General features: G+C 36.8%; 5 protein-coding genes, 1 non-coding gene and 1 pseudogene across 7 annotated transcripts in view; 6 read left to right on the top strand and 1 right to left on the bottom strand.

The window, feature by feature from the left end:
• Window positions 1-293, top strand: part of LOC147372122 (olfactory receptor 6C2-like) — a 936-nt gene extending 643 nt beyond the window's left edge. Inside the window, exon 1 of the mRNA XM_086403601.1 lies at window positions 1-293. This exon is cut by the window's left edge and continues 643 nt beyond it. Within this exon, the coding sequence (XP_086259727.1) occupies window positions 1-293 (293 nt within the window).
• A 3,123-nt stretch (window positions 294-3,416) lies between these two features.
• LOC147372121 (olfactory receptor 6C2-like) lies at window positions 3,417-4,347 on the top strand (annotated as a pseudogene).
• A 9,401-nt stretch (window positions 4,348-13,748) lies between these two features.
• Window positions 13,749-14,696, top strand: LOC147372120 (olfactory receptor 6C2-like). Its single transcript, XM_086403600.1, has one exon. The coding sequence runs from the start codon at window positions 13,749-13,751 to the stop codon at window positions 14,694-14,696; it is 948 nt and encodes a 315-aa protein (XP_086259726.1).
• A 9,565-nt stretch (window positions 14,697-24,261) lies between these two features.
• On the top strand, window positions 24,262-29,119 carry LOC147372119 (olfactory receptor 6C2-like). 2 transcript variants are annotated; one of them, XM_086403598.1, is made up of 2 exons: window positions 24,262-24,277; window positions 28,182-29,119. In XM_086403598.1, the coding sequence occupies exons 1-2, from the start codon at window positions 24,262-24,264 to the stop codon at window positions 29,117-29,119; spliced, it is 954 nt and encodes a 317-aa protein (XP_086259724.1). The 2 variants fall into 2 exon arrangements, with proteins under 2 accessions (XP_086259724.1, XP_086259725.1); XM_086403599.1 differs by lacking the exon at window positions 24,262-24,277 and having other exon boundaries at window positions 28,142-29,119.
• Window positions 29,120-47,996: 18,877 nt separating this feature from the next.
• LOC147372118 (olfactory receptor 6C2-like) lies at window positions 47,997-48,932 on the top strand. Its single transcript, XM_086403597.1, has one exon. It carries the CDS (start codon window positions 47,997-47,999, stop codon window positions 48,930-48,932), a length of 936 nt encoding a protein of 311 aa, XP_086259723.1.
• Window positions 48,933-65,625: 16,693 nt separating this feature from the next.
• LOC147372117 (U6 spliceosomal RNA) lies at window positions 65,626-65,732 on the top strand. The gene has a single exon (XR_015165024.1). It is a non-coding gene; the product is annotated as a U6 spliceosomal RNA (small nuclear RNA).
• Window positions 65,733-72,033: 6,301 nt separating this feature from the next.
• Window positions 72,034-72,089, bottom strand: part of LOC147372116 (olfactory receptor 6C2-like) — a 936-nt gene continuing 880 nt past the window's right edge. The window contains exon 1 of the mRNA XM_086403963.1: window positions 72,034-72,089. This exon is cut by the window's right edge and continues 880 nt beyond it. Within this exon, the coding sequence (XP_086260089.1) occupies window positions 72,034-72,089 (56 nt within the window).

Here is a 72,089-nt window from a genome sequence, read left to right as displayed (position 1 = left end):
ATGCTTGCATTGTGAAGACAATTTTGAGGTTCCCTTCTGCTCAGCAAAAGAAAAAGGCCTTTTCAACCTGTTCTTCTCACATGATTGTGGTTTCTATCACCTATGGCACATGCATTTTCATCTACATCAATCCTACGGCAAAGGAAGAAGTGGCCATTAAAAAAGTGGTTTCACTCCTCATTTTTTCTGTTTCACCTATGTTGAATCCATTTATTTATACCTTGAGAAACAACCAAGTTAAGAAAGCCTTTAAGGACTCAATCAAAAGAATTGCTTTGTTCTCATCTAAGTAAGAAAAAAATATTTAAAAAATATCATCTCAAAAGGATAGGAAGGAAATATTTTTGAAGTTTATAATTTACTAATAGCAAAATACATATATTACTATGAACACACATATATAGCAGATAAAACTTAATAAATATTCTCTTGAATCTATGTTAAATGTTGTCAATAGAATGTATTAGAAATAGTGATTTAACTAAGTAGAGCAATAATCTATAAAAGCATGTGGATAATTAGGAGAGTAAAGGCAGGCATATGGGAACAGAGGTTGCACTATAGATCACAGAGACTTAAGGCTGAAGTCTCAGGATTACTGTAGTAAGAGCACTTGTGACACGATAGATGCACATTTAATGAAAGTTTGAATTAGAAAACCATACTTATTTTCATGGAAAGATTACATTTTTTCCTGAGAAGTATTATCTGTAGCTTCTACAGCTGTTAGTCAAGGAAAAAACATTCCCCAGTATATTTGCTACTTGTGCCAACATCTAACACCAATTCAGCTTTTATATTCCAGATTCTATCATAATTATCTAAATTATTAGATACAGCAACTAGAAAAATCCACACAAATGTAATTTCTTGAAAATTATAGTTTTTACACCACATCAACTAATTACTATCAGGAAAGCAGTGAAATGCAGACAAACATCACAAATTATTTGGAACACTGAAAAAGCTACACTCAATTGGAATTCTGTTATCTTAAATTATTCATTATTTACAAAAAAGTAAACTAGCCCAAAAGAGGGGAATTTGTAGTCATCTGAATAAATTGAAAAAAAATGAAGAATTAACAAAAGTAAACGGAAAATGTAACTTACTATGGGTAGAAAATGAAGTCAACTAAGTAAGCTAAAGAGATTAAAAGCCAATTCTTTAAAAAGTCCAACAGCACTACAAGAGACCCACCTCAAAATAAGGGACACGTACAGCCTAAAAGTGAAGGGCTGGAAAAAAATATTTCATGCTAATGGAGACCAAAAGAAAGCAGGAGTAGCAATACTCATATCAGGTAAAATAGACTTTGAAATAAAGGCTGTGAAAAGAGACAAAGAAGGACACTACATAATGATCAAAGAGTCAATCCAAGAAGAAGATATAACAGTTATAAATATATATGCACCCATATAAGAGCACATCAATATGTAAGGCAAATACTAACAAGTATGAAAGGGAAAATTAACAATAACACAATAATAGTGGGAGACTTTAATGCCCCACTCACCCTATGGATAGATCAACTAAGCAGAAAGTTAGCAAGGAAACACAAACTTTAAATGACACAATGGACCAGTTAGACCTAATTGGTATCTATAAGACATTTCACCACAAAGCAGTGAATTTCACCTTTTTCTCAAGTGCACACAGAACCTTCTCCAGGATAGATCACATCCTGGGCCATAAATCTAACCTTGATAAATTAAAAAAAAAAAAAATTGAAATCATCCCAAGCATCTTTTCTGATCACAATGCAGTCAGAGTAGATGTCAATTACAGGAAAAAAAAAAAAAAAAACTATTAAAAATACAAACATATAGAGGCTAAACAACACGCTTCTGAATAAACAACAAATAACAGAAGATATTTTAAAAAATAATAAAATATGCATAGAAACGAGCCATCAGGAAGTCCTAAAATGAAAACACAACAACCCAAAACCTATGGGATTCAGTAAAAGCAGTGCTAAGGGGAAGGTTTGTAGCAATACAAGTTTACCTCAAAAAACAAGAGAAAACTCTGTTTTCCAAGGGACTCTCAAGAGTCTTCTCCAACACCACAGTTCAAAAGCATCAATTCTTCGATGTTCAGCTTTCTTCACAGTCCAACTCTCGAATCAATACATAATCATCGGAAAAACCATAGCCTTGACTAGGCGGACCTTTGTTGGCAAAGTAATGTCTCTGCTTTTGAATATGCTGTCTAGGTTGGTCATAACTTTCCTTCCAAGGAGTAAGCATCTTTTAATTTCATGGCTGCAGTCACCATCTGCAGTGATTTTGGAGACCCCCAAAATAAAGTCTGACTCTGTTTCCACTGTTTCCCCATCTATTTCCCATGAAGTGATGGGACCGGATGCCATGATCTTCGTTTTCTGAATGTTGAGCTTTAAGCCAACTTTTTCACTCTCCACTTTCACTTTTATTAAGAGGCTTTTTAGTTCCTCTTCACTTTCTGCCATAAGGGTGGTGTCATCTGCATATCTGAGGTGATTGATATTTCTCCCGGCAATCTTGATTCCAGCTTGTGTTTCTTACAGTCCAGCGTTTCTCATGATGTACTCTGCATATAAAGGATACTGTTCTTATTTCCATGACAAACTGAATCATGGTGAAAGTAAACAGTGGTTGGGGAGTGTAACTAGTACTCCAAATCTGATATTCTTCTAATTAATGACATTTGCATCAAGACATTGGAATGTTTACATATTAATTTAATGGGTTAGAAGTTAAAAACAATTGTGATAACTTCATAAAAACTTGTGAATGCCACATCTAAAGTATTTTAACAATTTTCTGACCGAAATATTGCCTGTATTCTACAAGTTTTAAACAAAAGGTCATGAGAGGCACAGGGGAAGAAGTGAATGAGGATAAAGTAATTTAGATAATAAAATACTAGTTTTTAAAAATGGATTAATGCTAATACTCAAATCTCAAGCAGTGGATAAGGAAAGCCTGTATAATAAGCTTTAAACTATTTTGGGTCTTACTTTCACTTTATCAATAACCAAGCTACAAAAAGAAATAGTAAAGCATTGAGAAACTTAAGATTTGGTTTCTGCATTTGGCTTCAGTTAGTAGTAAAATATAACTATATAAGCAATCCCAATCCCAGATGAAGATAAAAGTAAAACATAATGCATGGAAAAGAAGACCCGTAATATGTTGAAGTTTGATATGGATAAAGCCATCTAATATTTTTCAAAATATGCCTTAAGATTATCATGCATACTGCTTCAGATGACCTATTAATAATAATACTTATAAGCATGCCTTTGTAAATTGCATGTTAGATGGTTTTGTATAGTTTGCTAAGTGATTATTGATATTTGATATTAATATCACTCTCCATATCAAATATCTCTGAATCATAAATGGAGATTGAATAGAAGTCAGGATTCAGTGATGAGAAACCACACAGTAACAACTTTTATCTTGCTGGGATTGACTGATGATCCACAACTGAAGATTGTGATTTTCATCTTTTTACGTCTCACCTACATGTTGAGTGTAACTGGGAACCTGACAATCATCTCCCTCACCTTCATAGACTCTCACTTGAAAACTGCCATGTACTTTTTCCTGCAAAATTTCTCCTTCTTAGAAATCTCATTTCCATCTTCTTGTATTCCCAAATATTTGTGTAATATATCAACAGGTGATAAGACAATCACATATGACAATTTTATCAGTCAAATATTTTTTACTGACTTCTTAGCTCCTGCAGAATTTTTTCTCCTGGCTATCATGTCCTATGATAAATACATGGCCATCTGCAAGCCCTTGCATTATGTGACCATCATGAACAACATGGTCTGTAGAAGACTCATCCTTTGTTGCTAGATGGCTGGCATTGATCATAATCCCTCCACTTAGCCTGGGCCCTGCATCTGGAATTTTGTGACTTCAATGTTATTGATCATTTTGTCAGTGATACAGCCCCCCTCTTAAAGATCTCATGCTCAGAAACATGGCTCATAGAGCAAATGATCATAGTCTCTGCTGTTTTGACCTTAATCATGACCCTTGTGTGTGTCATTCTATCCTATATATACATCATCAAGACCATTTTACAATTCCTTTGTCTTCAACAAAGGAAAAAAGCATTTTCTACATGTTCTTCCCACTTGATTGTGACTTCCATCACCTATGAAAGCTGTATTTTCATCTATATTAAACCTTCAGAAAAGGAATCAGTAGCTATTAATAAGAGTGTGGCAGTACTTACTGCTTCCATCGCTCCTATGTTGAACTCCTTCATTTACACCTTGAGAAACAAGTTAAACAAGCCTTTGATAATGCTATCAGAAGATTCACATTGTTCTTAATAAAGTAAGGGAATTTGCTAAAGTGGAAAAATCAAGTTTTCATGAATAGATTAGACATCCTCAACCTATATCTTTAAACTTTAAGGCTTTCCTACATAATGAGGAAGCTTTATTGGGATTACATGTGTCAGTAAAGAATCATTTTACAATTTACCAACTCTTAATAAAACCACAAACAGAAACAATAACTTCATCTTAATATTATAGATTTACTAATTGTGCTTATTGCCTATTCCCACCTCAGCACTTGAGGCCTTTTTTATTTCAGGCCCCATTCTGTTGTTGTTACTCAGTCATGTCGAACTCTTTGCAACCCCATAGACTGCAGCACATCAGGCTTCCCTTGGTCTTCACTATCTCCTGGAGTTCACTCAAATTCATTACAATTGAGCTGGTGATGCTATCTAACCATCTCAATCTCTGCCACCCTCTTCTTTTGCCTTCAATCTTTCCTATCATCAGGGTCTTTTCCAATGAGTTGGCTTTTCACATGGGGTGGCCAAAGTATTGGAGCTTCAGTTATAGCATCAGTCCTCCAAAGAAGCACCATTCCAGATTATTCTCTTCTTGACTTTTAACAATAAACCCAAGAGAAGGCTGGTTTAGGGAAAATGAGTTTAATATTAAAATTAGATTTAAAACTTGAAGTTATAATACTGTTTCTTTATATGTTCATCTTCATATCATGATGACAATGATTAGCAGCTAACAATTAGAAAATCACTAGAGACCTACTACTTTTTAATATATGGAAAACAAATTTAAAAGATGTTTTGTCTTCCCACTTAAGAAAATTAAAGCACAGCAGAGTTACACTGCTAGTAAGAAGTAATTTCCATTTATATCTGACTCAAACACTAGTATTTGCTACATATGTGATGCCCCATGATGTCCATTTTAATGGTAAAATGTCCTCATTGGACACTTTAGGAAAATTACATATGCCAAATGAAGGTATTAATTTATGAAAACTGAACATTATTACATGATTTGGTTTTTCCAGTGCTCACGTATGGATGTGAGAGTTGGACTATAAAGAAAGCTGAGCACAGAAAAATTGATGCTTTTGAACTGTAGCATTGGAGAAGACTCTTGAAAGTCTCTTGGACTGTAAGGAGATCCAACCAGTCCATTCTAAAGGAGATCATCCTTGGGTGTTCATTTGAAGGACTGATGCTGAAGTTTGAAACTCCAAAGCTTTGGCCACCTGGTGTGAAGAGCTGACTCATTTGAAAAGACCCGATGCTGGAAAAGATTGAGAGCAGGAGGAGAAGGGGATGACAGAGGATGAGATGGTTGGATGGCATCACCGACTCAATGGACGTGAGTTGGTGATGGACAGGAAGGCCTGGCGTGCTGCGGTTCATGGGGTCACAAAGAGTCAGACACAACTGAGCAAATGAACTGAACTGAACTGAAGAGAAAATTATTTAAATACAGCATTCCATCTTAATATAAGCATTCATAATTTGTAAAGAATTGAAAACATTAATTATATTAGAAAATAGTGTATATTTATATAACATTTACAAAAAGAAGACATACTTTAACATAAAACAATGAAAAGCAGGAAGTTCTGGACAAAAAGTAAGGTCAATAGCATATGAACACTCTCCCTAAGAAGACAGATAAAAATGGAATTATCTATGAATTGGTATATAGAACTGAATTTATGAGTATAATAACTGTGAATGTTTCCAGGAAAGGTCCAATGAAACCAGGGTGTGGGCTCAAAAATGCCACTAATATATGACCAATGACTGTAAACAAATTCAGGAATCCGTATTAAAAACTGAGCCACCTTGAGCCACAGATGTCCCTTCAATCAGGTCTTACTTATATATTCTGTCTTAATTAGGTTCTTTTGATCAATATATAGGAGATCAGTTATGAGGGCACAGGCTCATTTTAACCTTTTTGCTCTCACCAAATTATATGAGCTTGAATTTATTCAAGACCATTTACTTTGTCTTTCACACAGCAAGGCTTTTATTCTAAGTGAATTTTTCAGCTTCTCACATAGCTCTTTGCAGAAGGTCCTGCATTATAACCTTTGTAATTATTATCCATCCCATGACTGTGGCACCTGTTCTATTTTAGAGAAGGTAATTATTTAGAAATTAAATTATCAAATAACTGAATTTACATTGATCACTCTGGTTTGAGTTGGAAATGAAATAGCCTAAAGCTTCCTGAACGTAGAGTGAATAGAGAAGAAGTAACACCAAAACACCACGAGCAAAGAAGAAAGTTAACACCATATAATAGAAAACTCAGCCACCCTAAGTGGAAAAAAATAAGGGAGTCTTTCTAAGGCTACTTTGGTTTTTGGCTACTAAGGTATTTGGTTTCTGACAACTCCTATTCTCCCTATACTAAGTAGCCCATTAAACTGACCTGATGGATACAAACTACTACATATGAAATAGATAAGCTATGATGATTTACTGTAGAGTACAAGGAATCATACATAATATACTGTAATAACCTATAATGGAAAATAATCTGAATATATATATACACATATATATATATATAAAATCACTGAATCATTTTCTATATACCTGAAACTAAAACAATATTGTAAATCAACTGTACTTCAATATGAAAAATCACCCTAAAGTAACCTGATGAATAAATCTCTACTTGATTTCACAAAATTCTTATTTGTTTGAAACTACTACTGTAATAAGTATATGTAATAAATTAGCTTCATTTAGTAACTGTAAAAAAATACACTGCCTAATTAAGAAGTTCCATTGAGTCTTTCTATTGAAAAATGAAAATTCCATCTGAAAGAAATATATAAAGACAGAATATTAACAATTCCAGACTCTGTAAATTTTTCTTACCTGCTCAACCAGGACCTGGGCTAGAATAAACTCACTAATAACTGTAGATTTTGACCATGTTTTTCTTGGACAATTGTGTTCATGCACAATACACTGAATAATGATCCATCTAAAGATATTCTAACCCCTGAAACCTGTGAAGGTTACCTTACATGGCAAAAGGAACTTGATAAATGTGATAAAGTTATGGATCTTAAGATAAATTTATCTTGGATTATGTGAATGGGCACCATTTAATCATAAGGAAAAAGAATCAAGTTAGTGGATGGAGATGTGACAATGGAAAAAAGAGGATCAAATAATACAAGGAAAAGACCAGGAGTCAAAGAATGCATGCAGCCTCTAGAAGCTGAAAGAAAGTAGTTTTCCCCCTAAAGGCTACAGAAAAAATGCACGTGGATATGTACAGTGCATATTCAGCCACTGAAAAGAAAGAAATCTTGTCTTTTTAAGACAACATAGATTGAACTTGGGGGCATTATGCTAAGTGAGAAAAGTCAGACATAGTTAAATACTGCATGGTATCACTTTTACATGGAATCTAAAAATTAAAATAAAACTCAGAGAGTAGAAAAGTGATCACCAAAAATTGGGGGATGGGGGAAAAAAGGAGAGTTTGGTTATTAAGAAAAATACAAACTTTTAGGTATGAAGATGTCTGAGGATCTAATGTATAACATAATGACTATGTGCCCAAGAACTGATATTTTTTGAACTGTAGTGTTGGAGAAAACTCCTGAGAGTCCCTTGGACAGCAAGGAGATTAAACCAGTCAGTCCTAAAGGAAATCAGTCCTGAATATTCATTGAAAGAACTGATGATGAAATTGAAGCTACAATACTTTGGCCACCTGATGTGAAGAACTGACTCATTGGAAAAGACCCTGATGCTGGGAAAGATTGAAGGCAGGAGGAGAAGTGGACGACAGGATGAGACAGTTGGATGGCATCACCGACTTGATGGATATGAATTTGAGTAAGCCCCAGCAATTGGTGATGAACAGGGAGGCCTGCTGTGCTTCATTCCTTGGGGTCACAAAGAGTCAGACACAACTGAGCCACTGAACTAAACTGAACCAATGTGCAGATGCTTTTTAGTTTGATGAGGCCCCACTTGTCTATTTTTGCTTTTGTTGCCTTTGGTTTTGATGTCAAATCCAAAAAAATCATCACCAAGACTGGAGTCAAGGCATGTACTGCCAGTGTTTTCTTCTGAGAACTTTATAGTTTCAGGTTTTACATTCAAGTCTTTTATCCATTTGAGTTAATTTTCATGCAGTGTGTAAGGTAGTACTAACCCAGTTTTATGCTATTTTATTTACTTATTGCATTTGGCTGTCCAGTTTTCCCAGGCTTCACAGATGGCTCAGTGCTAAAGAATCCACCTGCCAATACAGGAGACGTGGGTTCAATCCCTGGGTGGGCAAGATCTCTTGAGGAGGAAATGGCAACCTACTCCAGTAATCTTGCATGGAAAACCCCATGAACAGAGGAACCTGACAGGCTATAGTTCATAAGGTCACAAAGAGTTGGCCACAACTAAGCACACATGCACAATGTCCAGTTTTCCCAGCTCGATTTATCAAAGACACTGTCCTGTCACATTGCATATTTTTGTCCCCTTTGTCATAAATTAGTTGACCATAGGAGCACGGAAAACTTTAAAGGACATGAATTTATAGTACTTTGATTTTAATATCTGAAGGAACATTAAGATACTAAGATGTTGAACATGAATTAATAAGAATAAATAACTAATATATAACTATATGTATATTAATTTAGACTATGTTTAGAAGGTTAAAAACATTGACTTATGTATCCAATTATACTTAATCTGTTGTTAATGCTTATTTTTAGTCTTATAAATATGTTGATACATTTGAAGAAAAATGTCTATATGGGTTATATGATTTTACGTATTTTTAAATTTCTTATCTAATTAAAAGTTCCTAAATATAGTTAATAATTTATGGTATAGACTAATAAATAAGAAATGTAGTTTTTTAATGGTCTTCCCATACCATGTGTATGGATAATCACAATGGTGTGATCACTCACCTAGAGCCAGACATCCTAGAATGCGAAGTCAAATGGGCCTTAAGAAGCATCACTACAAACAAAGCTAGTGAAGGTAATGGAATTCACATTGAGCTCTTTCAAATCCTAAAAGATGATGCTGAAAGTGCTACACTCAAAATGCCAGCAAATTTGTAAAACTCGGCAGTGGCCACACGACTGGAAAAGGTCAGTTTTCATTCCAAGCCCAAAGAAAGGCAATGCCAAAGAATGCTCAAACTACTGCACAATTGCACTCATCTCACATGCTAGGGAAGTAGTGCTCAAAATTCTCCAAGCCAGGCTTCAATGTATGTGAACCATGAACTTCCAGATGTTCAAGCTGGTTTTATAAAAGGCAGAGGAACCAGAGGTCAAATTGCCAACATCTGTGGGATCATCAAAAAAGCAAGAGAGTTCCAGAAAAACATCTATTTCTATCTCTGCTTTATTGACTATGCCAAAGCCTTTGACTGTGTGGATCACAGCAAACTCTGGAAAATTCTGAAAGAGATGAGAATACCAGACCACCTGACCTGCCTCTTGAGAAATTTGTATGCAGGTCAGGAAGCAACAGTTAGAACTGGACATGGAACAACAGACTGTTTTCAAATAGGGAAAGGAGTACGTCAAGGCTGTATATTGTCACCCTGCTTATTTAACTTATATTCAGAGTACACCATGAGAAACGCTGGGCTAGATGAAGCACAAGCTGGATCAAGATTGCCAAGAGAAATACGAATAACCTCAGATATGCTGATGACACCACCCTTATGGCAGAAAGTGAAGAGGAACTAAAAAGCCTCTTGATGAAAGTGAAAGAGGAGAGTGGAAAAGCTGGCTTAAAACTCAACATTCAGAAAACGAAGATCATGGCATCTGGTCCCATCACTTCATGGCAAATAGATGGGGAAACAGTAGAAACAGTGACAGACTTTATTTTGGGGGGCTCCAAAATCACTGCAGGTGATTGCAGCCATGAAATTAAAAGACGCTTACTCCTTGGAAGAAAAGTTATGACCAACCCACACAGCATATTAAAAATCAGAAAGATTACTTTGTCAACAAAGGTCCATCTATTCAAAGCTATGGTTTTTCCAGTAGTCATGTATGGATGTGAGAGTTGAACTATAAAGAAAGCTTAATGGTGAAGAATTGATGTTTTTGAACTTTGGTGTTGGAGAAGACTCTTAAGAGTCCCTTGGATTGCAAGGAGATCCAACCAGTCCATCCTAAAGGAAACAAGTCCTAAATATTCATTGGAAGGACTCATGTTGAAGCTGAAGCTCCAATACTTTGGCCACCTGATGTGAAGAGCTGACTCATTTGAAAAGACCCTGATGTATGGCAAAACCAATACAATATTGCAAAGTAAAAAAAAAAAAAAAAAGAATGAACTCACACACAAAAAAAAGAATAGACCCTGATGCTGGGAAAGATTGCAGGCAGGAGGAGATGGGGACAAGAGAGGTTAACATGGTTGTATGGCATCACCAACTCAATGGACATGACTTTGAGTAAACTCCAGCAGCTGGTGATGGACAAGGAGGCCTGGCATACTGCAGTCCATAGGGTCGCAAAGAGCCAGACACGACTGAGCAACCAAACCGAACTGAACTGATATCATGTGTATCAGTTTATTCCATGTGACAGTAAGAAGAAGCTAAAATTTCATTTTACAACCAGACTCTTCTGTTGTCCTGCATGCATGCATGCTAAGTCACTTCAGTCGTGTTCAACTCTGCGACCTATGGACTGTAGCCTGCCAGGCTCCTCTGTCCTTGGGATTCTCCAGGCAAGAATGCTGGAGTGAGTTGCCATGCCCTTCTCCAGGGGATCTTCCTGATCCAGGGATCAAACTGGTGTCTCCTGTGGCTCCTGCATTGCAGGCAGATTCTTTACCACTTAGCCACTGGGGAAGCCCCTTCTGTTTTCCTACTGGCTTTTATCTGCAGCGTCCTCCTGTCTCCAAGGAAACTATATCCAAAGAAGATATAGTTACCACATTTTTTACCACAAATTTAATTACTCAAAAGATTCATTAGTGACTTTGTTCTTGGGTCACCAGGGACTCTGTTTATTCACTTGGTTGTATTTTTAACAAATAAAGCAAATGTCAAGCTAGGTGTAGTTAATGTGTTCAGAGCCCTGAGAGGTTAGCATAGCAACTTTCCTCAAACTGGAGAAGATTTCTGACATTCCATCATCCTCATATAATATTATATTTCTTTCTTTCTTGAGAGAAGGTTATAAGAATACAACAAGAAAATCCATGTAATTGTTTGAAGATGGATGCTTCAGAAAGATACCTCTAAGAGGCATCTTGGATTTGTTGTGAACATGATAGTGGATTCATAAGCAAAAGTAACCAAAAGCTCATATAAAAATCTTCGTCCTAACTGTCATTTTCAATTTAGGAGTTTTAAGACTGCATATGTTTCAACAAACAACAGAGACTATGATTGACAGTCATAAGAGTGAGGTTTGTCATTTCAACTTTATTCAGTTTTGTGTGATTTAAGTCTTGCTATGCTTTGGAAAATATATTTTACCTGTCTTTTAAAAATTGAAAATGTGAGTGATAAATTTCTATATTTGGTAAAATATACTTTTTTCATATTTTTAGAACACAGTTCCTTTGGATATAAAAATATCATTTTACTGGAGTTTTATGCACAAAAATATACTGGCATCTAATGGGATTAAAATTTGATGACCATCCAGAAATATATTAAATTCACAGCAAAAAATAAGGGCTATATTCATTTAATTGGGTAAGTATACTCCTCAGTTTACCCAAAGAATGATGTGGCTGAAATTGCATCCTCATCAGAGATTCTTGTCCTCATTTCAAACATGTCTTTTGAAAAAGTAGGATAAACAAAAACCAGTTAGCCACATATCAGTGAGTCTTCTTTTAAATCTTGTTTTACTATACTTTGTGTAACTTTAGAAGGAAAAAACAGACTTTTTAGAACATTGAATGATATCCAATGGTAGTGATAGGGCTAAGTTCATTCAGTGACATGATGGATATGTTGCCTGAGATTTAGGAAAAGAGTTGGAGGAAGATAGGAGATGAGCAGCAGAAATATTTCTCCTACATATCAACTTAATCTAATTTATTTGCTGATATATTTCCAATCCTCTTAGGTTGCTCAGACAAACCATGAGCCTCATTCAACTCTTCTTCTTCACGTCAGGTACTATAACCCTGAGGCCTTAGCTGCATCTTCTATTGAGTCAGTCAGAGCTGACCCTGTCCCATATCAGTAAAATAATACACTAGTTCACACAGTAAAGTGAGTCCACATACACATGAATTGAGGGGTATGGAGGAAACGTAATACACAAATAAGTGTTCTTTCTTAAGTGTTAAAATGGTAGCAAGCATTGATTTCTATGGGAACACAGAGGCTGGGATAAGAGATAGCATAGTGATTGGACTTTCAGGAAACTTTCCAGAGGGCTTCAAGGTGAAACTGAAAATCAATAGTAGTTATTCAAGTTAGTTGAAGACAGAAAACATATGATGTGTGAGAAGTATTTACAAAAAAATCTGTTACATGGAATATGCTCAATAAATGTAATCTTTTATCTTTGTTGAAAGGGACATTTTAAGAGGAGAAGGGGGAGAGATAAAGACCATGAGTTTTATTTGCGACATAGTCCATGTGAATGTTCAAATAGATATGTCAAATTTCATCTGAGAATCAAGTATTACAAGACAAAGATATCGATTTAGAAATGACCATCTGAAAGACATAGCAAAACATAAGAATTAATGAAAATAAAAAGGGGATATTAGTATGGTGAGACATGAAAGAAGTGAAGAGAATACTAACAGACAGATAAAAGCCAGAGAAATACATCATCTGTACTATCTTTGAAGTTTATTTACCAGGGCATTTCATGAAAATATAAATGTATATTGTGCATAAGTACAACTATATTGCACTTTAAGACATTTTATATTTTGCATCACTGTGGATTATAAGTGATTACTTAGGGACAGAGAAACCTTGACAGAAGCAGTGTCAGGTGGGGAGCTGAAGAAGTTTTGTGTGTTTGTGTGTGTGAGTGTGTGTGTGTGTACACATGATAGTTTAGAGGTGTTGAGGGGACTTGTATGCAATGAACAAAAACAGAAAACAAAATTCTTTAACCATAGAGCTCAGAGATTTCAAGTGACTACAGAGTATGTGCACAGTGAACCCAAATGATCTTACACATCTTAATACTTTAATAAAGAATGAAATATCAAGCAACAACAGCAACCAGAGAACTCTTGAATATTACAAGACATCTTTGCTCCTACAAAATGACATACCCACCACAGTCAAAAGTAGTCCTTTACAAAATGAATATTTAAATTGTAAATATTTTAAATAATGATAAATAAGGAAAAACTTGAATATGGTACCTTCCATACTGCTAAAATAATCCTAAATGAAGCATTTCAATGTTAACAGCATATTTAACAGAACTCAGCAGTCAGCAATGAGAAACAGTACGGTAACAACATTCATTCTGCTGGGACTGACAGATGACCCTCAACTGCAGATTTTGCTTCTTATCTTTCTCTTTCTCACCTACATGCTAAGCATAACTGGGAATCTGACCATCATCTTCCTCATCTTCCTGGATTCCCACCTTAAGACAGCCATGTATTATTTCCTACAAAATTTCTCCTTTTTGGAGATCTCATTCACATCAGCTTGTATTCCCAGATACCTGTATAACATTGTGACAGGTGACAAGGTCATTACCTACAATGCCTGTGCCAGCCAAGTATTTTTTACTGACCTCTTTGGTGTAACTGAATTTTTTCTCCTAGCTGCTATGTCCTATGATCGCTATGTGGCCATCTGCAAACCCCTGCATTATGTGACCATCATGAGTAGCATGGTCTGCAGAAGACTTGTCTTTTGTTGTTGGGTAGCTGGTCTGTTTATTATAATCCCCCCACTTAGCCTAGGCCTAGAATTGGAATTTTGTGATTCTAATACCATTGATCATTTTATCTGTGATGCATCTCCCCTCCTGAAAATTTCGTGTTCAAATACTTGGTACATGGAACAGACTGTTATCATCTGTGCTGTGCTGACCCTCCTTATGACACTGACGTGTGTAGTTCTGTCTTACATTTATATCATCAAGACAATTTTAGAATTCCCTTCTGCCCAGCAAAAGAAAAAGGCCTTTTCTACTTGCTCTTCCCACATAATTGTGGTTTCAATCACCTATGGTAGCTGCATCTTCATCTACATCAAACCTTCAGCAAAGGACTCAGTGGCCATTAACAAAGGTGTGACCATGCTCACTACTTCCATCGCTCCAGTGCTGAACCCTTTCATTTACACACTGAGAAACAAGCAAGTCAAACAAGCCTTCAATAATTCAATCAAAAGAATCACAATACTTTCCCCAAAAAATAAGAGAATGTAAAGCCAAATAAACACATACTGAACTACCAAGTTTTGCCATCAGGTTAATTTACTCAAAACACTCTCATTCATCTTGATCTAGTGACAACTTCTTCAGAAACATCATTTAAGAACCTTCCATAACCCAGCATGCTAATAATTTTTTTTTTCCGATTCAAAAATACTTTTATTTTGGTTGCCACTGTTCTTATCTGCATTAACTCTTTTTTTTTCCTAATTTTATTTTATTTTTAAACTTTACATAATTGTATTAGTTTTGCCAAATATCAAAATGAATCCGCCACAGGTATACATGTGTTCCCCATCCTGAACCCTCCTCCCTCCTCCCTCCCCATACCATCCCTCTGGGTGGTCCCAGTGCACTAGCCCCAAGCATCCAGTATCGTGCATCGAACCTGGACTGGCAACTTGTTTCTTACATGATATTTTACATGTTTCAATGCCATTCTCCCAAATCTTCCCACCCTCTCCCTCTCCCACAGAGTCCATAAGACTGTTCTATACATCAGTGTCTCTTTTGCTGTTTCATACACCGGGTTATTGTTATCATCTTTCTAAATTCCATATATATGTGTTAGTATACTGTATTTATGTTTTTCCTTCTGGCTTACTTCACTCTGTATAATAGGCTCCAGTTTCATCCACCTCATTAGAACTGATTCAAATGTATTCTTTTTAATGGCTGAGTAATACTCCATTGTGTATATGTACCACAGCTTTCTTATCCATTCATCTGCTGATGGACATCTAGGTTGCTTCCATGTCCTGGCTATTATAAACAGTGCTGCGATGAACATTGGGGTACATGTGTCTCTTTCCCTTCTGGTTTCCTCAGAATGGGAGAAAATAATAATTTTTTAAAATTTAAATCCTGGCTTCACCTCCAAATTAAAAATATCAAAAAATGAAGCACAACAGGTAAAACAGAAGCATATCTCCAAATTAGACCTACCAAAAGAGAACAGTAAGTTGATAAATTCTTACATTTTCCAGAGAAAGAATAAGTAATGGTTGCCACTAGTTTTTCAAATCCAAAACTTTCAAATTACTTATTCATTGATTCACAAAACAAATATGTATTGGGTAATTCCTTTGGGGTAGGTACTGCTTTAGGCACTAGAAATAGAGACAACCAGCAGAATTTTATTCCCACGTACCTTCAGGAGTGAACAGAAGAAACACTATGTTAAAGAAAGCAAAAGTTAACTTTCAGTAATAAACATTTTTTATGAAGGAGAATTATAAACCTTTACAATTATGGAAATAATAAATAAACAGCATTTTGCTTAATACTAAATACTAAAAACTAAACAAAACAGTTTGGTACAGGAACAAAAATAGACATACTGATCAAGGGAAGAGAGTAGAGAACCCAGAAATAAACTCAGGCACTTATTTTCAATTAATCTATAGCAAAACTACATACTAAATATTAAAACAAAAAGTATACAAATTGCACATTAAATTTTTAATAATAAGACTTTTAAATGTTATGGTAGTAGTAGTAATGCATACATGCCCAGTCATGTCCAACTCTTTGTGACCCCATGGACTGTAGCCCATCTGGCTCCTCTGTCCATGGGATTTTCCAGGCAAGAATACTGGAATGGGTTGCCATTTCCTACTCCAGGGTATCTTCCCAACCCACGGATCGAACTGGTGTCTCTTATGCCTTCTGCATTGACAGGCAGAGTCTTTACCACTGCACCACCTGGGAAGCCTCTTAAATGTTCTAAGATTTTCTCAAAAAAAAAAAAAAAAAAAAGAAAGGGAAAATTGTGAGAATGGATAACAACTATTTTGAAGAATTTAAATATTTTGGTATTACAAAAGCCTGCCAGATGCAGACACATATATTGAAATGCCAACACACAATGTCTCTAAAATAGGCAAGCACACATCAAAAATTAAGTAAAAGAAATAAAGTAAAAACAGCCAGATGTATGGAATCTTAGAAACTTATAAATGTTTTCAAAAGAAATACAAAGAGTGGTACATAAAGGTATTCCATTTTTTAATGATATAAATGGTTATACATTGGAAGAACACACACTATTTACCACATTTCCTAGAAAAAGAAATTTACACAGATCATCATCTGAAACTATTTCCTCCATTCTCTACAATTCATGCTATAGGCTCTTGAACCTGTGTTCAAGAGGTTCACATTTAGTCTTTTCTGACTGCTATTTCCCTGTATTTTATATATATTCTCATCCTTTATTGGAGCACACTTTTTTCCCTTCAGTTTTCTTATTTAAAAGTCACTCAGGTTCCTTAAAAAATTAAATATAACACACTACCCTATGATCTAGCCATCTCATTTCCGGGTATATATCCAAAAGAACTAAAAAGGATCTCAAAGAGATGTGTGCACACTCATGTTCATTGTAGCAATATTCACAATAACTAATATGTAGAAACAACCTAAATGTCTACCTACCAATTAATGGATAAGTTAAATGTGGTATATACACACAGTGGAATACTACTTGGCCTTCAAAAAGAAGAAAATTCAGCAACATGTGACACTGTGGATGGACCTTGAAGACAGTATCCTAAGTGAAATAAACCAGATACAGAAAGACAAAAACTTCATGATTGTATTTACATGAAATTTCTAAAATAGTCAAATTAATAAAATTAAAGTCTGGAATAGTGATTACCAGGGAACAGGGCTGAAAGGGACAGGGCAATGGAGACTTATTAATGAAAAGGCATAAAATTTTAGTTAAGTAACATTAATAAACTCTAAAGACCTGCTTTACAACATTGTACCTATAATCAACAATAATGTATTCTACACTAAAAATCTGTTAAAAGGGTAGTTCTCACAAAGTGTTCTTACCACAATAAAATCTTCTCAGAAAATGTACACACATATACATTTTTCAGATAAGAGACAAGCCATTATAAATATGATTTCAGTGAACACCTAGAGCTAAACCTTGATGCTAGTTAATATTCCTGTACATGATAACCAACCCATCATTCAGCCATACCTACTGTTACTAAAAGGGCTATTCCTTTCAGATTTCACATTTTTACAACATGTCTATGCTTCACCTTTGAAATTTTATGAAAGGATCATCAGAATATCTATTGTATATTTGCCAAAAAAACAAAATGGGCTCAGAAAATAACACAGTAATCATAGCACTGATACTATTATCTTATCATGAACAATAAAGATCTCTGGGCTGTGTGATTTTGTGATTTATAGTAAAAAAAAAAAAAATCTATTTGTCATCATCCAGTTCCTGACAGGATGCTCCTACAACCCTTGGAGATTCTTAAGGGATGAGAGCAATAAAGGTATCTTTTGTTGTGTTAATGAGAAGATGTGGGAAGACCTTAGGTCACCTAAAAATGAAGCCTGGTTGCCAGGGAAATCAATCACCTGATTAGAGGATTGGAATTTACGGTACCCAAATTGGAAAAGACCCTGATGCTGGGAAACATTGAAAGCAGGAGGAGAAGGGGATGACAGAGGATGAGATGGTTGGATGACATCACCAACTCAATGGACATGAGTTTGAGCAAACTCTGGGAGCTGGTGACGGACAGGGAAGCCTGGCATGCTGCAGTCCATGGGGTTGCAAAGAGTCGGACACAACTGAGCAACTGTACTGAACTGAACTGAAATCCCTCACCTCAGTGAGAGAGAGGGCCCTCGCTGGAGAATCAGTTCAATGTACAGAGACCAATGATTTAACCAATAATCACTACATAATAAAGCCTCCATAAAACCCCAAAAAGATGAGTTTCAGAGAGCTTATGGGCTGGTGAACATCTGGTGGGGCTGAAACGGGAAACAGGATTCTGTTCATGGAGCCAAAGAATGAATTTCACAAACCAGCAAACGCTCACGCAGGCAAAGTTTATGTTTAAAAGGATAGAGACACAAAGCCCTCAGCATAGACACTGAGAAGGGGTAAAGAGCCCCAAAAGATGGGAATAACAGCAGTTTTTATATCTTTATTAGAATTAATCTGTTCAGTTTTGGTTGGCTTGGGCCCAGATATGTGTAATTTTTGACCAATCAGTTTAAATTGTGCAATGTCCTGTTTGTCATTTTTATGGCTTTCTTGGATCTCCCAGTTTCTCAGTTTTTCTAGACATATCGATGCCATCCCTCGACCATTTCTCGAAACCTCCAGACCGTTATTTAGGAGCCAGAGGGCAACCCACTCCAGTGTTCTCACCTGGAGGTTCTCACCCCACGGAGAGAGGAGCCTGTGGGGCTACAGTCCTGGGACCACAAAGAGTCGGACATGACTGAGTAAGCACAGTGCAGTACAGATGTATGTTTAAGAGCTAATTGTCTACCTGGAATTTTTCTCCTTGATAAACTGGACAGCAGTCAATGATTGTCTTGTCCTGGGTCTGAATGTTTTATGACACTCCAGATCAGGGAGGAATTCCTCTGAATGCCTAGAAACTGGAAAAAATACAGCTTTAGGCTAATGGAGCCAAAACGCTTGTGTGTGAGAATTAAAATTGAAATTAGAAAAAGAACAAAGACTCTGACTTCTACACTGACTGTCTAACAATTTCTACATCAGTGCTTTCTCATACAAATCCTTTTTCAAATATATATATAGTGACTATTTTCTCCCTGTCTGGGATTTGCTTTTTTATTTTCTTAATGATGTCTTTTGAAGAGCAGTTTTAATTTTTTTGAAATCCAGTGTATCAATTATTCCTTTTATGGTTTGTACTTGATTGTGTGTCCCAAGAAATCTTTGCCTACATGCTGAATTACTCCAGTGCCTTTGTCAAAATCAGTTGGCCATGTATTTCTGAATCTGGATGATCCATTTTATGTTATTTATCTGTGTGTTGATCTTTACATCAGTACCTCACTGTTTTTATCACTGTGGCTTTAAAGTGTCTGGAAACTACATACTGTAAATTCTGTAGCATTTTCCAGATAGGTTTGACTTGATATCAGTTGCTTCCCTTTCCCATATAAATTTTACATATAGCTTTTCAGTTTTTCTTTTAAAAAAGCCTGTTGGGATAGTGATTAAATTGCATTTGAATTTAGAAGTCAATTTGGGAAGAACTGACAAACAACACTGAATCTGCCAACCCATAGACATGACATATTTCCGTATTTATTTCAGCCTTTTAAAATGTATCTCAGTAATTTTTTTAGTGAAGAAGTTTTACACATATTTTTTCAAGTATATTTCTAAATATTTTCTGGTTTTTATGCTATTATAAATGGTATTTTAAATTTCATTTTCAAGTTTGTTTCTAGTGTATAGAAATGCAACTTATTTTTATACATTGATTTTGCATCTGAAATCTTATTAAATTCACATATTAGTTTAGTATTTATTTTAATTTTTTTTTAATTTTTGTAAATGCCTTAAAATTTCCTGTGTACACAATCATGGAAAGACTAGATATCTCTTCAAGAAAATCAGAAATACCAAAGGAATATTTCACGCAAAGATGGGCTCGATAAAGGACAGAAATGGTATGGACCCAACAGAAGCAGAAGAAATCAAGAAGAGATGGCAAGAAATCACAGAAGAACTGTACAAAAAAGATCTTCACAATCCAGATAATCATGATGGTGTGATCACTGACCTAGAGCCAGACATCCTGGAATGTGAAGTCAAGTGGGCCTTAGAAAGCATCACTACAAACAAAGCTAGTGGAGGTGATGGAATTCCAGTTGAGCTATTCCAAATCCTGAAAGATGATGCTGTGAAAGTGCTATACTCAATATGCCAGCAAATTTGGAAAACTCAGCAGTGGCCACACGACTGGAAAAGGTCAGTTTTCATTCCAATCCCAAAGAAAGGCAATGCCAAAGAATGCTCAAACTACTGCATAATTGCGCTCATCTCACACACTAGTAAAGTAATGCTCAAAATTCTCCAAGCCAGGCTTCAGCAATATGCGAACCATGAATTTCCTGATGTTCAAGCTGGTTTTAGAAAAGGAAGAGGAACCAGAGATCAAATTGCCAACATCCTCTGGATCATGGAAAAAGCAAGAGAGTTCCAGAAAAAACATCTACTTCTGCTTTATTGACTATGCCAAAGCCTTTGACTGTGTGGATCATAATAAACTGTGGAAAATTCTGAAAGAGATGGGAATACCAGACCACATGATCTGCCTCTTGAGAAATTTGTATGCAGGTCAGGAAGCAACAGTTAGAACTGGACATGGAACAACAGACTGGTTCCAAATAGGAAAAGGAGTACGTCAAGGCTGTATATTGTCATCCTGCTTATTTAACTTATATGCAGAGTACATCATGAGAAACGCTGGACTGGAAGAAACACAAGCTGGAATCAAGATTGCCGGGAGAAATATCAATCACCTCAGATATGCAGATGACACCACCCTTATGGCAGAAAGTGAAGAGGAACTAAAAAGCCTCTTAATAAAAGTGAAAGTGGAGAGTGAAAAAGTTGGCTTAAAGCTCAACATTCAGAAAACGAAGATCATGGCATCCAGTACCATCACTTCATGGGAAATAGATGGGGAAACAGTGGAAACAGTGTCAGACTTTATTTTGGGGGGCTCCAAAATCACTGCAGATGGTGACTGCAGCCATGAAATTAAAAGACACTTACTCTTTGGAAGGAAAGTTATGACCAACCTAGACAGCATATTCAAAAGCAGAGACATTACTTGGCCAACAAATGTTCGTCTAATCAAGGCTATGGTTTTTCCAGTGGTCATGTATGGATGTGAGAGTGGGACTGTGAAGAAGGTTGAGCGCCAAAGAATTGATGCTTTTGAACTGTGGTGTTGGAGAAGACTCTTTTTTTTTTTTTTTTTTTTTGACTTATTTTCTGTATTGTGTATCTCTCAAAAATTTTTATTGGAATGTAGTTGATTTGCATATTTTGTTAGTGTCTGCTTTTATAACAAAGTGAATAAGTTATACATATACATATATCAACTCTTTTTTAGATTCTTTTCCCATATAGGTAGTTACAGAGTACTGAGAAGAGTTCCCTGTGCTATACAGATTAGTTATTTATTTTATATATAGCAGTGTTTATATGTCAATCCCAATCTCCCAATTCCTTGCCCCCCACTGCTTTTCCCCCCTAGTAACCAGAAGTTTGCTTCCTACATCTGTGACTCTATTTCTGTTTTTAAATAGGTTCACTTGTATTATCATTTTTATATTCCACAAAAAGTGGTATCATATGATATTTGTCTTCCTCTGTCTAATTTACTTCATTCAGTATGACAGTCTCTAGGTCCATCTACATCTCTGCAAATGACACAATTTCAATCCGTTTTAGGGCTGAGTAATATTCCGTTGTATATAGGTACCACATTTTCTTTATCCATTCCTCTGTTGATGGACAGTTAGACTGTTTTCCATGTCCTGGCTATTATAAATAGTACTGCAATGAACACTGAGGTGTATGTATCATTTTGAATTATGGTTTTCTCTGGGTATATGCCCAGGAGTGGGATTTTTGGGTTGTATGATAGTTCTATTTTTAGTTTTTTAAGGCACCTCCATATTGTTGTTCATAGTAGCTGTACCAATTTACATTCACACTGACTGTGTAGGAGGTTTCCCTTTTCTCCACACCCTCTCCAGCACTTATTGTTTGTAAATTTTTTTGATGGTGGTCATTCTGACTAGTTTGAGATAATACCTCATTGTAGCTTTTTTTTTTTTTTTGTAGTTTTGATTTGCATTTCTCTAATAATGCATGCACACACACAATAATTAGTGATGTTGAACATCTTTTTTTATGTGCTTTTTGGCTATCTGTATGTCTTATTTGGAGAAATGTATATTTAGATCTTCTACCCGTTTGTCTTTTTTTTTTTTTTCTTATTTTGAAGCCCAAGGAAATAAAGTCTGTCACTGTTTCCATTGTTTCCCCATCTATTTGCCATGAAATGATGGGACTGGATGCTATGGTCTTAGTTTTCTTTTTTTTTGTTTGTTTGTTTTTTTTTTTTAATTTAAAAAAAATTGTACATCTTGAGAGTCCCTTGGACTGCAAGGAGATCCAACCAGTCCATTCTGAAGGAAATCAGCCCTGGGATTTCTTTGGAAGGAATGATGCTGAAGCTGAAACTCCAGTAATTTGGCCACCTCATGCGAAGAGTTGACTCATTGGAAAAGACTCTGATGCTGGGAGGGATTGGGGGCAGGAGGAGAAGGGGATGACAGAGGATGAGATGGCTGGATGGCATCACTGACTCGATGGACATGTGTCTGATGAACTCTGGGGGCTGGTGATGGACAGGGAGGCCTGGCGTGCTGCGATTCATGGGGTCGCAAAGAGTCGGACACGACTGAGCGACTGATCTGATCTGATCTGATGAAAAAAGGCACTTCTATCTCCTTATTCCAGATCTTTTTATGTATTTATTCTTCTTCTTCGTTTATTGGAATAGTTGGAAACTTAAACTACTGTTGAACTGAAGTTATGTGAGTGAATATCCTGTCTTGTTCTTAACATTAGAGGACAGCATCCAATTTTTTCACTGTTTAAAAATGATGTTAGCTGTAGGTTTTTCTTGCATGCTTTTCATCAGATTGGAAAATTTCCCTTCTAGTTCTAGTTTCTGAGGATATCATGTATGTGTGCTGAATTTTGACAGATGCTTTTTCCACATGTATTGAGATTATTTTTCTCTCCTTTATTTTGTTAATGTGGTTTGTTACATTGACTGACTAATGTTAAAACTAAACTTGCATTTCTGGTCCAAACTCTGCTTTGTAATGATGTATTATTCCTTTTATACAGTTCTGGATTCAATATTTTGTTTCATTTTTACATCTATGCTCGTGAGAAAGAGTGAACTCTGATTTTCCACTCTTGTAAGTTCTGTCTTGTTTTGGTGTCAGGTCTTGTTCAGCTTGGGTGCATTTATAAACATATACATTTCCAACATAAAAATAAACATACTGTACACAGTGAAAACAAAACAAAAAGAGGGAAAAAGAAACATTCCACTATAGAAAGTCATCAAAGGACAAAAGAAGAGGGCAAAAGAAAAAGAAAGGAAAAAAGGAATTACAAAGCAAGTAAAAAAACTATTAAAAAAGTGGCAATATGTCTAAATCATGGATATTTCTCAGTAATGTAAGTGAACTACTTGTATATGCAATAATAAAATTGAATATTAAAAAATTATAAGGGAATAATGCCATGATTATTCCATTCAAATGAAACACAAGAAAAATAAAAATGAAATCTGATTTAAAATGACAGAAAGATCACTAGCTGCCCAGGATAAAAAGTTTACTAGGAAAGGACACAAAGGAAATTTGTGGGAATATGGAAGTGCTTATTGTCTTTACAGTGAAAGCAATGATTAGGGAAGTATATATTTTAAAAATTCACTAAAATATTTTAAAGGTTCCACTTATTGTATGCAAATATTGCTTCAATCTGCAATACAGCCTTGACCTATATTAGTCCACAAATGAATACTTTGGCCACCTGATGTGAAGAGCTGACTCATTTGGAAAGACCCTGATGCTAAGAAAGATTGAGGGCAGGAGGAAAAGGGGACAACAGAGGACGAGATGGTTGGATGGCATCACCGACTCAATGTACATGGGTTTGGGTGGACTCCAGGAGTTGGTGATGGACAGGGAGGCCTGGCATGCTGCGGTTCATGGGGTTGCAAAGAGTCAGACACGACTGAACGACTGAACTGAATTGAATAATTATTTAAAGGAAAAGCAGAATTGCATTCTTGAGTGTATGCAGAAAGATACTCTTATACACGTGACTTGAAGGAACATACTAATTATTAGTATTAGTACATTATAGTTCTAAGTACGAATCTCAGTACCTCAAAGAAATTTTTACTTTGATCCATTTTTCTGGAAAATGTGCAGAAATACTTTCAAAAAATTTCTTGTAATTTTTTTATATTTTAGAAAATATAAAAATGCTAAAATGATTAAAGATAATTAGAAACAGCATAATTATCTACAGAGTGATATTTTACAATGGTAAAACTTGAAACAGCATTTATTTACAACAGTGATAAATTTGAATTTAAATGCTGTTGTTACAGTAATACAGTGGACTGAAATTAAATAGATTTAAAATAATGCATGCAAATAATTATTGATAAATTATTTAGGCTCACACATAATAGGCTCACACACATCTAAGTGTAAAATTGTTGTTGTTTAGTCACTCTGTTGTGGCCAACTCTTTGCAACCCATGGACTGTAGCTCACCAGGTTCCTCAGTCCATGGGATTTCCCAGGCAGTAGTACTGGAGTAGGTTGCCATTTCCTTCTCCAGGGGATTTCTCCAACCCAGGGATTGAACCTATGACTCCGGCATTGCAGGTTCATTCTTTACCACTGAGCCACCTGGGAAGCCCAATTGTAAAATAACTGTGACAATCTGAGTACCACAGTATGGAAGTATTTTTCAATAATGTTTATGCATTTCTAATTATTACATGTGATACACATGGATAGATCTGCAGGAGGAAAAGTATGGAAGGACATGCTCCAAAATTACCTATTATCTCTATTTTAAGTCTTCCTTTATTCTTTTTCACTTTAATTTCTTATTGTCATATGTCTCATCAAATGTCTTAATATATAATATATTCATTTTATAACAAATAGAAAAAGTAGAGAGAGAGATATATCATCTTTACCTTACACAATAGTTAGTTAAAAGAAACTGGACTATGTTTTGTTTTTAATTAAAGTCAGTTGTCCTCCCAGTCCCTAGAGTGATTCTGTTGCTTTCTCTGTCTCTAAAGGTCATTTCCCCTCTGTTATTATATTAGTTTGTCTTGTTTCAATTACCCAAAGGTTAATTGATACAAGATGATTACACAGATGCTAAATTAGTAGTTTTTGATCCTGAGTCACCAAGGGCTCTCTTATTTATTAATTTTGTTGCAGATTCAGCAAATGAAATAAATATAATATTAAGAGAAAATCCTCTCTCTCTAAGCATAATAGTTCAGAACATCAGCTTGTCCAAAACTAGTAGGTGTTCCTTTGAGCCTGCTTCTCCTCTCAATTATTGAAACTTTTTCTTTTTTCTTTTAAAGCTATTTCCTAGATTTGTCTTAGCACCAAATCTATTGTGAGGAAGTTGACATATTTGAAGACAAAAAGTTTTAAGGAAATTATGCATTCCCAAGCTGCTGTTACTCTAGGAGGGACCAGATTCAATCAGTGTTGTTGTTGTTGTTGTTCAGTCACCAAGTGGTGTCTGATTCTTCTTGACCCCACAGACTGCAGCATGCCAGCCTTCCTTGTTCCTCACCATCTCCCAGAGTCTGCCCAAGTTTATGTCCATTGAATTGGGGAAGCCGTCCAACCATCTCACCCTCTATCGCCCATTCAATCATTAGTAACCAGAAATTCTCATGCTTCTAATACTATTTGCATTATAGTCATTTTCAAGTGGTAGCTATAAGAATGATTAACTGCAAGAATGTAAGTATTATAAATTCTGCATTTCAGTTACATTTTTTGATACTTGGGTAATATTTGCCTCTAGTAAGTTAATCTTTCCTGATTGTACAAAATTTATCAGTGGAAATTCTAACGTGGGTATCCATTAAACATCATTTTCAGAGCACTTTAATCTTAGACAGTATATAGTTATTGATAAGATTATTTTGAGCTACAAAAAAATAAGAGATCATCTAAAAATAACATAATTTATATGTGACAAATTAATACACGTGGAAACTAAAAACTGAAAACAAGTGGCTGAGTATGTGCTTGTCCCACAAAATTCAAGACTGGGGACAGAGATGAAAGTGGGAAATATTGGTTTGGTTATTAAAAAATAGGAAGAGAGTGTGAAAAATCAAGTTTCATTTTGGATGTTTTATATTTGCAGTGAATTTGGGTATATAACTGAAGATCAATCATTTTGGAGATTAGAAGTTCAAGAAAATACCCCAAAAGAGTACATATGTTAAGTAAAGCTTTAGGTAAAAACTTGCAATGAGTAGTAAGTAAATCAAAGAGATCTAATGTATATATTACAGTAATTGTAGATAGTAATATTATATTATAATTATGTAAGGTGATAATTATCCACTACATGAGCAATCATGTTGCAATTATAAATGTATCAAAGTAATACCTTATATACTTTAAATTTATATAATGTTACATGTCAAGTTTATTAAATTTAAAAAATTCAGGAAAATGGTAAAGAAATGCTAAGAACTATCAACATAGAATTCAGGGGGAAAAAAGAAGTGTCTAGATATTAGAAAGCCAAATGATGACAGGAAAACGTGATATTAAAGTAAGTTATGAGAGAATTCTATGACTATTGTATGGTTAAAACTAGACTTTCCTATGAATTTTCCTGAACTCTATTAGTCAAAAGAAGGTGTTTGATGAACTTTGGCATAAATTTTTTCATTAGATTTATGTTTCATTAGAAAATGTGATTACAATGTATTGATGATTGAATGTATGGTCTGTCTCTAAAATGAAAATCATTGTGGACCAGGTCATTGAAATAGTTAAAATTTGTTTATTACTCATTATCAGCCAGGCACTTTTTATAAGTACTCTAAATATTAACTTATTTAATTTTTCAACATTATATATATATATATGAAGGGTAATAATATTATTTCCACTTTGTAAATGGCATAACTGAGTCACAGTGAAAGCAAGCTAATCTTGAAAAATATGCCTAATAATTTAACCTGAATTTTTTGTAGTTAGTAATACTAATAATAATATTTTGGAATGTGTCTCAACCTTAACTAAATGGATTGAAAACTAAGAAAAATTGTAATGATCTTTTACTCCCCTATATATTTATACCCAACATATATTGTTATTCTACATCATGTATTTGTCATCAAAATATTCCTTGTCTTCTGTACCACAGTAGGAAATTAGTGTTTTTAAACAGAAAATTATGAGATAGATTCAGGGGCATAGGTGAGTAAGACAGAAGTTGTTTAAAGGCAACATAGACGTTTATGTTGCAATCCTAGCGCTCAGCATCTTCAGTATTGGACATGGAATGCATTTAGTGAGACAAACTATTTGTGATCAACTGTGTCAATAACAAAATTTTAAGGAAACACATGAAGGTAAAAATGAAAGTTTGGAATTCAGTTTTAGGAATGAGTCTGGGAGTAAGAAAGAACTCTTACTCTGACAAAACATTAGCAGCTAAATCCAATATAAGGGAAAATCAAATCCAAGATATAGATAAAATGTAAAGTGGAAACAAAACATAAAATGTAATGAGGAAGAAGCACCAATAATATTTCATAGCATGATATAGATAAAGCAATTCTGATTTTTTAATCTCCCCTGAAATGATCAATAATACACAATTGTGGAGCCTAGGATACCAGTGTACTGAAAATATTTCTGAACAAAATTTTTTAATGCCTGTGAGTTTGTTTGCATTGTTTTGCCTCCATTAATAACCACTCTATGCATATCAAATATTTCTGAATCGTAAATGCAGATTGAATAAAAGTCAGGATTCAGTGATGAGAAACCACACAGTAACAACTTTTACCCTGCTGGGACTGACTGATGATCCACAACTGAAGATTGTGATTTTCATCTTTTTATTTCTCACCTACATGTTGAGTGTAACTGGGAACCTGACAATCATCTCCCTCACCTTCATAGACTCTCACCTGAAAACTGCCATGTACTTTTTCCTACAAAATTTCTCCTTCTTAGAAATCTCATTTACATCTGCTTGTATTCCCAGATATTTGTATAATATATCAACAGGTGACAAAACAATAGCATATAATAACTGTATCAGTCAAATATTTTTTGCTGATCTTTTTGGTGTAACTGAGTTTTTTCTCCTGGCTACCATGTCCTATGATCGATACGTGGCCATCTGCAAACCCCTGCATTATATGACTATCATGAACAACATGGTCTGTAGAAGACTCATCCTTTGTTGCTGGATGGCTGGCTTGTTAATCATAATCCCTCCACTTAGCCTGGGCCTGCATCTAGAATTCTGTGACTCCAATGTTATTGACCATTTTTTCTGTGATGCAGTCCCCCTTCTAAAAATCTCATGCTCAGAAACGTGGCTTATAGAGCAAATGATCATAGTCTGTGCAGTGTTGACCTTTATCATGACCCTCCTGTGTGTTATTCTGTCGTATGTATACATCATCAAGACCATTTTACAATTCCCTTCTGCCCAGCAAAGGAAAAAGGCATTTTCCACATGTTCTTCCCATTCGATTGTGGTCTCCATCACCTATGGAAGCTGTATTTTCATCTATGTTAAGCCTTCAGCAAAGGAATCAGCAGGTATTAATAAGGGTGTGGCAATGCTCACTACTTCAATTGCTCCTATGCTGAACCCCTTCATTTACACCTTGAGAAACAAGCAAGTTAAACAAGCCTTTGGTGATGCAATCAAAAGAATTGCATTATTCTCAAAGATCTAATGGAATTTGCTAATGTAAAGGAATCAATTTTTCATGAAAAGATCATTTGTTCCTAAGTATGTATCTTTAAGCTTTCAGTCATTTCTTTCCTGGTATGGAAACTGTTTCAGGCAGCTCTCTTAAAAAGACAGTAAGAATTAACCTCCAATTAAAATAAATAAATTTATATTTTTAAAAAAGTAAGAAGAATGACATTACACACTAACAAGAGTTTACCAAAGGGCTAACAATGAAATGAAAGAAGGAAAACCTACAAGTTCACTGTACATTTTGAACAGGGTAATTGTGTGATTGCCTTTTCCTTTTTTAGATTTCAAGAGTGTTTTTTGATGTCAGGCACCATTTCAAGTATTAGAAACAGAATAGAAAACCTAAAAATGTATTGCCTTTACATTTCTTATCGTTAAGAAGAGATATATGACCACAACATTTGAAAAAACATAACCATCACAAGGAGCAACAATAAAAATAATATTTTTAAGTTAAGGAAAGAAACTATTACAAATGATTGTATCTCTCTTTAACAAGTGGTGCTGGGAAAACTGGTCAACCACTTGTAAAAGAATGAAACTAGAACACTTTCTAACACCATACACAAAAATAAACTCAAAATGGATTAAAGATCTAAACATAAGACCAGAAACTATAAAACTCCTAGAGGAGAACATAGGCAAAACACTCTCTGACATACATCACAGCAGGATCCTCTATGACCCACCTCCCAGAATATCAGAAATAAAAGCAAAAATAAATGGGACCTAATTAACCTTAAAAGCTTCTGTACATCAAAGGAAACTATCAGCAAGGTGAAAAGACAGCCTTCAGAATGGGAGAAAATAATAGCAAATGAAGCAACTGACAAACAACTAATCTCAAAAATATACAAGCAACTCCTCCAGCTCAACTCCAGAAAAATAAATGACCCAATCAAAAAAATGGGCCAAAGAACTAAATAGACATTTCTCCAAAGAAGACATACAGATGGCTAACAAACATATGAAAAGATTCTCAACATCACTCATTATCAGAGAAATGCAAATCAAGACCACTGTGAGGTACCATTTCACACCAGTCAGAATGGCTGCGATCCAAAAGTCTACAAATAATAAATGCTGGAGAGGGTGTGGAGGAAAGGGAACCCTCTTACACTGTTGGTGGGAATGCAAACTAGTACAGCCACTATGGAGAACAGTGTGGAGATTCCTTAAAAAACTGGAAATAGAACTGCCTTATGATCCAGCAATCCCACTGCTGGGCATACACACTGAGGAAACCAGAAGGGAAAGAGACACGTGTACCCCAGTGTTCATCGCAGCACTGTTTATAATAGCCAGGACATGGAAGCAACCTAGATGTCCATCAGCAGATGAATGGATAAGCAAGCTGTGGTACATATACACAATGGAGTATTACTCAGCCATTAAAAAGAATACATTTGAATCAGTTCTAATGAGGTGGATGAAACTGGAGCCTATTATACAGAGTGAAGTAAGCCAGAAGGAAAAACACCAATACAGTATACTAATGCATATATATGGAATTTAGAAAGATGATAACAATAACCCTGTGTATGAGACAGCAAAAGTGACGCTGATGTATGGAACAGTCTTATGGACTCTGTGGGAGAGGGAGAGGGTGGGAAGATTTGGGAGAATGGCATTGAAACATGTAAAATATCATGTATGAAACGAGATGCCAGTCCAGGTTCAATGCACGATACTGGATGCTTGGGGCTAGTGCACTGGGACGACCCAGAGGGATGGTATGGGGAGGGAGGAGGGAGGAGGGTTCAGGATGGGGAGCACATGTATACCTGTGATGGATTCATTTTGATATTTGGCAAAACTAATACAATTATGTAAAGTTTAAAAATAAAATTAGATTAAAAAAAAATAGTCTCTTACAATATTGAACACTCTAAAAATTCCAGACTTACAGATCAATTTAAACAGAAAACATGTGAAATTAAAGTGCTAACAATTTTTCCATGTGAATTTTTGAGGAAAACAATTATTTATGTATTAGGTGGGCCAAAAGTTCATTCAGGTTTTTCCATAACATCTTACTGAAAACTCTGAATGAACTTTTGGGTCAATCCAATACATCAGTATTTGTTTCTACACATCAACCTGTAACAGTATGCATTAGCTGGTAAGAAAATGATTAGAAGAGGGGTTTCCCTGTATTTTCATCTTTGTTCAATCATCAGTAAAAGAATCAATGGCTATTAAAAAGTTATGACAGTGCTCACTGCCTCCTATGCTGAATCTCTTCATTTTGCTTACTTAAAAAGATTGCCAATTACTTCTCCAGGAAAAAAAAAATTGTTTATTCAAGATCAAAAAGAACTGTGATTTGTGTTCTGCAACTATGGTGAGCCATATAGAAGTTCTCACACAAGAATGGGGACTCTTAAAGAGGGGAAAAGAAGTTGGGAGGGCTGTAGTAAACAAAGAGTATAAGACTTTGCATTGGCTGAGTTGTGACAGTCTCTCATAGGCTGAACTCTTGCCACGGAAAAAGAGGAAGTCTTTCTTCTTCCTTTTGGGCTCTGCTGCTGTCCTAGGACATAAGAGACCCTATTCAGGCCTCTTAACCCTGTATTAGTTGAAATTGCATTTATTAACTTTCACAATTTACACCTTGAGAAACAAGCAGGTCAAATAAGACATCAATCACATTTCAAGGAACTTGATTGTGACATATCTCGAAAATAATTTTGTATTGATATCAGGTTGAAATAATATTTTGATGCACTGGATTTAAGACTCCCAAGTGGTTCATTGGTAATGAATCCACCTGCCAATGAGTAGATGCAGGAGACGCACATTCGATCCCTGGGTTAGGAAGATCCACTGGAGGAGGAAATGGCAACCCACTGCAGTATTCTTGCCTGGAAGATCTCATGGACACAGGAGCCTGGTGGGCTACAGTCTGTGGGGTCACAAAGAGTCAGACACAGCTGAATACATCTGGATTTATTAATAATTTCATTTTTATTTTATAGTATGGCTACTAGAAAATTCTAAATTGCGCATATGTCTCATGCTATATTTATATTAAAAGGCTTCAGATTAACCAAACTGATTAGTAGCAGATCCAGAATTCAAATTCTGTGTGTTTGACCAAAAATTTTGTTTTTAACTTAAGGAAGCCTCACCAGAGAAAAATTTTCAATAAGATATTTTCAAGTAACTCCTCAAACAAACCCCACATGTATTAAAATCAGTATAAGTAATACATAATAAAAATGCTCACAGCAAGCTTAAACTACAAAATACATTTTTTTACTATAAGGCTGACAATGTTTTAATGCCATTATCCCAAATCATCCCCCCACTCCCTAAATGAATCACCAGTCCAGGTTCGATGCAGGATACAGGTAGCTTGGGGCTGGTGCACTGGGATGACCCAGAGGGATGGTATGGGGAGGGAGGTGGGAGGGGGGTTCAGGATGGGGAACATGTGTACACCCGTGGTGGATTCATGTTGATGTATGGCAAAACCAATACAATATTGTAAAGTAAAAAATAAATAAATAAAAAAAATAAAATAAAATAAAAAAGACTGACAATGAATAAATGAAACCAATGTGTGAAATAAAAATTAAAAGAGCTATTGAATGAAAATATAAATGTTGGGCCTACTAGCATAACTCTAGTTTTCCTTTAAAAAGAGTTGAGCTGTTAATATAAATAAATTAACATAAATAATGGGAATCTGAATATTTAAACCATTTGGCTTCTTAGAGCAACACTCGTAAGTATTTGAGGGGTTAGTAAAAGCAGCAGGTTGAAATGAGTTCAGGGAACTTGGGAAGCTCTTTCTAACACAGGCAAAACGTTTTTGGCAACTCATTATTTCAATTTTTCCACAGCATTTACTCCAGTTCGTTCTGCTACAAAATTTCTGATTCTCTGGTGACTTATTTTTTTTCCACAGCATTTTTGCACATTTGCCCAATAATCTCACATTTCCTTAATTGGCCTCGTCCATTCCTTCACCCTCAGTTTGACAATGTTATCATAAAGAGCCGACTCATTGGAAAAGACCTTGATGTTGGGAAAGATTGAAGGCAGGAGGAGAAGGGAGCAACAGAGGATGAGATGGTTGGATGGCATTAACAATTCAATGGACATGAGTTTGAGCAAACTCTGGGAGATAATGAAGGAAGCCTGGCATGATGCAGTCCATGGGGTCACAAAGAATCAGACATGACTTACCAATTGAACAACACAAGAAGTTATTAGAAACTTTCAGTTTCTAGAAATTTAGATTGCAATAATACCCCTCACCTATCTTGAGACAGGTGTCTTGGAAAAGGCCTGTATTGCATTGCAGAAAAAACAGTGCCTTGCTTCTCAGGCTCACTAAAAGTTTAACAGGGGGCCCAGACTGAAAAGTACTACCCCTACAGTCCTTGTTCAAAATGCCAACCTTTTTCAGCCCTAATCATAACTAGTCTCCTAAGTTCTTTGAAATGTCCAAAAGTGTTTTTGTTTTTTTTTTTTAAACTCTAACTTCAGAAACACAGGATACAGGTAGCTTGGGGCTGGTGCACTGGGATGACCCAGAGGGATGGTATGGGGAGGAAGGTGGGAGGGGGGTTCAGGATGGGGAACACGTGTACACCCGTGGTGGATGCATGTTGATGTATGGCAAAACCAATACAATATTGTAAAGTAAAAAAAAATAAATAAATATTAAAAAAAAAAAACCGTATATTTTGAGGTGATTATTCTGTACCAAGCCATATGTTATATACTTTATTTCTCTTAATTTTAAACTGATATAAATACAGAAAATTTCATAATGTTCACTGCTGTATGCATCACAGTGTCAAGCATCAATTTATAGCCAATATTGTCTCATCTACAAACTGGTCCATTCCTCTCAGCCCCTAATTGATTATTGAAAGAGATATACATATTAATTCATCTATAATATTTCAGTATGTGTCTCTAAAACCACAAATATTTTTTAAACATTCAGGTGTAATATAAAGAAAAAAATTCACTGTGTACAGTTTGATGAATTCTTTAAGTATAGATACCTATGTAAATCTTTGTTGCTGTTGTTTAGTCACTCAGTCATGTTCTACTCTTTGCGCCCCCATGGACTGCAGCACACTAGGCCTCTCTGTCCTTCACCATCTCCCAGAGCTTGCTCAAACTCATTGAGTTGGTGATGCCTTCCAACCATCTTGTCCTCTGTCGTCCCCTTCTCCTGACTTCAATCTTTCCCAGCATCAGGATCTTTTCCAATGAGTGAGCTCTTCACATCAGGTGGTCAAAGTGTTAAAGCTTCAGCTTCAGGATCAGTCCTTCCAATGAGTATTCAGGATTGATTTCCTTTAGGATTGACTGGTTTGATCTAAACATTACACAGATGCAAATATAGCATACTTTCAGAATCATAGAATTCTCTTTCATGCCTCTCCAGAGAAATATACTCCCAAATGAATCTGCTATACTGCCTTACAATGCTGAACATTATTAGTTTTGTATATTCATTATTATCATACGAATAGAAGTGCACAGAATGAACTGGTTTGAGTCTGATTTCATTCGCTCAACATTATGCCTGTACAGTTGTCCAAGTTGTTATGCCAGCAATAATTTATTCTTTTAATTTATGTGTAGTCAGTAATGGAAACATAGCACAATTCATTAATCATTAGTCATTTTCTCTTAATGGAAATTCAGGCTTTTCACATATATGGCTTATAAATAAAGCTGCTAAGAATTTTCTTATACTTCTTTTTGGCAGGCATATGAACTTATATCTTTAGCATACAGAACAAGAAATGGAATTGATAGGCTATATGGTAGCTGTGTGTTCAACTGTCAAATAATTATTGAAAATATTGTACCAATTTACTTTCCTATTAGCAATGGATAAAAGCTGTAATTGCTCCACATTTTTGCCAATGTGTAACTTTGTCAAACCTACTTATTTTAGTCATAACTGGGCTTCCCTGGTGGCTCAGAGGGTAGACGGTCTGCCTGCAATGTGGGAGACACAGGTTTGATCCCTGGGTTGGGAAGATCCCCTGGAGAAGGAAATGGCAATCCACTCCAGTATCCTTGCCTGGAGAATCCCATGGACAGAGGAGCCTAGTAGACTATAGTCCACGTGGTCGCAAAGAGTTGGGCATGACTGAGCGACTTCACTTTCACTTTTCAGTGATGTTGAACACCTTATCATATGTTTTGGATATCAGACATCCTTTGTGTAACTGCTACTGCTACTGCTAAGTCACTTCAGTCGTGTCCGACTCTGTGCGACCCCATAGACGGCAGCCCACCAGGCTCCCCCGTCCCTGGGATTCTCCAGGCAAGACCACTGGAGTGGGTTGCCATTTCCTTCTCCAACGCATGAAAGTAAAAAGTGAAAGTGAAGTCGCTCAGTTGTGTCCGACCCTCAGCGACCCCATGGACTGCAACCTTCCAGGCTCCTCCATCCATGGGATTTTCTAGGCAAGAGTACTGGAGCGGGGTGCCATTGCCTTCTCCATCCTTTGTGTAAAGTGCCTACTAAAATAATTTGCCTTTTTATTAGATTTGTTTTTTTAATTTATTTTAGAAGTTTTATGAATCTTCTATGCATCAGTCCTTTGTCAAAAATATGTATTAAAGTTCTTTTACCCTCTATTATGTCTTGATTTTTATGTTTTTTAATGTGTAATTGAAAAGGCAGAAGTTCTTAATTTTTATGAACTCCTATTTATGATTTTATTTCTGTTGTTGATAGGGCTCTTTGTTTTTTATTTCAGAAATTTTTGCATAACATAATACATGAAAGTAGGTAACAGTGTTGTAATCTATAAATTCTCTCAAATATCTCCCAAATTAAGGATAATTGCCCATCTGATATTAACTTATATCTATGGTTTGAGATAAGGAACAATATTTTTTCTTGTGAATATCTAAGTTAACCAGCATTATTTATGGAAAAGATTAACCTTTTCTTCTTGCATTCAGTGGCAACCCTATCATAATCAATTGTTTCACAAGTTTCTTCATTTAATTCCATTGATTGTTGTTGCTGTTGTTGTTCAGTCACTCAGTCCTGTCTGACTCTTTGTGACCCCATGGACTGCAGCACACCAGGCTTCCCTGTCCTTCACCATCTCCCAGAGCTTGCTCAACTCATGTCTATTGAGTTGGTGATGCCATCCATCCATCTCATCCTCTGTTGTCCCCTTCTCCTCCTGTGTTCAATCTTTCCCAGCATCAGGGTCTTTTCTAATGAAACAGCTCTTTACATCAGATGGCCAAAGTATTGGAGCTTCAGCTTCAGCATCAGTCCTTCCAATTTATATTCAGGACTAATTTCTTATAGGATTGACTGGTTGGATCTCCTTGCAGTCCAAGGGACTCTCAGGAGTCTTCTCCAACACCACAGTTCAAAAGCATCAATTCTTTGGCACTCAGCCTTCTTTATGGTCCAACTCTCATATCCATACCTGAATACTGGAAAAATCAAGTGTGTTAGTCGCTCAGTCATGTTCAACTCTTTGCCACCCCATGGACTGCAGACTTCTCTGACCATGGGATTTTCCAGGCAAGAATATTGGAGTGGATTGTCATTCCCTTCTCCAGAGGATCTTCCCAACCCAGGGATGGAACCCTTGTCTCTTGCATCACAGGCAGATTCTTTCACCGCTTGAGCTACCGGGAAGTCATAGCTTTGACTATATGGACAATATAATTTGCCAGCATTTGCTGGCAAAGTAATGTCTCTGCTTTTTAATATGCTGTCTAGGTTTGTCATAGCTATTCTTCAAAGGAGCAAGTGTCTTTTAATTTCACAGCTGCAGTCACCATCTGCAGTGATTTTGGAGACCAAGAAAATAAAGTCTGTCACTGTTTCCATTGTTTCCCCATCTATTTGCCAATTGATATTGTCTCTGAATCAATACTGAACTGTTTTATTTATATTAGCTTTATTATTAGTTTTCATATTAAGTATTGTTACTCAAGGTCTTCCCAGGTGGCACAGTGGTAAAAAATCCACCTGCCAATGCAGAAGATGCAAAAGATATGGGTTCAACCCCCAGTTTGGGAAGATTCCCTGGAGTAGGAAATGGCCACCTACTCCAATATTCTTGCCTGGAAAATCCTGGACAGAAGAGCCTGGCAGGCTACAATCCATGGGGTTGCAAACAGCTGGACACAACTAAAAGACTGAGCATGGATACACTCATTGTTATTCAAACAACTTTCTTCTGCTTCCTAAATGTGACTTAGGTTCTTTTCAGCCATTTGTTTTTCATAAAGCTTTAAAAATGCTGGGGATTTCTGCAAACAAAAATTATCATTAGTGATTTTAAGATTGCACTGAATATATAGGCCAATTTGGAGGAAATTAATGTCTTAACAACACTGAGAGTTCCAATATATTAAAACATGGTATAGAGCCAACCCATTGGTATCTTCATTACTTTCAAAAAATTTCACAGTTTTAAGTGTGTAGAGGCCTTGCACAATATTGATAGACATTTCATGGGGTATTTTGGTAGATTTATTCCTATGTATTTAATAACATGTTTTAATTTAAATTTATTCATTTTACTGGAAGCTAATTACCTTACAATATTGTATTGGTTCTGCCACACATCAACATGAATCCACCAAGGGTGTACTCGTCTTCCCCATCCTGAACCCCCCTCCCTCCTCCCTCCCTGTTCCATCCCTCTGGGTCATCCCAGTGCACCAGCCCCAAGGATCCTGTATTGAACCTGGGCTGGCAGTTCATTTCGTATTTGATATTATACATGTTTCTATGACATTCCCCCAAATCATCCCATCCTCTCCCTCTCCCACAGAGTCCAAAGGACTGTTCTATACATTGGTGTCTCTTTTGCTGTCTCGCATACAGGGTTATCGTTACCATCTTTCTAAATTCCATATATATGTGTTTTCTTTCTGGCTTACTTCACTCTGTATAATAGGCTCCAGTTTCATCCACCTCATTAGAACTGATTCAAATGTATTCTTTTTAATGGCTGAGTAATACTCCATTGTGTATATGTACCACCGCTTTCTTATCCATTCATCTGCTGATGGACATCTAGGTTGCTTCCACGTCCTGGCTATTATAAACAGTGCTGCGATGAACATTGGGGTACACGTGTCTCTTTCAATTCTGGTTTCCTCAGTGTGTATGCCTAGCAGTGGGATTGCTGGATCATAAGGCAGTTCTATTTCCAGTTTTTTAAGGAATCTCCACACTGTTCTCCATAGTGGCTGTACTAGTTTGCATTCCCACCAACAGTGTAACAGGGTCCCCTTTTCTCCACACCCTCTACAGCATTTATTATTTGTAGACTTTTGGATCGCAGCCATTCTGACTGGCATGAAATGGTATCTCATAGTGGTTTTGATTTGCATTTCTCTGATAATGAGTGATGTTGAGCATATTTTCATGTGTTTTTAGCCATCTGTATGTCTTCTTTGGAGAAATGTCTATTTAGTTCTTTGGCCCATTTTTTGATTGGGTCATTTATTTTTCTGGAGTTGAGCTGTAGGAATTGCTTGTATATTTTTGAGATTAGTTGTTTGTCAGTTGCTTCATTTCCTATTATTTGCTCCTATTCTGAAGGCTGCCTTTTCACCTTGCTAAAAGTTTCCTTTGATGTGCAGAAGCTTTTAAGGTTAATTAGGCCCCATTGGTTTATTTTTGCTTTTATTTCTGATATTCTGGGAGGTGGGTCATAGAGGATCCTGCTGTGATATATGTCAGAGAGTGTTTTGCCTATGTTCTCCTCTAGGAGTTTTATAGTTTCTGGTCTTACGTTGAGATCTTTAATCCATTTTGAGTTTTATTTTTGTGTATGGTGTTAGAAAGTGTTCTAGTTTCATTCTTTTACAAGTGGTTGACCAGATTTCCCAGCACCACTTGTTAAAGAGATTGTCTTTAATCCATTGTATATTCTTGCCTCCTTTGTCAAAGATAAGGTGTCCATATGTGTGTGAATTTATCTCTGGGCTTTCTATTTTGTTCCATTGATCTATATTTCTGTCTTTGTGTCAGTACCATACTGTCTTGATAACTGTGGCTTTGTAGTAGAGCCTGAAGTCAGGTAGGTTGATTCCTCCAGTTCCATTCTTCTTTCTCAAGATCGCTTTGGCTATTCAAGGTTTTTTGTATTTCCATACAAATTGTGAAATTATTTGTTCTAGCTCTGTGAAGAATACTGTTGGTAGCTTGATAGGGATTGCATTGAATCTATAAATTGCTTTGGGTAGTATACTCATTTTCACTATATTGATTCTTCCAATCCATGAACATGGTATATTTCTCCATCTATTAGTGTCCTCTTTGATTTCTTTCACCAGTGTTTTATAGTTTTCTATATATAGGTCTTTAGTTTCTTTAGGTAGATATATTCCCAAGTATTTTATTCTTTCCGTTGCAATGGTGAATGGAATTGTTTCCTTAATTTCTCTTTCTGTTTTCTCATTGTTAGTTTATAGGAATGCAAGGGATTTCTGTGTGTTGATTTTTTATCCTGCAACTTTACTATAATCATTGATTAGTTCTAGTAATTTTCTGGTGGAGTCTTTAGGGTTTTCTATGTAGAGGATCATGTCATCTGCAAATAGTGAGAGTTTTACTTCTTCTTTTCCAATTTGGATTCCTTTTATTTCTTTTTCTGCTCTGATTGCTGTGGCCAAAACTTCCAAAACTATGTTGAATAGTAATGGTGAAAGTGGGCACCCTTGTCTTGTTCCTGACTTTAGAGGGGATATGAACTGATATAGTCACCCCAGAGAAAAGTATGGAGGTACCTAAAAATCTAAACATTATCTACCATATGACCCAGCAATCTCACTACTGGGCATATACCTGAGGGGGAGAAAACATAATTCAAAAAGATATATGTATCTAAACATTTATTGCAGCACTGTTTACAATAGCCAATACATGGAAGCAACCTAAATAGAATAATGGATTTTTAAAAATCGATTGATGGATTCCATCAATAGAAGAATGGATTTTTAAAAAGATGTGGTACATTTATACAATGGAAAATTACTCAGCCATATAAAGGAACAAAAGTGAAGTAAGTCAGAAAGAGAAAAACAAATATTGTATAATGTTACTTATATGTGGAATCTATAAATATGGTACAGATGAACTTATTTGCAAAACAGAAATAAAGACTCAGATGTAGAAAACAAGCATATGGATACTAAAGAAGGAAGAAGGTGGTAGGATGAATAAAAAGATTGATATTGACATATGTACACACTATGTGTGAAATGAGAATCTACTGTATATCACAAGGAACTCTACTTAATGCACTGTGGTGAGCTGAATGGGAAAAAAAAGTCCAAAAGGAGGATATATACAGCTGATTCATTTTGCTGTATGGTAGAAACTAACACAGCAATGTAAAACAACTACAGTCCAATAAAATTTAATTTATAAAAGAATAGTATAAATAAAAATCCTAAACACCTAAGAATGATTATCAATCTACCGTATTGTATTAATGTATCAATATACAAAATATGTTCATCACTGAAAGTTTTAGTAAAGAAGAAGAAATTTCTCCAGAAAATTGTGTCCAATAGAAAATTATACACCTGGGATAAGAACCACCTAAGAATGAGACTTCAGTTAATACAATTTAAGAAATGATAGGACTCAAAGGGTGCAACTTTTATGATAATCAATAGAATTCTTAAATGGTATACTCTAGCAAGAAGGAAAAATGCAGCAATCCAAGAAAGGAAAATACCTGTGAACCAACAGGAGTAAGATATTACAAAGATGAATAATACTTTTTTATTAAATCTGAAATAATATGGTTAATTAAAAGAAAGTATTACCATTCAGCACAATACACTAGCCAAGAGTATGCTGTAAAGTGGTCCAACAAAAGGAAGAATGACAAGCATCAGGTTGAGCGACTTGCCTTGTTAGGAACTAGGATCTTTACATCAAGTATTCACAGAGATTACAAGAAAAGAACAGCATTGATTTGTGTCTTAGAGCATTAAAGGGAATATGCAGCAACAGAAATGTACTTAATACTAATAAACTGTACCTTTCATGTAGTTGAGATGGTAAATTTTATGTTGTATATATATTATCAAAGTTATAAAAAAGTAAAATGGAAAAGTATAAAGAAAACAAATATTGAAGGTAAGCAGACATAATACAAGACCACAGGTAAATATTCTTCAGAAGATTTCAAACATAATGAGCAATTTTAAAAGAAAAGTAGGAAAGTCAAAATTAAAATATTTAACTTTATTATTAAATCTTTAAAAGTTGAAAAATATGACACCATCTCATTTTAAAAATATAAAGGATGAAGATTTGAAAAAATATATGTCTTAATCAGAAAAATATAAACTTTTTCAGAAATGTAACATGATATTCTATTTAAGTAAAAACTGTAAACACAGATAAAGAACAGTAAAAACTGGGAAAATATTTGTAACACACATTAATAGTAAAGCTGTGATTACACACAGAAGAAATAGCAATAATGCTCACTTCTAGGGAATGTTGTAAATAGACAAAGACATTTATACAAAAATGTATTTTGCATTGCATCTTACAGTTTACTTAGAAAGAAACTACATAAATTTATTAAAAATCTGTAGAATTATATAACATCATACCAGCTGAGGCAGTAATTTTTTAATATAAATTTATTTATTTTAATTGGAGGCTAATTACTTTACAATATTTTTAGGAACCACAAAGTTTCAATTGTTAGAATTGATTTCAGATTATGATGGAATACTCTAAAGGGACTACTACATAGTTCCCCAACTGATTATGTAAATTTATAATTATTGAGTTGAAAGTTAGTTTATTTAAAAGTTTTTATTATAAAATAGTTTGAAAAACAAAATGGAAAGAAAGTTGCATGTTTTGAAATATAACAATTAATGTGACTATTCTTATTTGCATAAGAAATTTTGGGAAAATTGTAATCTGAGCTATTGATATTGGTTGTTATATTTAAGTTTTAACTTTTCTATTTTGGTTAATTTAATTTTATAATAAATAGAAATTGTGGATGATAACTAGAAATTACTTTATAACTTATAATAAATAGTAAGCACTAGATATTATAAGAAAAAAACAGAATTAGATGTATGTATTAAAGTATTAAGAGAAATATACACCAATAAGAATGTACTTAATAATGAGTTGTACCTTTTAAAGAGTTGAGAACGATTATTTTATGTTATCTGTAACTTACCAAAAATGTTTTAAAATAGCTTGAGAAAGTATAAACAAAATCCTCCAAAATTACTGAGGGTAATCACATTAAAAACCTGGTGCCTATGCTTGTTCAATCATGTCTGGCTCTTTGCACTCCCATGGACTGTAGCTCACCAGACTCCTCTGTCCGTGAAATTTTCCAGGCAAGAATATGGGAGTGGGTTGCCATTTCCTAGTCCAGTGACTATTCCAGATCCAGGGATCAAACCCCTCGAACCTTACTCTCATGCATTGGCAAGCAGATTCTTTAACACTAGCACTACCTGGGAACTTTTAAACTCTTAAACTTTTATCTGTGTGTCTGTGCTCAGTCGCTCAGTCCTGTTCAATTCTTTGTGACTCTATGGACTGTAGTCCCCCAGGCTCCTCTGTCCACGGGATTCTCCAGGCAAAAATATTGGAGTAGGTTGCCATTTACTCCTTCAGGGAATTGATTGTTCGGACCCCGGGGTCGAACCAGCATCTCTTGTGCCTTCTGCATTGGCAGTCAGATTCTTAAACCACTGAGAAACCTGGGAAGCCTGTTTATATTAATAATAAGCAGTAATTACTAAAAGTAAACTTAAGTTGGAAGGAGTAAGGTGTAACTTTATTCTGTGAGCAGCTAGTAGCAGATATAGATGTTATTGAACAGAGGAAGAAAGATAGGTTTGCCTTTTATCATTCTATTTTTATTTCATGTAAAAGTTCTCTGTTGAATGTCATTGTGGAATCTTTAGCTCTCTGAGGACACTGTCCCCATGGCTGCATATTTCAGGACTTTTGCCAGAAGATTACATAAAAGATTCATAAGTGAATTTAAACCTTAATTCACTTAGGACTCATGCTTATTCACTTGGTTTCTTGTTTGGCACATAAAACAAACACTGAATTTGTAACTGACAGAAATTTTCACATAGTCTGGGAAGGTTTGAATAGCATGACTATCCAAACTAGAGAGAGTTCCTTATATTTCCCCAGACCTTGGAGTAGCAAATACCTTTCAAAGGAGCACAAATGCCTTGGTAGGAAAGTCTTGGCAACATGTTAGAAATGAAAAGATCAGATAAATCAGTGTCATCTCAGAACTGCCTGTAAGGGGAGCATAGGTCCATGAGTAATAGTGACCAGAAGTCCACGTACAAGCTTGTGCAAACATAGTCTCCTTTACCTTCATCTCTCAAGATGTCCAGGGATTAAAAACCAACTGAATCTGCCACATCTGTGATATTTAAGAGACAAAAAATATCTCTTATAAATAGTTTAATATATCTTGGCATAGTTACAGAGATGTGAACAGTTACTTGAATTTTTATTAAAAGAAGCAAGAGTTTATAAATTTGAACTGATCCAGGGTACTGATGATGCTGGATTTTGCACTCATAAATAGCAGGTGAGTTTAAAATACATGAAATGAAGGACTTTTAGAAGCAGCCTTCAGTTGTGTATTATCTGCTGATATTAAGATCCTTGCACTGTTTAAAATGTTTAGTTCTCTAAAAGGCAAGAGAAGTACACAGGTAGCAGTCAGACAAGCAATGTCAATTCATTTTTCAAGATATTTAGGGGCAAGGACAGTGCCTGAAGTTTCCAGAGTTGTATAAGGCACCAACTAGAAGGCTGAAGACTGAAGAAAAGAGAAGTAGGTGGGCTGCAATTGCAGTTCTTTTCTGTATCTTTAGTCTGGTATTTCTATTTAATTATCCCAATGATTTAACTTATTGTTGGTACTTGGGTTAGTTGCTCAGTCATGTCTGACTCTTTGTGACCCCATGGACTGCAGCCTGCCAGGCTCCACATCCACGGAGTTTTCCAGGCAAGAATACTGGAGTAAGTTGCCATTCCCTTCTCCAGGGGATCTTCCCAACTCAAAGACTGAACCCAGGTCTCCTGCATTCCAGGCAGATTCTTTACCAGTTGAGCCACCAGGGAAGCCCAACTTGTTGTTAATATTTGTTTAGTTTATTGTTACATATGTGATGCTCACATATTTGGAACAATCCCCAGCTCATCCTGAAACATGTGTTCACAGTCTTCTTTCTCTTTAATGGAGCCTATAAACTCTGGGAGGTTTAATACGGGAAATGGGCCATGAGCAGCTCCCAGTTCTGCAGTAAGGGAATATGTTACAGCAATAAACTGACACCAAAGCATAGCCAGATAACTGGTATTTCTAAGGGAAATTACATTTTTCCAAAAAAAAAAAATTATTGATTGCCTTGAACAAAATTTGGAGAGAGAAATTGTCTCAGCCAGTGTTAGTGTCATGCTCACTTGGTGTTGGCTGAAGAACCACCACAGAGCAGCTATTGGTCCAAATCCAGAACTGTAGTCCTTAATCTCTGGTGTTAATACATTTCTCTCCAGTGTATCAATGAAGCATGAAGAGAAGGCATAAATGAAAATATTCTCTGCCAGGCAAAGTGATAAGTCATGTAGTACTTTTGACCTTAATGCAGGTGTTGTGTACATGCTGAGTGAAGAGGTTATAGTGTGATTTGAAAGTCACCTAAACTTACTTCACTCTGTATAATAGGCTCAAAACCAATACAATATTGTAAAGTAATTAGCCTTCAATTAAAATAAATAAATTTTTTTTTTAAATGAAAGTCACCTAGAACATTTCCTCCACCAAAAACAAAAGCCAACAAGAATCCCTGAAACTGGAAGCAGGGATAGGGCAAAAGTAAGAGATGTCAGCTTACTTTTAAAATTGATTCCATTTATTATGGAATATAAATTGGTCTAGGTCTAAGGGTAACTGTTGTTTAGTTGTAAAATTGTGTCTGATTCTTTTGCAGCCCCATGGACTACAACCCACCAGGCTTCTCTGTCCATGGGATTTCCCAGGTAAGAGTACTAGAGTGGGTTGCCATTCCCTTCTTCAAGGAATCTTCCCCACCCAGGGATTGAACCAGCATCTCCTGCATTGCAGGTGGATTCTTTACCACTGAGTCACCAGGGAAGTCCTTAAAGGTAAGTATTATCTACATTAATTTATATATGGCAGATTCCTTCAGTTCTGTGGTTATTACATTCAATGGGATTTTGAATACAGTGTGAACATAGTGTGTGGCAAAACACAGTTCTTACTGTGGTTTTGGAGGTTAGGAGACTCCTCCAAAAGTCTAAACAGGAAATGGAGGGACAAGTCAATAAATACCAGATATAAGTCAGAAACAGCAAACAGATGGATTCACCAGGAGAGAAAAGCACAAATGGTTTTCCAGAGAGCTAGTCCACCTATGATGACTACAATACCTGACTCTCACATGATGTGTTTCTAGAGCCACTCTCCATAACTCCAAGACCATCAAACAAACAAAGAAATAGAATTTCCCTTTGTCTGGGTCAGAGAAACAGTGGAATTAAGTGAAAATATACCTGAAGTGTCAATAGAGTTTCAAGATAGGGTTAGGCTAATAAAATTCTAGCTTCATCTCAGTTGTTAATATAGATCAATCCAAATTAGCTTTTGGTTTTAGAACAGAAAACAAGGAGTAAGGCAAGAAGGGAACAGAGATGCAGTGGAGAAGGCATTCCACTGTGAACATGTGTGCTTAAAGAGAGTGGGAAATAGTCAGATGAAGATGATTAACATTGAAAGATGTAATATTAAATATTCAATGTTTTATAATTATAAAATTTCAATTAATGTATTTTAATTGGAGGGTAACTACAATGTTGTGGTGGTTTTTTGCCATACATCAAAAATATGTACATGTGTCCCCCCATCCTGAACCTCCCCACCTCCCTCCCCACCCTACCTCTGTGGGTTGTCCCAGAGCCCTGGCTTTGAATGCCCTGCTTCATGCATCCAATTTGCACTGGTCATATCTTTTACATATGGTAATGTACATGTTTCAGTGCTATTCTCTCAAATCATTCCACCCTCACCTTCTCCCACTGAGTCCAAAAGTCTGTTCTTTACATCTGTGTCTCCTTTCCTGCCTTGCATGTAGGATCGTTACCATCTTTCTAAATTCCATATATATGCATTAACATACAGGATTTGTCTTTCTGACTTACTTCACTCTGTATAATAGGCTCCTTTTTCTTTAAATGATAAATTGATGTCACAGGATTTCAACAATGTCAAGAAAAAAATTCCTAGATAAGCAGAGAAGATGGTGTACTTGCAAAGTGTGAGAAATATCTGTGTTATAAAGATGAATAGAGGAAGAGGTTCTTATAAAGGAGAAACCAGAAGGGCAGAACAAAAACCAGGAGTGTGGATATTGTGCAAACAATGCATCTAGAACAACATAAGCAGCAGGAGTGATGGACCAATTTGGTCAATTGCAACAAAACGTGCAAATAAAAAGGTCTACACTTCATTGAAACTTAAGGAAATAACAGCTAAAATTGCCACATGGCATTTCAGTGGAGTGGTATGTTCAGAAGCCTTATCAGAAGCAACTGAGAAGGTTGAAAGTCTGAATGGAGTTACAGAAATTTATTATAATCTAAGGATGGTAGTCAGACTGGAGAATATATTTAATACTTACAGATGATTATAACATCAGTGAATTGATCAAAAGGAGTCTGAGTGTTTCAGGCAGATACACATCAGACTGAATGATACACATTAAGAATAATATTCTTCAGCTGTATACAAAACATATTTTCGCTTAGTGAATTCAGTATGTGTCAAATACTCTCTGTGTTGTGCCCCAAAGTGGGAAATAAGTGACAATCACTTAAAGGTATAAACAATTGTAGAAAGTCATAAGAAAGACCTCAGAAAGGAATTTTCAATATATGAACCATACTTTGTATATTAAGTATAGGCTTGTCATAGCAGTGGAACAGAATCCTCAACTGCTTTGGCAAATTGATACAGAACTGTCATTTGTTTTCAATTTATCCAGGGGAAAAGAAATCCTTCAACCAGATAATTAAACTGTGCAAAATTTCAGTTAGTGATATGTGACATGTTCTTAGAAAACAGAATATCCTAAAATTAATTATTTCATTTTTCCTAGGGGAAAAATGTGCTATAAAAGATCTATTCTGAAGTATATGCTAAAATGATAGTGTTCATTTTAAAAATATCATAGAAAAATTAGATATTGCTTGGAGAATATTATTTAAAGAAACCATTAAAAATGAAATGTCTTTTTATTCAAACACAGGTTACAACCATTCAGCAGACTGTAAAATCAATGTGATCATATTTGAATTTATTTATTTAAAAAATTGTAGTATAGTTGATATTAAGTTTCAGATACACAGCATAGTGGTTGATATGTAATCTTTATAGATTACATGTATAATATCAGAAAACAGGGCATCTGAGGGTTAGCATTTTACTTAAATTCTTTTTGCAAAGCTGTGTAAGTATATATATTTGTGTGTGTTTGCATGTACAGTAAATTACAATATAAAATGCATATCTCACCATATTTTGTGGTCAAAAATGTTTGAATGCCAAGTTTCTAACCTATCAAGGGATATATCAACAGAGGTTACAGCATGAATTAGTTAAAAATACTCACTTATTGGGTAACAGATAATACATGTAAGATATATTGTTTAGCTTTTCTAAACAAAAGCTACTGTAAAACATTTTCTCACTTTCTTGTCAGATTATACCTCCCTCAGTTTTACAGGAAGACTGTACAGAAGTCAGGGCCCAGAAATGAGAAACCACACACCAGTATTCAGTTTCATCCTCCAGAGATTAACAGATAACCTACAAATGCAGATTTTGACTTTTATATTTCTACTCATCACATACATGTTGAATATAATTGGAAACCTGGTCATCATAACCCTCATATTAGTGGATTCTCACCTTAAAACTGTGATGTACTTTTTTCTCCAAAATTTTTCCTTCTTAGAAATCTCATTCACTTCTGCCTGCATTCCTAGATTCTTATATAGTATATTAACAGGAGACAGGACCATTACTTATAATGCTTGCCTGTCCCAACTATTTTTCACATATATGTTTGGTGTAACAGAATTCTTTCTCTTGGCCACCATGTCCTATGATCGCTATGTAGCCATCTGCAAACCCCTGCATTACATGACCATTATGAACCACAGATTCTGCAAAATGCTTATCTTCTGCTGTTGGATAACCATTTTCTTAATTGTTTTTCCACCATTTTGCTTGGGACTGAACCTGGAATTCTGTGACTCTGTCATTGATCACTTTTTTTGTGACTTTTATCCACTCCTGAAGATCTCATGCTCAGATCCATGGTTCATGGAAGAGATAACTCTTGTTTGCTGTGTGTTGATATTTATCATGACTCTTACATGTGTTGTTCTGTCCTACATATGTATCATCAGAACAGTTCTAAGATTCCCCTCTGCTCAGCAAAGGACAAAAGCTTTTTCCACCTGTTCTTCCCACTTTATTGTGGTTTCTATCACCTATGGCAGCTGCATCTTTGTCTATATCAAACCTTCATCAAAAGATGAAGTGACTATTAATAAGCAAGTAGTAATACTTACGACTTCCATTTCCCCCATGTTAAACCCATTTATTTATACTCTGAGGAACAAACAAGTGAAACAAGCATTTAAAGATTTACTCAAAAGAATTCTACTGGTCTCAAAGAACTAAGAGAATGTTGAAGTCAGGTTCCCTAAACAATTTTCAGATTGCCGGGAGAAATATCAATAACCTCAGATATGCAGATGACACCACCCTTATGGAAGAAAGTGAAGAGAAACTAAAAAGCCTCTTGATGAAAGTGAAAGTGGAGAGTGAAAAAGTTGGCTTAAAGCTCAACATTCAGAAAACTAAGATCATGGCATCCGGTCCCACCACTTCATGGGAAATAGATGGGGAAACAGGGGAAACAGTGTCAGACTTTATTTTTCTGGGCTCCAAAATCACTGCAGATGGTGACTGCAGCCATGAAATTAAAAGACGCTTACTCCTTGGAAGGAAAGTTATGACCAACCTAGATAGCATATTCAAAAGCAGAGACATTACTTTGCCAACAAAGGTTCCTCTAGTCAAGGCTATGGTTTTTCCTGTGGTCATGTATGGATGTGAGAGTTGAGCTGTGAAGAAGGCTGAGCGCTGAAGAATTGATGCTTTTGAACTGTGGTGTTGGAGAAGACTCTTGAGAGTCCCTTGGACTGCAAGGAGATCCAACCAGTCCATTCTGAAGGAGATCAGCCCTGGGATTTCTTTGGAAGGAATGATGCTAAAGCTGAAACTCCAGTACTTTGGCCACCTCATGCAAAGAGTTGACTCATTGGAAAATAATCTGATGCTGGGAGGGATTGGGGGCAAGAGGAGAAGGGGATGACAGAGGATGAGATGGCTGGATGGCATCACTGACTCGATGGATGTGAGTCTGAGTGAACTCCAGGAGTTGGTGATGGACAGGGAGGCCTGGCGTGCTGTGATTCATGGGGTCGCAGAGTCGGACACGACTGAGCGACTGATCTGATCTGATCTTATATCCTCTATTCTCTTCCTAAGTGAAATCTGGTCTTCCTTTCTGATTAAGTCATTTCTATAGTTCCCTTCTGTATAGAAATTCCAGATGTTTGAGCTGGGTTTAGAAAAGGGACGGGAACTGGAGATCAAATTGCCAACATTTGCTGGATCATAAAGAAAGCAAGGGAATTCCAGAAAAGCATCTATCTTTATTTCATTGACTACACTAAAGTCTTTGTGTGGATCATAACAAACTATGGAAAATTCTTAAAGAAGTGGGAATTCCAGAGCAGCTTACGTGTCTCCTGAAAAACCTGTATGCAGGTCAAGAAGCAACAGTCAGAATCATGTATGGAACAACTGACCGGTTCATGATTGAGGAAAGAGTACAACAAGGCTGTTTATTGTCACCCTGTTTATTTAACTTATACATAGAGCACATCGTGTGAAATACCAGGCTGGATGAGTTACAAGCTGGAATCAAGACTGCTGGGAGAAATATCAACAACCTCAGATATGCAGATGACACCACTCTAATGGCAGAAAGCAAAGAGGACCTAAAGAGCCTCTTGATGAAGGTGAAGGAGAGTGAAAAAGCCAGCTTAAAATTCAATTGAAAAAAAAAAAAAGCTAAGATCATGACAAACCTAGACAGTGTGTTAAAAAGCAAAGACATCACTTTGCTTACAAAGTCCCATATAGTCAAGGCAATGGTCTTTCCAGTTGTCAATGACAGATGTGAGAGCTGGACAATAAAGAAGGCAGAGCACCGAAGTATTGATGGTTTCTAATTGTGGTGCTGGAGAAGACTCTTGAGAGTCCCTTGGACTGCAAGGAGATCAAACCAGTCAATCTTAAAGGAAATAAACCCTCAATACTCTTTGGAAGGACTGATGCTGAAGCTGAAGCTCCAACACTTCTACTACCTGATGCGTACAGCTGACTCATCGAAAAAGACCCTGATGCTGGGAAAGATTGAAGGCAGAAGGAGAAGAGGGCCACAGAGGATGAGATGGTATAATGGGATCACTAATTCAATGGACATGAACTTAGGCAAACTCTGGGAAATGGTGAGGGACAGGGAAGCCTAGGTTGCTGCAGTCCATGGCGTCGCAAAGTGTCAGACATGACTTGGTGACTGAACAACAATAGCCCCCTTATAAATCAAATCTTTGAGAATTACAAACTTTACCAAAAAAATAAAGAAAATCTAAGGAAGTCCTCCCTCTCAAACATTCTTTCACAGTGCTGAAAATATTACATATAATTTTTCAAAAAAAAGTACTCAAATGAGGAAAGAAATAATATTAAAAAGAAAGAATACTATTTTCACTGGTAACAAGGAAAAAATTCTCAAAATTCTAAAGCAATATTTTGTATGGGGAGGGAGGTTGGAGGGGGGTTCAGGATGGGGAACACGTGTACACCCGTGGTGGATACATGTTGATGTATGGCAAAACCAATACAATATTGTAAAGTAAAAATAATAATAATAAGACTAAAAAATTTTTTAAAAAAAGAAAGAAATATGACCCAGAGGGATGGTACGGGGAGGGAGGAGGGAGAAGGGTTCAGGATAGGGAACACGTGTATACCTGTGGCAGATTCACGTTGATATATGGCAAAACCAATACAATATTGTAAAGTTAAAAAATAAAATAAAATTTTAAAAAATTTGTCAAAAAAGCCTTTACCAATAAGAAAGCCTTAAGTCAAAATTTACATATTTATTGTATTTATTAAATGCATCTAAACAATATGAAAGCTATTTTTAAATTACCAATAACCAATACAATATTGTAAAGTTAAAAATTTTAAAAAGACAAAAAAATTACCAATAAAATATAGATTAAAGATAGAAATGCCTTTGTAATGTCTGCTAAGGATTAAATCCTGTGTTGAAGTTTCATAAAAGAGATTGACACTATTGTAACTACTGAAATGTTAAATCATAAAGACAAAGCAGAAAGTCTAAGGAACCCCATAGGCCTAGATAAATAAATAAGCAGCAACCCAAATATGCAGGAGATGGGGAAAATGTGCATACTAATTTCAGTAAAATGATTTATTTATTTTTGAAAATGAAAACTTAGTCATTCCAAGAGTTCAAAATATGCACCCAATTACAGCTCTCAAGAAAAGAACAGCATTTAATTACTTGTTAAATTCTTCACCCTCTTGAACTTTCAGAATCAGCCTACTTTAATGTCCTTTGACATTTGCTCTCTTACTTGACTTTATTTATTATGGCACCTGCAGGCAGGAATTTTCCACTCATTTCAGCTACACAATTCCAGGGTCCTCCATTTTAAATGACATTTCCACAAGAAATCTTTTGCTGATATTGTCTTATTCTTCCTCCACCAACATGACCATCAAGACTCGATTAGTCTTACTCATCCACACCTGTCATCACTTATCTGCTGCTCTCATATCTCTTATCAAACTACACTTTCATGTTTGCTTGTTCTTTATTCTAAGTTCTTACTCTATTCTAAGTGGTAAATGCCTTGGAGAAGTTTAACCCATGTGTCAAATTCTAGACTCTCTTATTCCTGGCACCTAGACAAATATTGGTTATGCAATAATCATCTTTTGACATGGTGATTTGAGTGCTTCTGATAATGCAAAATGAGAAATTTTATAGGAACATGAAAAATACAAAAGTAACATTAGGGATCTTTAAGCTTTGTAATGAAATAGTATATAAGCCAAAATTTATTAAAAATTGATAGTAAAAATTCATAATACTGATAAACCTGAAAATTACCCCACACACTTTAGTCATAATTTTCACTGGAAAAATATGGAGAAATAAAAGTTAAAATAAGTAAACTATCATTAGCAAGTGACATAACTAGGATCCGAAACTATTTTTATTGATTTTGAATGGAGCTATTTTATCAAGTAACTGTACCTGCCTCAGCAGAGGCATCAAGAGAGTTTCAAGGAAGAGCCCAAAGAATAATTACTAGTACTAAAATTGAGCGAGATGTGTCATAAACAAAATACAAACATAAAATGTTGGGTTTTCCAACATGGCTCAGTAGTAAAGTGTCTGCCTGCCAATGCAGGAGACCCAGGAGACTCAGTAGACACGGGATTGATCCCAGGGTCAGGAAGATCCCCTGGAGAAGAAAATGGCAACCTGCTCCACTATTCTTTCCTGGAGAATCCCATGGACAGAGAAGCCTGGAAGGCTAGAGCCCATGGGGTCGTAGGGTGCACATGACTGAGCAACTGAGCACAAAGTATTTATACATTAATTATATATTAATAATTATTTGGTAATAATAAATGATATTTAGTCAGTTCAATTCAGTAGCTCAGTTGTGTCCAACTCTTGGTGACCCCATGGACTGCAGCATGCTAGGCTTCCCTATCCATCTCCAACTCCCAGAGCTTGCTCAAACTCACGTCCATCGAATCAGTAATTCCATACAACCATCTCATCCTCAGTCATCCCCTTCACCTCCTGCTTTCAATCCTTCCCAGCATCAGGGTCTTTTCCAATGAGTCAGTTCTTTGCATCAGGTGGCCAAAGTATTGGAGTTTCAGCTTCAGTATTAGTCCTTCCAATGAATATTCAGGATTCCTTAGGATTGACTGGTTGGATCTCCTTGCAGGCCAAGGGACTCCCAAGAATCTTCCCCAACACCACAATTCAAAATCATCAGTTCTTTGGTGCTCAGCTTTCTTTATAGTCCAACTCTCACATCCATACATGACTACTGGAAAAACCATAGCTCTGACTAGATGGACCTTTGTTGGCAAAGTAATGTCTCTGCTTTTAAATTTGCTGTCTAGGTTGGTCATAGCTTTTCTTCCAAGGAGTACTGCTGCTACTGCTGCTAAGTCACCTCAGTCATGTCCGACTCTGTGTGACTCCATAGACGGCAGCCCACCAGGCTCCCCCGTCCCAGGGATTCTCCAGGCAAGAACACTGGAGTAGGTTGCCATTTCCTTCTCCAATGCATGAAAGTGAAAAGTGAAAGTGAAGTCGCTCAGTCGTGTCCGACCCTCAGCGACTCCATGGACTGCAGCCTTCCAGGCTCCTCCGTCCATGGGATTTTCCAGGCAAGAGTACTGGAGTAGGGTGCCATTGCCTTCTCCTCCAAGGAGTAAGTGTCTTTTAATTTCATGGCTGCAGTCACCATCTGCAGTGATTTTAGAGTGCAAAAAAAAATAAAGTCTGTCACTGTTTCGATTGTTTCCCCATCTACTTGCTATGAAGTGATGGGACCAGATGCCATGATCTTAGTTTTTTGAATGTTGAGCTTTAAGCCTGCCTTTTCATTCTCTCACTTTCATCAAGAGGCTCTTTAGCTCCTCTTCGCTTTCTACCATAAGGGTGATATGATCGGCATATCTGAGATTATTGATATTTCTCCCAGTAATATTGATTCCAGCTTGTGCTTCAACCAGCCTTGCATATTGCTTGATGTACTCTGCATGTAAGATAAGTAAGCAGGGTAACAGCATACAGCCTTGATGCACTCCTTTCCTGATTGGGAACCAGTCTGTTGTTCCATGTCCAGTTCTAACTATTGCTTCTTGACTTGCATACAGATTTCTCAGGAGGTAGGTTAGGTGGTTTGGTATTCCCATCTCTTGAAGGATTTTCCACAGTTTGCTGTAATCTACAAGAATCAAAGGACTTGGCATAGTCAATAAAGCAGAAGTAGATAATTTTCTAAATTCTCTTGCTTTTTCAATGATCCAGCAAAAGTTGGCAATTTGATCTCCGGTTCCTCTTACTTTCTAAATCCAGCTGGAACATCTGGAAGTTCATAGTTCATGTACTGTTGAATCCCAGCTTGGAAAATTTTGAGCATTACTTTGCTAGCATGTGAGATGAGCACAATTGTGGGATAGTTTGAACATTCTTTGGCATTGCCCTCCTTTGGGATTGGAATGAAAACTGACTTTTTCCAGTCCTTTGGCCACTGCTGAGTTTTTAAAATTTGCTGACATATTGAGTGAAAAAAGAAGCACTTTCACAACATCATCTTGTAGGATTTGAAAGACCTCAACTGGAATTCCATCACCTCCACTAGCTTTGTTCATAGTGATGCTTCCTAAGGCCCACTTGACCTCGCACACCAGGATGTCTGGCTCTAGGTGAGTGATCACACGATTATGATTGTCTGGGTCATGAAAATCTTTTTTGCACAGTTCTTCTGTGTATTCTTGCCACCTCTTCTTAATATCTTCTGCTTCTGTTAGGTCCATAACATTTCTGTCCTTTATTCAGCCCATCTTTGCATGAAATGCTCCCTTGGTATCTCTAATTCTCTTGAAGAGATCTCTAGTTTTTCCCATTCTATAATTTTCCTCTATTTCTTTGCATTGATCACTGAGAAAAGCTTTCTTATCTCTCCTTGCTATTCTTTGGAACTCTGCATTCAAATGGGTATATCCTTTCTTTTCTCCTTTAACTTTCACTTCTCTCTTTTCTCAGCTATTTGTAAGGTCTTCTCAGGCAACCTTTGCCTTTTTGCATTTCTTTTTCTTGGGGGTGGTCTTGATCATGGCCTCCTGTACGATGTCACAAAACTCCATCCATAGTTCTTCAGGCACTCTGTCTATCAGATCTAGTCCCTTAAATCTATTTGTCACTTCCACTGTATAATCGGAAGGGATTTGACATAGGTCATACCTGAATGGTCTAGTGGTTTTCCTTACTTATTTCAACTTAAGTCTGAATTTGGCAATAAGAAGTTCATGATCTGAGCCACAGTCAGCTCCCAGTGTTGTTTGCTGACTGTATAGACCTTCTCCATCATTGGCTGCAAAAAAATATAATCAATCTGATTTGGGTATTGACACTTCTGGTGATGTTCATGTGTAGAGTTTTTTCTTGTGTTGTTGGAAGAGGGTGTTTGCTAAGACCAGTGCTTTCTCTTTGCAAAACTCTGTTAGCCTTTGCCCTGCTTCATTTTGTACTCCAAGGCCAAATTTGCCTGTTACCCCAGGTATCTCTTCACTTCCTACTTTTGAATTCCAGTCCCCCATGATGAAAAGGACATTTTTGAGGGGTGTTAGTTCTAGAAGGTCTTGTAGGTCTTCATAGAACCATTCAACTTCAGCTTCTTCAGCATTGCTGGTTGGAGCATAGACTTGGATTACTGTGATATTGAATGGTATGTCTTGGAAATGAACAGAGATCATTCTGTCGTTTTTTGAGATTGTACCCAGGTACTGCTTTTTGGACTCTTTTGTTGACTGTGAGGTCTACTCCATTTCTTCTAAAGGATTCTTGCCCACAGTAGTATATATAATGGTCATCTGAGTTAAATTCACCCATCACAATCCATTTTAGTTTCCTAAAATGTCAATGTACACTCTTTCCATCTCCTGTTTGACCACTTCCAGTTTACCTTGATTCATGGACCTAACATTCCAGGATCCTATGCAATATTGCTCTTTACATTATCAGGCTTTACTTCCATCACCAGTCACATCCACAAATGGGCATTGTTTTTCCTTTGGCTCCGTCTCTTCATTCTTTCTGGAGTTATTTCTCCACTCTTCTCTAGTAGTATATTGGGCACCTACCAACCTAGGGAGTTCATCTTTCAGTTTCATATATTTTACTGATCACTGAAGAGGTTCCAAAGAATAGAAAGGAGAGATAAAAAGCCTTCCTCAGTGATGAACACACTGGTCATAGCAAACACCCTCTTCCTGGAGTGCACACAGTTTTGTTTGAGCCCACTGAGCATCTCTGGAGCATATGGGGTTTGATTCTAAATGAGATTTCACCCCTCCTACCATCTTGCTGGGGCTTCTCCTTTGTCCTTGGATGTGGGTTATCTTTTGTTGGTGGGATCCAACATTCTCCTACTGATGGTTGTTCAGCAGTGAGTTGTAATTCTGGGGGTCTCACAGGAGATGATGAGGGCAGGTCCTTCTACTCTGTCATCTTGTGAGAACTTAAATGATATTATTGTAATAGGATAAATACAATAAAAACTGCAAGATTAAATAAAAATCAGAGTACCATCACCCTGATTATTTAATTTGTATGCCGAGTACATCATGTGAAATGTCAGACTGGATGAAGCACAAACTGGAATCAAGATTGCTGGAGACATATCAATGACCTCAGATATGCAGATGACATGACCATTATGGCAGAAAGCAAAGAGGAACTAAAGAGCTTCTTGATGAGAGTGAAAGAGAAGAGTGGGGAAAGCTGGCTTAAAACTCAGCATTCAAAAAATGAAGATCAAGCCATCCGGTCCCATCACTTCATGGTAAATAGATGGGGAAACAGTGGAAACAGTGGCAGTCTTTATTTTCTTGGGCTCCAAAATCACTGTGGATGGTGACTGCAGACATGAAATTAAAAAACGCTTGCTCCTTTGAAGAATAGCTATGACCAACCTAGACAGCATATGAAAAAACAGAGACGTTACTTAGCCAACAAAGGTCCACCTAGTCAAAGCTATGGTTTTGCCAGTAGTCATGTATGGATGTGACAGTTGGACCATAAAGAAGGCTGGGTGCCAAAGGATTGATGCTTTTGTACTGTGGTGTTGGAGAAGACTCTTGAGAGTCCCTTGGACTGCAAGGAGATCAAACCAGTTAATCCCAAAGGAAATTAGTCCTGAATATTCACTGGAAGGACTGATGGTGAAGGTGAAACGCCAATACTTTGGCCACCTGATGCAAAGAACTGACTCATTGGAAAAGGCCCTGATGGTGGGAAAGGTTGAAGGCATGGGGAGCCCTTAGAGACGACAGAGGATGAGATGGTGGGATGGCATCACTGACTCGATGGACATGAGTTTGAGCAAGCTCTAGGAGTTGGTGATGGACAGGGAAGCCTGGCGTGCTGCACTCCATGGGGCTGCAAAGAGACACAACAGAATGACTGAACTGAATTGAGAGTGCCAATATATAGAATTAAAGAGCAAGAGAAAATGAAAAAAGTAGTACAAGCAAGAGAAAAGGAAAAAAGAAAAAAAAGTGGCTTTGTAATTTGTATCTTCAATGTCATTGAGAAAAACCTGCCTCCAGAAACATTTCTTGGTGCTGATCATCTGTCCTCCTAAGGCACAGACTTCAAATGTCAATCCATCTAGACCCCACAGGTTCCCTGGTTAAATTCATTCTTTGTCACTCAAGGAAGGCCTAGAAGGCTAAAGGTTTTTTTTAAATCAAGAGGCAGGCAGAGGATGTGGTAAGCATGACGGTGGGCGGGGAGAGGGGAGGTCTGTTCCAGGGAGGCCCAGATGGGTCCTGCTTGGTTATAAAATGTCCAAGTCTGCACTGACTCTTCTAGAAAACTTAAGGATGAGGGAATAGTTTACAACTCATCTTGTGAGTCCAGTATCTCTCTGATATGAGAACAAATATTTTATTAAAAAAAGAAAGAAAGAAAACTACAGACCCATATCCTGTTGAACATAGTTGAAAAATTCTTAACAAAACTTTAATAAATTGAATTCACATATATTTTAGAAAAGTTAATGCACCATGGCCAACTGGTAGATGAAAAGAAACTAAGTTGAAGCCAGAGAAGTGTGCTGGGGTGAAAGCAGACTTCAGAGGGGCACAGGTCCTGGCTCTAGCCCCATCTGAACCACTTACCAGTTGTGTGACCTCAGAGGAAGGATGATGGTGGTGATCATGATGCTCTCTCCCATTTCTTAAGCACATGCTATGTGCATGGTGTCAGGTGCTTAAATACTTCCTCTCTCTTAATCCTAAAATCAATCATGTGAAGTTCATATTATCCAAATATTACCAAATTGGAATTTGAACCCATATCAGGATTCAATGAGACAACAACACTAAATAGTTGGCACAGCACTGCCTGGCACATAAGACAAACTTTTCCATACCTACCTATCTAACCCCATATCTAAATTACTGTTACTCTATAGTCTGACTCTATATACCCTGTAAATCAGAATTGTACTTTGGTCAGAGAGATCCTTCAGTAGACTGACTTGGAACCAAGCAGATCCATATTCAAATTCTTATTACATAATTTATTTGCTACCTGATATGAAGAAGCCACTTAATTCTCTGAAATTCTCTGGGACTTTTGACCTATCAAGTGGCTTACCTACCTTGCCATTAGGATTAATTAGATTGTGTGTAGAACCCAGTGTAGCATCTGATAAGAGCAAGTGTTCAATGATACATGGCTGTTGCTATGGTAACAGGGTTAGTAACATAAAAGCTATGACAAGGACAGTGTATTGACAAGCAAAGACATCACTTTGCCAACAAAGGTCTGTAGAGTCAAAGCTATGGTTGTTCCAGTAGTCATGTAGATGTGAAAGTCATACTGTAAAAAAGGCTGAGCACCGAAGACTTGATGCTGGACAACACTCTTGAGAGTCCCTTTGGACAGCAAGAATATCAAACCAGTCAGTCCCAAAGGAAATCAACCCTGAATATTCTCTGGAAAGACTGATGCTAAAGTTGAAGCTCCAATACTTTGGGCACCTGACGCGAAGAGCCAACTGTTTGGAAAAGACCCTGATGCTAGGAAAGATTGAGGGCAGGAGAGAAGGGAGCGACAGAGGATGAGATGGTTGGATGGCATCACTGACTCAATGGATATAAGTTTGAGCAAACTCCAGGAGATAGATAAGGACAAGGAAGTGTGGCATGCTACAGTTCACGGGATATCAAAGAATTAGACACAACTTGGCGACTGAACAAACAACAATAATACAATAATTAGGTATATAGCCTTAGATAATAATAGATTTCAAAAAAAAAAAAAATCCTTCAGGAATTTCTCAAAATCTTTGAGTGCTTGAACGAGAGGTTCTCCAACTTCTGTGCCCATCTGGGACCAAAAATGTTCAGTCTTCTTGCAGATTTTAAAAGGTTGATTTAAACAATCAACCTTTTTAAAATTATTTTTCTCTGTAATGCTTTAATCTTTTTTTTTGACTATCATTTAACCTAGCAGCAATGAAAATTTGGATTCATATTTTTACAAAAGGTAGTTGATAAATGAGGTTGTGTGACTCATACTGCAAGACTTCATGAGCCTTATAAAGTCAGCTGGACCTCCTTTCAGTACTGCCTGATGTGTTGATTAGAACTGTCCCTGTCAAATGGTTCTTTGTTCATAAGAATAAATTGCTTAGATTCACCCATATATGATAAAAATATGAATCTAAATTTAATCAAAATTAAATCTAATTAATACATGAGAAGAAACTAGGCACTAGAGAAATAATTTCAGTGATCCTGCAAGTAAGCAATCAGTTAAATAAACAAGGACATTCTATACTAAAATGACTTCATTTCACCATCAATTAAAGTTAAAAAAAATTACATCATTATAAGAATAGACAGATACTACACTTGATCTTAGCCAAAACCACCACAATATTGTAAAGTAATTAGCCTCCAATTAAAATAAATTTTAAAAAAATAAATAAAATGCCGGGGGAAAAAAAATAGACAGAAAGTGGTAAGTAACCTAACAACTGAACAAGATAAAGAATTTCCTTTGGATTTTGATTCACACACCTAATAGTAAAAATAAAAATTTTAAAAAAAAAACCTTTATGTGAACCAGGAAAGTATGAATACACTCTGAATATGAGAATCTATTTTGACTTACTGATATATGGGACAACAGCATGGTGGAAGTAAAAGAACATTTTCTTATCAGTTAGCTACACCTACTGATACCAGGGTTTCCCTGGCAGCTCAGCTAGTAAAGAATACACCTGCAATGCAGAAGACCCTGGTTCAATTCCTGGGTCAGGAAGATCTGCTGGAGAAGGGATAGGCTACCCACTCCAGGATTCTTGGGCTTCCCTGGTGGCTCGGCACGTAAAGAATTCACCTCCAGTGTGGGAGGCCTGGGTTGGGAAGGTCCCCTTGAAAAGGAAACAGCTACCCACTCCAGTATTCTGGCCTGGAGAATTTCATGGACTATACAGTCCATTGGGTCACAAATAGTTGGACACAACTGAGTGATTTTCCCTTCCCTCCACCTACTGATAAACTTGTGAATAAAATAAAATGTATGTATGGGTAAAATGCTATAAGGTGAAATGACAGTCAAAAAATAAATGATCAGAAGGTGACATGTTGCTAATTATGACATCTGAGAAATGGGTACTTTTCCGTCAACTATTATGTCTTTTCTCCCTTTATAAGTGTTTAAAAATACCATTTGAGAATGGTTTAAAACCTATATGTACATACTATTATGTCTAAAACAGATAACCAACAAAATATTGGATAGCACATGAAACTCTGCTCAGAATGGATACATGTATATGTATGGCTGAGTGGCATTGCTATACACCTAAAACTATAACAACATTCTTAGTTGCCTATACTTCAGTATAAAATAAAGAATTAAAACTAATAAAATCAAACCTAGATGACTGAATAACTTTCTACAAAATAGATCTGCTTACTGAGTTGAAGGTATCATCACCACCCATGACTGGTGACCTGAAAGACAAGCAAGCTGCCTTCTTCCCTGCATCTGCCTCTGAATTAGCTCCCTAGGGCCGAGTGTCCTCACCTATGACATCAGAAGTGTGTGATTTCAAAGTCACTTCAGTCGTGTCCAACTTCGTGACCCTTACAGATTACAGTCCAGCTCCTCTGTCCACGGGATTCTCCAGTTAAGAATACTGGAGTAGGTTGCCATTTCCTTCTCCAGGGGGATCTTCCTGACCCAGGGATCAAACCAATGTCTACTACATCTCCTAAATTGGCAGTGGGTTCTATACTTCTAATGCCACAGGTATAATAAATTAGGCCAGTAAAGGAAGTTCTATTATCTTAGACATATCCTTCAGTTTGCATTCATCGTGAGTGAAACAATTATTTACACTTACTTGACTCCAGTGCCTTTTTTCAATTTGTTTGGAATGCATATTGAAGAAATGTGTGATTTAATAATATCAGTTAGCAGCCAGTTATCATTAGAAAACTAATATGGATACCCTTCACGTGTGTGACCAAGCTGTGAACCCAGAGGATAAACCAGGCTTGTGTAGAAAATGACTTTGCACTTTTGGTTAAAGAAAGCAGGAATCAGTACTGTAACCACAGTTATATAAATTGATATCAGTGAAGACTATTCAGAAGGCAAACACTGCACCCCTCATCTTAACTGTATAGATAGACTAAGCAACTCTCACATGGAGAAAAATAGTAAACACTACTTTGCCAACGAAAGTCCATCTAGTCAAGGCCATGGTTTTTCCAGTGGTCATGTATGGATGTGAGAGTTGGACTGTGAAGAAAGCTGAGCGCCGAAGAATTGATGCTTTTGAACTGTGGTGTTGGAGAAGACTCTTGAGAGTCCCTTGGACTGAAAGGAGATCCAACCAGTCCATTCTAAAGATCAGTCCTGGGTGTTCATTGGAAGGACTGATGCTGAGGCTGAAACTCCAGTACTTTGGCCACCTCATGCGAACAGTTGACTCATTGGAAAAGACTCTGAGGCTGGGAGGGATCGGGGGCAGGAGGAGAAGGAGACGACAGAGGATGAGTTGACTGGATGGCATCACCGACTCAATGGACATGAGTTTGAGTGAACTCCGGGAGTTGGTGATGGACAGGGAGGCCTGGCATGCTGCAATTCATGGGGTCGCAAAGAGTCGGACACGACTGAGTGACTGAACTGAACTGAAATCTTAAATAAATACACACATATATATACATGCATATGTATGTGTCCTATATTTAACTTGATAGCATAGGCAGAATCAAAAAATCAGAGAAGCTAAATATTTCAGAAATCTGAAGTTAAACTATAGCTGTAGGGTTAGGGTTTCTAGACCCAGATGCTTTTTCTGGGTTGAAATTTGCAAGGACATGAAACATTTTTGATCCCTGAAGAGGACTGAACTTGGACAACCTGTCCCTCAAGCACTCTAAGATTTTGAGAAATTCCCTCAGGAATTTCTTCTAGCTCTACATTTGAAGTCTGCCTTAGGAGAACAGATGATTAGCATCAAGGAGAGTGTCTGGAAGCAGGCTTTTCTCAGTGAGGTTGAAGATTCAAAGTACAAGACCATTTTTTCTCTTTTCCTTTTCTGCCGGGAGCCAGCGTGAGGAATTCTGCCCATGGCAAAGGTCATGAGGAAGGAGGCTCGGCATACACAAAGGCGGGATTGAGCCTCAGGAGTCCCCCTGGATATTCTCGAGTATCTACCCCCAAAACTAGAGTCTGTGTACTTTACTGCTTTGTGCTCTCACCTCTGACTTTATGGGGGGCTGTCCCCCATGACCATCTCGCTCTCTCTGAAAAGGAGTTAACTTACAGCTCCAGTTAATAAAGTTCCTGGGCATAATGCTATGCTAAGTCACTTCAGTCGTGTCCAACTCTGTGCGACCCCATATATGGCAGCCCACCAGGCTCCCCTGTCCCTGGGATTCTCCAGGCAAGAACACTGGAGTGGGTTGCCATTTCTTTCTCCAATGCATCAAAGTGAAAAGAGAAAGTGAAGTCGCTCAGTCGTGTCCGACTCTTAGCGACCCCATGGACTGCAGCCTACCAGGCTCCTTCGTCCATGGGATTTTCCAGGCAAGAGTACTGGAGTGGGGTGCCATTGCCTTCTCTGCCTGGGCATAATAGGAGTGTTTAAATCCAAACCCCTCAGATAGCTCTCTAACTTGCCTGACAAGTTTACCTAGACTCCTACAGCTATGCATACGATTGTTTACAGTCTCCCAGACGCGAGAGGCATGGGAAGCCTAAGATATTCAAATAGCTTAGAGCCTCTCAGAGAGTTAGAAACTGTCAGAATAAAACTAGTAGATTTCATTGATGAGCCAATGCTTGCTGCCAAGTTTCCACATCCCCTGTTTTGTATCCTTGAATGTGTATTGATTAATATAGTTGGTATGTAGAAAAAATAAGTAGTGGCCTTGGTGTTAGCAACTTTAGACCCTTAAGGTAATAAATTCTTTCCTTTGTTGTAAACCCACTGCACCTCTGCCCTATAGGAATGCAACTTTATCTAACACCTTTGGAGGATGGCGCCAAACTTTAAAATAATTACTCTTAGAGAAAATAAGTCTTACAGTTGACAAACCTTTGTCAGAGTCATAAAATGTTAATAGGCCTTCTGGCCAGAAGATGATGTAAATCACCTAAACCATTTGTATATGATAAATTTGAAGAAAAGAAACCCTGGTTTCGATAAGGATCAAAGACTGCTGACTTTGCATGATTTCACACCCCCTATTATCCTCTATGTGCAACTTATGGTATAAAAGCCCCTGTTGAAAATAAAGCTATGGGCCTTGCTCACCGAAGCTTGGTCTCCCCATGTCATTCTTTCTCTCAACCTCTGGCTGGGTTTCCATCTGGAGCGCAGGGGTCCTCTGCGACCACTTATTTGCCTGGGCTTCTAAGGCCCACTTGAGAAGGTGCCTACAGTGGGGCACCTTCCACTATTCGAGAGGGTGCCTGCAGCCTCCGTGGTCAGAGCTAGCCTGATGTCACAGGTTATATTGATTTTCCACGTAAACCAAGCTACTCAGCCTCTTTTCTCCGCTGAATTTTCCTACTGAGCTATTCTCATTCTATTACTCTTTATATATTTGATTATATTTAATTAAAGCCAGTGTAATCGCCGAAGCTGTCTCCCCTTCGAATTCCCTGGATCAGCCAGGGCTGGACCCCAGCACTCTTCTATTGCTTTTATTGTTTTTTCATTTTCTCTTCCTCTTTAATTCCATGTATCAGTATGCTGATTTTTTAATTTAATCTAAAATGTTTGGTATTTTATCCAATTACAATTAATATCATTTATTATTACCATACAATGAATAATGTATGCACTCTTGGTGTCTCTGCAGAGGCAGATACAGTTACTTAAACAAAGAATTCCATTTGAAACCAATAAATATAGTTTTGGATCCTACTTATGCCACTTGCTAGCAATAGTTTATTTATTTTAACTTTTATTTCTCCATATGTTTCCAGTTTAATTTTTGACCATAATAATTGTAGGGTAATTTTCAGTTACTGATTATCAGATACAGATATTTATCAGTATCATAAATTTTTAATAAGTTTTGATTTCTATTCTCTCATCCCAAAATTTAAAAATAAACATTTTTAACAGGATTATACCTTCACCATACTTTTCTTCTTTCATGTTCACAGATTGATCCTAAATGTTACTTTTGTATTTTTCATCTTCATATAAAAATTCTCATGAGCATTATCAAAAGTTCAAATCATCATGTTAGAACATGATCTATTGTAGAATGTGGTCCACTGGAGAAGGGAATGGCAAACCACGTCAGTATTCTTGCCTTGAGAACCCCATGAACAGTATGAAAAGGCAAAATGATAGGATACTGAAAGAAGAACTTCCCAGGTCAGTACGTGCCCAATATGCTACTGGAGATCAGTGGAGAAATAACTCCAGAAAGAATGAAGGGATGGAGCCAAAGCAAAAACAATACCCAGTTGTGGATGTGACTGGTGATAGAAGTAAGGTCTGATGCTGTAAAGAGCAATATTACATAAGAACCTGGAATGTTAGGTCCATGAATCAAGGCAAATTGGAAGTGGTCAAACAGGAGATGGCAGGAGTGAACATCAACATTCTGGGAATCAGCAAACTAAACTGGACTGGAAAGGGTGAATTTAACTCAAATGACCATTATATCTACTACTGTGGGCAGGAATCCATTAGAAGAAATGCAGTAGCCATCATGGTCAACAAAAGAGTCTGAACTTCAGTACTTGGATGCAATTTCAAAAACGACAGAATGATCTCTGTTCATTTCCAAGGCACACCACTCAATATCACAGTAATCCAAGTCTATGCCCCAACTAGTAACACTGAAGAAGCTGAAGTTAAATGGTCCTATGAAGACCTACAAGACAGTGCTCGCTTCGGCAGCACATACACTAAAATTGGAACGATACAGAGAAGATTAGCATGGCCCCTGCACAAGGATGACACGCAAATTCGTGAAGCGTTCCATATTTTTCCGCAAATCAATCAATGTAATACACCACATTAACAAACTGAAAAATAAAAAACATATGATTATCTCAATAGATGCAGAGAAAGCCTTTGACAAAATTCAACATCCATTTATGATAAAAACTCTCCAGAAAGCAGGAATAGAAGGAACATACCTCAACATAATAAAAGCTATATATGACAAACCCACAGCAAACATTATCCTCAATGGTGAAAAATTGAAAGCATTTCCTCTAAAGTCAGGAACAAGACAAGGGTGCCCACTTTCACCATTACTATTCAACATAGTTTTGGAAGTTTTGGCCACAGCAATCAGAGCAGAAAAAGAAATAAAAGGAATCCAAATTGGAAAAGAAGAAGTAAAACTCTCACTATTTGCAGATGACATGATCCTCTACATAGAAAACACTAAAGACTCAACCAGAAAATTACTAGAACTAATCAATGACTATAGTAAAGTTGCAGGATATAAAATCAACACACAGAAATCCCTTGCATTCCTATACACTAATAATGAGAAAACAGAAAGAGAAATTAAGGAAACAATTCCATTCACCATTGCAATGGAAAGAATAAAAATACTTAGGAATATATCTACCTAAAGAAACGACCTATATATAGAAAACTATAAAACACTGGTGAAAGAAATCAAAGAGGACACTAATAGATGGAGAAATATACCATGTTCATGGATTGGAAGAATCAATAGAGTGAAAATGAGTATACTACCCAAAGCAATTTATAGATTCAATGCAATCCCTATCAAGCTACCAACAGTATTCTTCACAGAGCTAGAACAAATAATTTCACAATTTGTATGGAAATACAAAAAACCTCGAATAGCCAAAGCGATCTTGAGAAAGAAGAATGAAACTGGAGGAATCAACCTACCTGACTTCAGGCTCTACTACAAAGCCACAGTTATCAAGACAGTATGGTACTGGCACAAAGACAGAAATATAGATCAATGGAACAAAATAGAAAGCCCAGAGATAAATTCACCCACATATGGACACCTTATCTTTGACAAAGGAGGCAAGAATATACAATGGATTAAAGACAATCTCTTTAACAAGTGGTGCTGGGAAATCTGGTCAACCGCTTGTAAAAGAATGAAACTAGAGCACTTTCTAACACCATACACAAAAATAAACTCAAAATGGATTAAAGATCTAAAAGTAAGACCAGAAACCATAAAACTCCTAGAGGAGAACATAGGCAAAACACTCTCTGACATCCATCACAGCAGGATCCTCTATGACCCACCTCCCAGAATATTGGAAATAAAAGCAAATATAAACAAATGGGACCTAATTAACCTTAAAGGCTTCTGAACATCAAAGGAAACTATTAGCAAGGTGAAAAGACAGCCTTCAGAATGGGAGAAAATAATAGCAAATGAAGCAACTGACAAACAACTAATCTCAAAAATATACAAGCAACTTCTACAGCTCAACTCCAGAAAAATAAATGATCCAATCAAAAAATGGGCCAAAGAACTAAACAGACATTTCTCCAAAGAAGACATACAGATGGCTAACAAACATATGAAAAGATGCTCAACATCACTCATTATCAGAGAAATGCAAATCAAAACCACTAGGAGGTACCATTTCACGCCAGTCAGAATGGCTGCAATCCAAAAGTCTACAAATAATAAATGCTGGAGAGGGTGTGGAGAAAAGGGAACCCTCTTACACTGTTGGTGGGAATGCAAACTAGTACAGCCACTATGGAGAACAGTGTGGAGATTCCTTAAAAAACTGGAAATAGAACTGCCTAATGACCCAGCAATCCCACTGCTGGGCATACACACTGAGGAAACCAGAAGGGAAAGAGACACGTGTACCCCAATGTTCATCGCAGCACTGTTTATAATAGCCAGGACATGGAAGCAACCTAGATGTCTATCAGCAGATGAATGGATAAGAAAGCTGTGGTACATATACACAATGGAGTATTACACAGCCATTAGAAATAATACATTTGAATCAGTTCTAATGAGGTGGATGAAACTGGAGCCTATTATACAGAGTGAAGTAAGCCAGAAAGAAAAACACCAATACAGTATACTAACACATATATATGGAATTTAGAAAGATGATAACAATAACCCTGTGTACGAGACAGCAGAAGAGACACTGATGTATAGAACAGTCTTATGGACTCTGTGGGAGAGGGAGAGGGTGGGAAGATTTGGGAGAATGGCATTGAAACATGTAAAATATCATGTATGAAACGAGTTGCCAGTCCAGGTTCGATGCACAATACTGGATGCTTGGGGCTAGAGCACTGGGACGACCCAGAGGGATGGTATGGGGAGGGAGGAGGGAGGAGGGTTCAGGATGGGGAACACATGTATACCTGTGGTGGATTCATTTTGATATTTGGCAAAACTAATACAATTATATAAAGTTTAAAAATAAAATTAAAAAAAAAAAAAAAAAAGACCTACAAGACCTTTTAGGAAGTCAAGAAACACCTGGAGTAACAGGCAAATTTGGCCTTGGAATACCGAATGAAGCAGGGAAAAGGCTAATACAGCTTTGCCAAAAGAACGCACTGGTCATAGCAAACACGGTCTTCCAAAAATACAAGAGAAGACTCTACACATGGACATCACCAGATGGTCAACGTTGAAATCAGATTGATTATATTCTTTGCAGCCAAAGATGGAGAATTCTATACAGTCAACAAGAACAAGACTGGGAGCTGACTGCGGCTCAGATCATGAGCTCCTTATTGCCAAATTCAGACTTAAATTGAAGAAAGTAGGGAAAACCACTAGATCATTCAGGTATGACCTAAATCAAATCCCTTATGATTATATAGTGGAAGTGAGAAATAGATTTAAGGGACTAGATCTGATAGACAGAGTGCCTAAAGAACTATGGAATGAGGTTCGTGACATTGTATAGGAGACAGGGATCAAGACAATCCCCATGAAAAAGAAATGCAAAAAAAGGAAAATGGCTGTGTGGGGAGGCCTTACAATTAGCTGTGAAAAGAAGAGAAGCAAAAAGCGAAGTAGAAAAGGAAAGATATAAGCATCTGAATGCAGAGTTCCAAGGAATAACAAGAAGAGATAAGAAAGACTTCCTCACTGATCAATGCAAAGAATAGAGGAAAACAACAGAATGGGAAAGATCAGAGATTTCTTCAAGAAAATTAGAGATACCAAGGGAATATTTCATGCAAAGATGGGCTCGATAAAGGACAGAAATGGTATGGACCTAACAGAAGCAGAAGATATTAAGAAGATGGGGCAAGAATACACAGAAGAACTGTACAAAAAAGATCTTGATAATCACGATGGTGTGACCACTGACCTAGAGCCAGACATCCTGGAATGTGAAGTCAAGTGGGCCTTAGAAAGCATCACTACAAACAAAGCTAGTGGAGGTGATGGAAATCCAGTTGAGCTATTTCAAATCCTGAAGGATGATGCTGTGAAAATGTTGCACTCAATATGCCAGCAAATTTGAAAAACTCATCAGTGGCCACAGGACTGGAAAATGTCAGTTTCCATTCCAATCCCTAAAAAAGGCAATGCCAAAGAATGCTTAAACTACCGCACAATTGCACTCATCTCACACACTAGTTAAGTAATGCTCAAAATTCTCCAAGCCAGGCTTCAGCAATACTTGAACTGTGAAATTCCAGATGTTCAAGCTGGTTTTAGAAAAAGCAGAGGAACCAGAGATCAAATTGGCAACATTTGCTGGATCATGGAAAAAGCAAGAGAGTTCCAGAAAAACATCTATTTCTGCTTTATTGACTATGCCAAAGCCTTTGACTGTGTGTACAGAATTAACTGTGGAAAATTCTGAAAGAGATGGGTATGCCAGACCACCTGACCTGCCTCTTGAGAAACCTATATGCAGGTCAGGAAGCAACAGTTAGAACTGGACATGGAACAAGACTGGTTCCAAATAGGAAAAGGAGTACGTCAAGGCTGTATACTGTCACACTGCTTATTTAACTTATATGCAGAGCACATCATGAGAAATGCTGGGCTGGAAGAAGCACAAGCTAGAATCAAGATTTCTGGGAGAAATAGCAATAATCTCAGATATGCAGATGACACCACCCTTATGGCAGAAAGTGAAGAGGAACTCAAAAGCCTCTTGATGAAAGTGAAAGAGGAGAGTGAAAAAGTTGGCTTAAAACTCAACATTCGGAAAACAAAGATCATGGCATCTGGTCCCATCACTTCGTGGGAAATAGATGGGGAAACAGTGGAAACAGTGTCAGACTTTATTTTTGGGGGCTCCAAAATCACTGCAGATGGTGACTGCAGCCATGAAATTAAAAGACACTTACTCCTTGGAAGGAAAGTTATGACCAACCTAGATAGCATATTCAAAAGTAGAGACATTACTTTGCCAACAAAGGTCTGTCTAGTCAAGGCTATGGTTTTTCCTGTGGTCATGTATGGATGTGAGAGTTGGACTGTGAAGAAAGCTGAGTGCCGAAGAATTGATGCTTTTGAACTGTGGTGTTGGAGAAGACTCTTGAGAGTCCCTTGGACTGCAAGGAGATCCAAGCAGTCCATTCTGAAGGAGATCAGCCCTGGGATTTCTTTGGAAGGAATGATGCTAAAGCTGAAACTCCAGTACTTTGGCCACCTCTTGCAAAGAGCTGACTCATTGGAAAAGACTCTGATGCTGGAAGGGATTGGGGGCAGGAAGAGAAGGGAATGACAGAGAATGAAATGGCTGGATGGCATCACCGACTTGATGGAGGTGAGTTTGAGTGAAATCCGAGTGTTGGTGTTGGACAGGGAGGCCTGGAGTGCTGCGATTCATGGGGTCACAAAGAGTCGGACACGACTGGGCAACTGAACTGAACTGAACACTAACATTGGGAAGTTGACATGAGTGGAAATTTCCTGCCTACAGGGACCATGATAAGATAAGTAACCTCAAAGCGAGCAAAAGTCAAAGGAAGTTTAAATATGACGAACAATAGCACTTCAAATGGTGAAGAATTTAACAAATAATTAAATGCTGATCTTTCTTGTGAGGTATCACTACATGCATATTTTGAACTCTTGAAATGACTAAAGCTTTTCTTTTCGCATTTAAATTTTTTATTTTTGTATTATATATATATATATTTACTTTACAATATTGTATTGAAACATGTATAGTATCATATAAGCTTTTCAAAAGGCAAATAATTTAGTTGACATTACTTTTAATTATCGTCTCATTTCTCCATCTTCCTTGTTATTTATTTATCACTCTTCTAGGCCTATTTGTAACTCTTCTAGCCCTACTTGGCACTAATGGTAAAGAACCTACCTGTCAATGCAGGAGACTCAGGAGATGTGGGTACATTGCCTGATCAGGAAGATCTCCTGGGGGAGGAAATGGCAATCCACTCCAGTATTCTTGCCTGGAAAAGCCTACAGACAGAGGAACCTGGCAGTCTACAGTCCACAGTGTCACAATGAGTTGGACATGACTGAAGCAACTTAACACACTAGCCCTATGGGGTTCCTTAGACGTGCTGCCACAACTTTGTGCTTTCATATTTCAATTGGTACATCAGTATCAATCTCCTTTATGGAATTACAATGCAAAATTTAATCCTTAGCAGCAATAAGCAATACATTTCTCTCTTTATTTTAATCAATGTCCTCATGGCAGTCATTAAATGATTTTTACAATGAATTATATCCATTGTATGACTATGTAACCTGTGACTTTAAACTTCCTTATCGATAAAAGCTTTATTGAAATTCTATATATTTATACTTATTTTTTACTTTAAAATAAACTTTGAGGTTTTGAGAATTTTTTCTCTGTTAAACTCAGAAATAGTATTTTCTTTTTATTATTATTTCTCTCAATTTGTAGAAATTGTTTAGAGAAATTATATGCAATCTTTTCAGTGCTGGGAAAGAAAAGTTCAAAGTGAACATCCTGAAACAACAATTTTCATTTTTTCTATGTTTGTAATTCTAAGGGTTTCTAAAATGGCATGAGTAGCAAAGAACCCCCTTGTCAATGCAGGAGATGAAAGAGACATGGTTTGATCCCTTAGTCGGGAAGGTTCCCTGAGGAGGGCATGTAAACCCACTCTAGTATTCTTGCCTGGAGAATCCCATAGACAGAGGGACCTAGAGGGGACAGTCCACAGGGTTGCAAAGAGTCAAACACAACTGAAGTGACCAGCACACACACACAGAGTTGACTTCATCAGGGTCAATGAAGAATGGAAGACCAAATCTAGTTCAAGAAGAGATAAAATAGGATACACACAAAAGAAAATTGTTTAGGGATCCTATCAACATTCTCCTAGCTCTTTGAAACCAATAAAATTCTTTTGACTAAATCATTAAAGGCACATTTCA

Source organism: Bos grunniens, chromosome 5 (assembly GCF_055505025.1).
Source record: "Bos grunniens cultivar Pamir isolate PY7600 chromosome 5, Bosgru_T2T1.0, whole genome shotgun sequence".
Taxonomy (NCBI): domain Eukaryota; kingdom Metazoa; phylum Chordata; class Mammalia; order Artiodactyla; family Bovidae; genus Bos; species Bos grunniens.
This window is presented reverse-complemented; position numbering and strand designations above follow the sequence as displayed.

Excerpts from the sequence above, each read along its gene's own strand:
- LOC147372120 (XM_086403600.1), top strand. The coding sequence starts at position 13,749 with ATGAGAAACAGTACGGTAACAACATTCATTCTGCTGGGACTGACAGAT.
- LOC147372118 (XM_086403597.1), top strand. The coding sequence starts at position 47,997 with ATGAGAAACCACACACCAGTATTCAGTTTCATCCTCCAGAGATTAACA.